The following is a 71,010-nucleotide window of genomic DNA, read 5'->3' as shown; positions in this document are numbered from 1 at the left end:
TTATTGTACTTCAGGGGCGAAGAAAGTTCTCTCTAATAACATAAGACCATGTTTTTACGCACAGAGGTAGCAACATTTAATTTATTTACACATCTTTATACTTACATAATCATAAATAATAATTAGTTCAAAATTCTGTTCTTTGAAAATAATTAATTAATTAAACAATAATAGTAATCAATATTGCTGTTATTAAATAAAAAAGAAATTTTGAAAATATTTCAGATTTCTACGACTTTGTTTTTTTGTTTTAATTGCAATATTTCTAATTCTAATTCTAATCACGTCTTCTACTCCAGCGAATGCATTTTTGTTACTTTAAAAATGAAAAATGAAATAAATGATGAACATAAGATAAATGTAGTGAAAATGAAGTAATTAATTATATTAAACCGGAAATTTTTTAGTGAGTGTACCTCTTTTGTGCCGATAGCTATCTGACCACTGTAGCATAATCCCTGCATCGCATAGCGATGCCAGTGATTAGATAAACCTCTTGTATGCACATAATCATAATCCTCTCATATTAATTAACGTAGACTCGATGACGTCCGAGTAGTGGGCGAATACCTCGTGATTGGTACCAACTTGACGGGATTTAACGTTTGATTGGTTGAATTATACCGCCTACAGGTAAAGTAGTCTCACTTCGTCGTAATTTTTCTGTAGTCGCTTACAAATCCACGTGAAAGTCGATCTAGGTGATCGCGGTGGCGCCCAAAATATAGGTTGCTGGACAATTTATATCTTATACAACGTTTGATCCGACGTCCTCTTTGTATGCGAGCCCGCTCATTAGAAATGAAGCGGCCTTCGGTTCCCATTGTTGTTGGCAACTATAGCTACGTTTATTATGCATATGGCTAACATACGAAAAAAGGTTCTTCAAGTGGAATGCCAACAAACAACGGAGGAGGTACATTCGAGGGAAAAATGTCAAACAATTGCGGCTATATGCTCCGGAGAATATGCATAAGGTTCGTGCCATGCAATTTGTGGTTCTAATGAGGGAGAATGCTGTGTTGGTACTGTCAATGGTAACGGTTTGATAAATGTTCATTCCAGACGCAATAAGTATATATTAAGGAAAAATCAATGAATGCGAGACCGAAATTTCATGGAGAAGGGATTTCCACGATATTGGATTTCTGAATTCATTCAATAAGCCCAGCGACACCTGCTGCGGGTTCATTAGAATACAGAGGAAAGAAATTTCGGAGTCTTGTAGAGGCGCATTAGCATAAGAAAACACGTCGAATTTTCGCTAGACAATGGCCTTTCCCCCATTCCGTTTCGACTTCATTAATATCATTATCCCTGCCATATAATTATAATATTATAAATAATAAATTACGATATTAACTTGTAACGTTGTCCTTCCAAGGACGGGCCCCAACTTATGCAGATGTATTTATGTATGCCTATCTCCCCTCTAAATATTTATGGGCGATATCGTTTGACATCGTTTACAATGAGCACGTTATAATTGATTTTTTTTGTCATTGTATTACACAATTTCTTGCCTATTCATGCCGTAATTTGAATATACTTCTTGTGAAATTGCCAATCCAGAATTCTATCAAGAGTCCTCATTGATGAATTCGCGACGTGATTGGATTTTAATGGCCGTCGGAAAAATCCGGGGTCCAGAGATAGGTACTAAGTAAATTTGTGTCATTAACGCACACCATAGCGAGATGGAACGTAATTAGAACCCTTTTAAGAGTCCGAGTAGGCTCACCTTGACTTCGAATCGCTAGCCAGCGCAAAAAAACTTTTTTAATCGATTTGGTTTCTATCGACAATAATTAAGAGCTTTTGCATTGACCGACAAGCGAAACCCAGTTTTTAACGTCTTAAACGCAGTCACGATGGAGAAAGATCTGGCTGCATTACGCTAAATGTAAATTAAAAAAAGGTCGTCAGTTTTAATTGAGTAAATGTCTGATCGTGTTCTATTTCTCAGCTCCATTTTTCTATAAATTCAACAAATAATGCTAAAATTTCGTCAATAGATTAATTAGTCGGTGTTCCTTTTTTAAATAAAAATGAAATTGAAAAACATGTCAACAGTGATGATTCTTGGACATTTTTATAAGTTTATGTAGTTGACAATATTTGGAATATAGTGCCCCAAATATTGCTATATGATAATTTGCTGTAAAAACAAAATTAAAAGTCTTTTTTTTTATTTAGTTATATTTTTTTTTACTTTTCACTGAATAATAATATAATATTAATAATAATAATAATAATGTCTTGAGTAATTTTAACATTTTGAAGCACTAATTATTAAGAAGCAGGATTAGTTACAAATTGTATTAAATTCACTCTTTTGCTGAGAAAATTGGTGAAATAAATCGGGGATTGGTTTCCAAAAAAAATTCTTTGATAATTTTTCACTTTGACGTCACCAACTTTCTGGAGGGATTAAACAAATTTTTTAATTAATATTTAGTAGCATTTTGAAATGATCTCAGAAAAATTTTTGTTGGTGTTTTATTGTCTCCATAATAGTGTTATATTATTTATCTAATAAATTTTCAAAAAACATTGTTCAAAATAAGAAAACTGCAGTAATTCTCTTAGGTGACGGATAAAACTGATTAACTGAAAAAATTGTAAAAATCCACTTAAAAATATGTACAACAAGAAGTGACAAAAACAATGCAGATGTATGCAAATTTTGTTGTAATTTATGCAAAATGCAGGTGTCATTAAGTTTTGTGTTTTTTTTTGAGTTAAAAGTAAAAGTTTGAATTTTTTGTGCTTATAAATTTCCAGATTGAAAGTCCGTTATCTCGAAGTCGCCTACAAGACTGTAAACAAACGCAATCGAAGAAACAACGTAGATATATTACTTGTAAAACAGCTAACACAATTTCTTAACAATTTAAAAATTTAAATGATCCTCAGCTGCCAAAGTTCGGCGATTAATCGTCTTCGTCCGTTATTTGTGGGAGTACTGCTGATTTATTATCCTTTTTACCGTAGGTATTTTAGCTTTAATGATACGGAAACAAATGCTAAGTAGTATCAGTAGAAACGCCTAGCTGGTGTTGGAAGATAGATCGTTTTAGTAGAAAAACTGTGAATAATGATAGGTTGTTAGGTGGGATGCTAGAAATAATGGGATTGTTCCACAAAATAGATTAAACTGTTTGTTTCTCGCTCAATTAGTTTATCTCTAAAAAAAAAAAGGCAAAACTGGTGGTGCAATTGCACTTAATGAAGTGATCAACGTGAATTCATTAGCGAATAAGTGTGTCATCTGGTAACAACAAAATGTAACTTACCTGTTTATGCCGTCGATCCGCCAGAACGGTGTCGGTGGAAATTGGAATTGTCGCAATAAATCGCAAACCAATAAATAAAACGACAATTATGCAGAAATAATATATTTATCTGCTAAGATTTCGATATATTACATAAAGCGACTTCTACTTATAAATAAATATGAGCATGACTGGCTTTAAATAAATGTCATGCAATATTGCAACCGCAGTCGTACATGTCAATACAAAATACGTATTTACAGTCCTCAAGGCACAGGACACCCAGAAATCGATCCGCTTCGAGTAGGCCTTCACGACGCACAGCCAACTTCAGATTACTCTGGACATCGATTTGTATTATATAAATGCCACCACAATATTTAACGGAATGTATAGTCATCCAAATTCGTTTTCGTTACGATGTGCAGCTAAATTTTTTTAAAATTCACGATTACTGCATGTTGGAAAAACTAAACAAAATTTGGATCCCGGCAAGCCAAAAATTGTAAGGTTGTAGCAAAACTCACAGTCGTAAATACCGGAAGTGTACTTCGTTTACGATGAACTGAACTGGTTCACGTGTCACAATAGGGTTTACTTTTTCGTCAAAACTCACGTTTGTAAATAACAGGGGCTGCAACCTTACAGTTTTCGCTGTGTATTTATACGTGTTTATCGGCGCTATTAGCTGAACCCGGCCAAGAACGGATCGAAATGGCTCAAATGGTCATCGAAGTCCGACACGAAATCGTCCGTAGCGAGCGAGTCCTCGGGGAAATCCACGGAAAAGTCCGCGGGAGTCAACGAATGATCGGAAAAGTCACTCTGCAACGGCAGCGATTCACCGTCCGACTCCAGAAGGAAGCAGTCCAACTCGCTGCAGTCCGACAGCAGGTCCTGCTGGGGCTCGTTACTCAACACTGCACTCAACGCGGAAATGTACTTCATGGCCAGGCGCAGCGTGGTGATCTTCGTCAGCTTCTCGTTGGTCTGGTGCGTGACGGACATCTGGGGGACGGCCCGCCGGAGCGCCTCGAACGCCTGGTTGATCTCCCGCATCCTGGAGCGCTCCCGCGCGTTGGCGTTCTTGCGCCGGTACTTGCTGAGGGGTGCCGCCTTGGGCTTGGCTTTGCCGCGGGGGCCGTCGTCGCCGCCGCCGCGCCGCCGCACGGACCGCGGCCGCAGGGAGTACTTGTCCCCGCGCGAGGGCTTGTCGGAGTCGCCGGTGTTGTTGTTGGCGTCCAGGGGCAGGCCGAGGCGCTCCGACAGTTCGGCGTCGTACTCGAGCATCTTCGAAGTCGCGAGCGCGAGCTCTCGCCGGGATGCTGGCTGGTGGACCGCGGAGCCGACACTGCGGTCGCAGCGAGCTGCAGGTAAGGTTATGGCGCCCGCTGGTGGGGCTACTCCCGCACAGGGATGGACTCGGCGAGCGCCCACGAGGGGCGATGCGTGACGCCGGACGGCGAAAAGCGAAAAAAGGAGACTATTTGGCGAGGAACCAGTTTGGGCGATGGCTTTTTTGTGCTTTTGTGGACACGAAATGGTCTTTTCGGGCTTTGCTTGCAGATTGCTTTGGTTTCCAAAGGAAGTTTATCCAAAGAGAAACATGTTAAAGCGATGATGGATCTGAAAACAGTTCTAAAAACTCCCTTTTACGAAAGACTGCAATAACTGAAAAGTTCAAAAACGACAAGAATGAAAATACAAAAATTTGGTTAAGCCTCACAGACTACGACTTTAATATTAAATCAAGTTGCTTCATACACAAATTGAATTATTGGAGGTTTCCCTTACAGAAATTTAGGAACATTGTTGATCAGTTTTGTTTCAGAATATTCTCAAATATGGGTCAAATCTTAGGCCTCGGTTGGTTTTATTACTTATAAATGACACTGACTTGAATTCAGTCTTCTCTGGTCTTGTCTTAAATACATCTAGGTGTAAAACTGTCAACTTTTCAAGAAAGTTATATATTTTAGATTCCATAGAAAACATTTAGGAATTATTTCCAACGAACATGTTTCAGATATCGTTGGAACTATATTTTGGGATCCCATTCAGCCGAATCGAATCTATTTCCAGGATTTTTTTTAATTCTTGTATTTCTATTCCCTGATCGTAAGCTAGGAAGTACTGTAACCGAATCCATCAGACGATTGGCTGCTTCGGTGTTTTCTCGACGTTTCATGACCCTTGGAGAACGAAAAATAGGTCTCCCGTTTGCGTCCATCTGTCTGTCTTTTTCTGTGTGCGTGTCTATATATCTGCCGTCTGTCCGGACTTTTATTAGACAGCTAATCTCTCTGAATGTTTTAGGAATATCGTGTAGACAGTAAAGCGCTATCCAAAATTTGTCTAACCAATAATTTGATTACGTGCCCTCAAAATTTTGTAAATTAAATATTTTTAAATTTTATAAAATAATATACTCCTACGCTTGTAGTTTATGAATCCGCCTTGATTTTTAATCACAATTACATTACAAAACTATTTGTGCAAAATTTGCAGCATATAAGCGATATCTTCGCGCACAATTTTACAAACTCAAATTTTATAATTTTTGACAGAAGCGTGATTTGTTAGACTGTACTTTAGAAGCGACAAAAGTTCTCTCAAAATTAGCCCTCCAACAATGGGATGACGTCATCTACAAAATTTACATTAGCAATTGTTATTTAAATTTTATAAAATAACATACACCCGCACTTGTGTTTGATGAATCCGTGTTGAGTTTTTAACTTTGACATCCAGATATTTAAAAAAAAATTAAAATTGCATACCAACATTTTGCAATTTCACTTTGAAACTGCAAATCGAATGCTCTGAAATCTTGCAAACGTTCTAAGGTTGATAAATAAAATTTACCCATTTATCCCCTCCAAAAAAATTGATGACGTATTCCCAAAATTTTGTCAACTGGATCCTATCTAAAATATGCAAAATATTATGAACCTGTACTTGTGGTTAAAATGCAAATCTTTTTGATACCAGCAAACAACTGACCGTTGACTCTCAGCTTGTTCGCATACAACTGTCCTGAGAGATTAGAGCCACCTGAATACAGATTTTTTTTTGATCACGGCGCGCAACTGACCCATACTCCTGGATTGTACGCTACTGATAAATAAAAGTTATAATTATTAACTATAGTAGAATTCTTTTAGCAACATGTTGTGAAGCTGTACCAGTTAGAATCTGCTATATTTCTGTTTCTGATTCTAATAAAATCTTACAATTTGTTTCTCTCATTTTTTTGCTATAATTCAAAATGTTCTAATTTTAAAGGCGTATGAAAAATTTAGGTCAAAGCACAATAAAATTCTCTACAAGTCTATTTGTATTTCACATTAAAATACTGTACTTATTGTCTTCATACAAAACAAACTCTTTATACGTTGTAATTTTTGTAAGAAAAATTACAACAAAATTTCGAAAAATATCATTTCTTCTACATGTTCTTTAAATTTTATAAATAGCATGCTCCTGTATGTGTAATCTATGAGTCCGTGTTGAGTTTTTACCCTTGGCAGCCAGAATTTTGGGAAAAATCAAAATTGTTTGACAATTCGGTGATACCTTGCAGATATTTTAATAGCATTGGAAACTGGTTTTTACTTTATAGGGTTATCACAAAATGAAAATCCCAAAATCAAATTTTGTAATTTTTTGAAAAGCCGCGACTTTCAGAAAAACTCAAATTTCATAATCCATGCTTGTGTTTTCGTCAGACATCAAACTTGTTTATACAAAATCTGATAATTGTAATATATTAATTCGATCACCGATTTATAACGTACCTAATACGTGAACATTTTAAATTAACTTGCGACGTTTCATCAATTCTGTTATAATGTTATAAAATGCAAAGAAATGTCTAAAAGTTCATACACGACGTCACTACGTTTTTAAATTTATTATATTACCTACACACATTATACCAAAAATGGTTAACGGCCCATTAAGGCCTTTTTAAACGCTGAAATGTATGTGCATAATTGCCATAATTTCTTCTTTACGGAAAGTTACACGAAACAGTGACCATAAAAAAATACAACTGTCAGGAACTTTTTGTGAATATGCAATTTTTTAAATATAATATAATACACAAATTTGAGTGAGTCTAAAAAATATAAACGTATTTTAGAAAAACACACTTTTTAATTATTTTCAAGATGACGTCATCAGTTTCCAAACGGGGATAAAGACAGAGATTTTATCTAATGTAATCATAAACAAACTTGCATAATTTAATGACAATATATAGCACGCGACAAACGACAGGTAAACATACAGGCAAACAAGTTCCTAATCGAAGTAAAAAACTCATTCTTGTGCGCTAAAATACCATTTCGCAAACTAGTTTTGTAAATATCTACTTGAAATTCCTTGCTATTTGCTATTTATACTCTATTCAGTGAGCAAAATAGTCTTACTGAAAATTTAACTTCGACATCTACATATTTAATTTTCAAATCGCGCATACAAGATTAGCGCATAGCAGTTTCTGACCCAATAAATATTTGCAAAGTAGTTTGAATGTGTGCAGCTACAAATCAACATCTTGTAATTTTGTATTAATAGCTATAATAATGCGGTTCCCCCACGTCCACATGTTCACATTCAAACCATTTAAAAAACAAAATATACTTTCCAAGGCCGGCGAATAAATCTGTCATATTTAAACTTCCACATCAGAGTGTGTAGAATATGGAGTGTGTTTTCTGTAATTAAAAGATAGGTATCGACGACGAGAAAAAAACTATTGGGAGTTATTCTCTGTAAAAACAAAAGTGATGTCAGTGTTAAAATTTGTTTAGGCAAAAATTTCAGGAAATATTTAGTGGTCACAATTCATTCACATCCTGTCAAGTCTATTTAAACATAAAGACGGAAAGTAAACGCTGTTAAACATTATGTTATTTATTCATATATAGTCGTAATTTTTTATTTGCCATTTATCTATTTATAGTTCTAAAGATATTTCCCACTTACTAGTTTGCTTCCAAATGAAGCCAGTTCCACGAAGAAACCATCACTCCAGGTGGAGTTTAAGCATATGTAGTCCGTACAGCCTTGTGTATAACGTGTTGCCTAACATCGACTAGAAACAACTATACAAAATTTCATCAATTTGTTTGAAAACGTCAACTAATTTTTAAATCCACATTTTTGTTTGTTTGTCAGCAGCCTTGAAACGTCAGTCACTTAATTTTTTAAACAACTGATGCAAAAGTTGCACACAAAATTCTATTACAGCTATGTAACAATAACTACGAAGTCAACAGCTATTTAAATGTTCTTTTCTGAAAATAATGTTAAATTCAATGTCAAAAGTTTATATTTTTGCAGTTGAATGTGTTTAACAAAAAGCCACAGTGTCCGATGTTATCAAACCTATACATACAACAAAGACAGTTTTAAAAATCTATAAAAAAATGTTTTGATTAATTATCTGTGTTAGTATTATACACAGAACGTGACTTTCATGATCGGTTTGTACATTTTTTGAATGAAAAATATAAATAGTACCAATCTTGATAATTTAGTTTAAATATAATTTTTGCAGATAATTAAATATTACAACGTAATTCGAGACAGGTTGAACCAAAAGTATTTATCAGAAACGAAATGAAACAATATTACTTTTAATCTTGCCAGGCAACTAAATTAACAAAGTAATTAATAATAATCTTAGATTAACTAATTAAATTTCTTAACAGTCTACGTAACAATGAGTAAAACAAGTAGTATCGATACGACTCTGAGGTCAATTCCGACGACCTGATAAAGTTCTTCATAAATTTCATTTTGTTTATATCTCCGTTAACATAATAGGTACACATAATAATTTATCCTTATTTACTATACATATAAACCACTCAGTATTTTGTCTATGATGACTCGACAAAAAAAAGATTCCTAGAAACCGAATAAAGTAGTTCAGAGATGATGCAACTTTTTACCTTCAAGCATACATGCAGTTTGACTCCCATTCAGAAAAGTGACGTTTCACTGAGATAATGACAGAGTGATTGCATAATTATCGCTTGAATGCATTGAACCTGATAAAACTGTGCGTATTAAGATGTTGAAAGAGACTAAAATACCTAGAGTTCAAAATAACACAATTAGCAAATCCGCTGTTTTTAATAAAATTATTGAAAAATACGCATTTTGTGATAACGACATATAATAACAATAGCAACAAGAATCCTGTTGTCCCACAAGACAGTTTAACATTGTATAAGAGGAATTTTACTGTTATCGCATGATGCAACATAAAATAAAAAATATTTTCCCCCACTAGTTCGTTGGGTATATAAGCCCTCCACTTGTGACCATGGGGCTCATCATCCTGATCTAGTTCAAACCAGTTGTAAAGGTATTCTACGAAAATTACAACCCGTAAGTCCTAAATAAATTTGATTTTTTAAATTTTTAGGTCACTAATTCCAGCGATATTATGGCTGACAGTGTTTTCCATACACGTTCCGTGGGGGCAGCCGTCGAAGGCATAAAAGACCAATATGCCGACGGCAAAGCCGCCAAAATTTGGGAAGTTTTTGTAGGGGACAAAAATTCCAGAACCCAAAATTACAAAAATTTCTTAGTTGGTCTTCTGAAACAAAAAGGATGCAGAAGAATTCTAGATGTGGCTTGTGGAACCGGGTAAGTCAAAAAAATTTTCATTGAAAACAAGTGTTTCAATTTTTGAACTTACAGTATCGACTCCGTCATGTTATTAGAAGAGGGTTTCGAAGTTGTCTCTGTGGATGCTTCCGACAAAATGTTAAAATACGCTTTGAAAGCAAGATGGAACAGAAGAGACGAGCCCGCATTCTATAACTGGGGTAAGAATTAACTAAATTTCCGAATTGTGGGTAATTTTATTTTCTTAGTAATCGAAGAAGCAAACTGGTTAACCCTCGACAGCGATATTGAACAACTTGTGGGTAATGGCTTCGACGCAGTAATTTGCTTGGGGAATTCCTTTGCCCACTTACTTGACTCATTTGGTGATCAAAGAGAGCAAAAGTAGGTTTATCAATTCCTAGTAATTATTGTCATTAATTATGTGCGCCGTAGACAAGCTATCAAAAATTTCGAAAAATGTGTTAAACCTGGAGGCCTTTTGTTAATCGATCACAGAAATTATGACCACATTATTAACGAAGGAAGCACACCATCGAAATGCATTTACTACAATGTGAGAATATTTTCTTTTAGAAATAATTTATTTTTACAAAAATTTTAGAGCAAACACATGACTGATATTAAAACTTCAGTATTATACGTGTCCGGTAAACCAGCTCTGGTTACTTTGGATTACTTAATCGACGCTTCGTCCATTTACGGCAAAAACGAAGAAATTAATTACGATCAGGTCACGTATGTCTGATTTTACAATCGTCCAACAAAAATACATAGATGCACTTTTAGCGAATTTCGACTTTCGTATTACCCACACCGACTTGAAGTTTTTAAAAACATGCTGGTAGAAGCTTTTGGAGAAAGATCAAAGTTTGACTTATATGGCGACTTTAAAGACTTGGAAGAAATAGAAAACCCTGCTTTCTACATTCACGTGGTGGAGAAAGCTAGAAGGATGGTTTAACGAAATCCCCAATAATTTATATATTGTTTTCAAAATGTAACTAATAAGTATGTAACTATTTTATAAGTTTTAGTAAAGTTTTTGTGCTTATATATTGATAATTAGAAGATCCTAGTAACCGTTCTAAAAATTCTGCACGGAAACAAACAAAAACAAAAAATATATCGCAACGATTGTGTCACTCGACCCTCTGGCGGATCACGAAGTACGTTAATATTTCAACATAGTATGCATAATCGATAAAAATAAAAAATAATTTAATGCTTTTTAATACAGAATAAATGCTATCAAAAACGTAATACATTACATGTAAAAATATTAAAACAATAAGAAACACAAAATATCAAATTATAAGAATGGTAAAACCTCAGAAGTGTTCTGACACCGCTTTAACACCATATACGACGATGTCTTCTTCTGTCAAGTATCTGGATAAAGAATGCCACTCCTCCAGAAGACCTAAATTCCACAGTTTGTGATCAATGTTATCCAATTTACATTGGAACATATTTAGTAACAATTTCTTAAAGCTGCTTTGTAATTCTTCTTCAATGAATTCTTTTACATCTTCATTAGGAGTTACGCACCAACCAATATATTTCACTAGATCTTCTTCAGACACGGTCTGTCTAAGTCTTTTAATTTCATGTATTACTTGTGGGTGTATTTTTCTGTAATCCTTTCGATTGAGCAGCAATTTTGTTTTTTCCCTCTGCAAAATTAGCTGCTTTAAATTGCTCTTTAAAACCTGTTCGATGCTGTGGACGAGCCGTTTGTCGTCTTCTGATAGTTTGTCTTGCTTAATATTATTTGAATACAAAAGCTCCTGGTCTGGCTCATCTTTTATAGTCATCATCTCGTCTAAAGAATATGTTGACTGGTCCAGTTTTCCTTCTTTTTCGTACTTGATGAACATAGCGTCCCAACGCTTGCGTCGTGAGGAACACAAGGCCTGGACATGCTTAATAAATGCGCCTAAAAATAAATTATGAAGTTTCATTAGGGCGCTAATACTTGTAACATTGCTATACTAAACAACAAGAATCTATTCAATACAAATTTTAGATCTGCTTTAACCCTATTGCGAAAGTTTGGAACGCTATATAAATGCTGAATATTCATCCCCTCCAAAAAAGTGACTGCGTCATCTTCAATATCTGCATACAATTTTGTAATCCACTTCTATTTTAACTGCACGCATTCATTTATTATCAATAACAATTTTTAATTGTCACATTTTACAACTTATTTCCAAAATTGGGAACACAGTTTACGTTGTTCGTGACGAAATTAGTATAGTTGTCACCGTTAAAAAAAACTGATGACATCATTGCACAAAAATATATATTAAACAAACTGTAGTGTGCGTATGGGAGTGTAAATACAAAAATTTAACTTGGCATTTTCTGATTCTAGAATCCTGTACAATTAAATGAAACTTTTATTTAACAATAGTTTAATATTACGTCATCAGTTCTCTGCAGTAAAAGAAAAAAGAAATTTGGAAAATTTGATGTGTACTTTTTAGTGGTTCAGGTGTTCTATCTGTAATGTAGATATTTGTAATACTGTTATTTAATTAAACGATTTTCGTAGAAAACGTTTGTTATACAAACCAAAAATAACAATATAATAATATTACAAATTTCTGCTTTAACTTGACAACATAATTCACTGCCTACTTGAAGTTGACGCTCATTCACATGAACTCTTATTTTTTCCCAATATCCAACATTCATCATAATTAAAATATAGCATGATTACCCACCTTTATGAATTGGCCCCATTTGGTTTTAAAAAACTGGAATCAGCGTGACTTAAACTTACTACACTTATTTTTTTTTAATATATTAATTATGAAAAAGAACTTTAGTTGACCTACATAACCTCAAAACACAAACTCCAGCACCTGCAATAGAAATTATAAACATGTGTGTAAATCATTTAAATATTGTTCATAATCTTACAACACTAAGAACATATCTTTAAAAAACTTTCACTGGATGTATGTTTCTAACAAAACTTCGAAACTACGAAAAATTAACGGAAATCAAAACAGAGAACTTGTGCGCATGAATGCGTATTAAATGCGTATTCCAAGCTTTCAGTTCTCTATTCGCTGTTTGTATTAATCGGTTTTAACAAAATCCTTGCCTACTAGATGGCGCTTGCGCGTCTATTTGAAATATTCAGTGACGTAGGTAGGATAAATTAAAACATAGGTATCTATAAATGTTTATGAATGTATCTAGCTGTTATTTTTTGAAACTTGTGAAATTTAACAATAATAAAGTAATAAATGATAATGATCAGAAGGCCTTAATCATTATGTTCTAAACCTACATTTTTTTCTTTTCAATATGGGTTTGGTAACTTAACAGTTGCCTATAAAAATGTTGAAAAAAACTCCTCTTCTCCACATATTTTAGAATCTTTTTTGCATTCTATGTTTGTTTTTTGACGTTTATACCGAGGTCTTTTCATATTTCGATATCGTCAACCAAAAGTGAAACATTACCTATAAAATAAAATTCATTGCCCTAGTGAACAACCGGTATTCTTAGAAGAACATTATAATTCGACACATGATCACCAAACCTGCTTATATCTTTATCACTTTTGATAATATCAATATGTGTCTTCGAAAATATTTGCGAAATATTGACTAGATAACACAACAAACACTCCACTTTAAACATAACTAAGCTCGTGAAGTCAATGATTATCATCTTAAGTGAATGACTACCTCGTTATCAGAGCAGCCGATACAGAGTTCAGAGTTTACAAACAGGGCTTCAGTTCATATCTAACATTAACACCGTAAGGTACTACAAAATTAGAATGAAACACCTTGCATACTTAGTAATTGCAATTAATCTCATTAACATAAGTTCTACTAATGGTAAGTTCTAAAAATAGTGACACAACTTAAATCAAAATCACTAGCAGGTGCAGATTTTTCGTCAACTCTGGGCCACATTAAACCAAAAGGGTCTTCTGAAACTCAAGCAGATGCTGTTAGAGAGTTAATCCAGAGGTTGCTTCCTGATCAAGCGACATTGTTCTCTATCACTGTGGAACCAAATTTGAATGGAGCTAAAGACACGTTTCATGTAAAGTATGCCTACTTATTTTTCACCAGTGAAAACTTAAGTTCTTTTGAAGATAGAGAAAACATCTGATAATATTGTTCAAATAAGTGCAACTACTGGAGTAGCTGCAGCAGCTGGTTTCAACTACTATCTTAAATATTTTTGCAACTGTCATGTATCCTGGGAAGCTTCACAGTTAAATTTACCTGAAGAGTTACCAGATGTTAACATCACCGTTACGTTGAACGACAAATTTCGATATTACCAAAATGTTTGTACCACGAGCTATAGTTTTGTTTGGTGGGACTGGACCCAGTGGGAAAAACACATAGACTGGATGGTTTTAAATGGATTCAATCTGGTTCTGGCTTTCAATGGACAAGAAGCTATCTGGGAACGAGTTTACAAAAAATTTGACTTAACTGATGATGATATCAATGAACATTTTACCGGACCTGCGTTCTTATCATGGTAGGATTAATTTTTCCTTAAGTTATATTATATAATTAAAGAATTGTAGGTTGAGAATGGGAAACATTAGGGGATGGGGAGGTCCTTTATCTCCAGCCTGGCACCAGAGATCTCTAACTCTACAGAAGCAAATTTTGCAAAGGTTGCGCGATTTTGGGGTAATACCAGTGCTGCCAGCTTTTGCAGGACACCTCCCCAGAGCTTTCAAAAGGTACAACTTAACTTATTACAGCTTTTATTCAAATTTACAATTTTTAGACTCTATCCTGACGCCAACATGGTGGAAATCGGTTCCTGGAACAACTTCAACTCTACTTATTGTTGCCCTTACTTTTTAGACCCCACGGAAGATTTATTCAACCAAATTGGATCAACTTTTTTGTCAGAAGTGAATACTACTTTGTACTTTGATTGATACAGCAAAAATTTTAGTTAATTGCAGAGTTTGGAACTGACCACGTCTACAATTGTGACAGTTTCAACGAAAACACTCCTTCAACCGGCGATCTCACGTATTTGGCAAACGTTGGCCAGGCAATTTACAAAGCGATGACTGATTCAGACCCTGACGCAATATGGTAAATTTAGCTTGTCGTTTGGACTTATCACCTGTTGAAACTTTAGGTTAATGCAGAACTGGATGTTTGTCCATGATACATTTTTTTGGACACATAGTAGAGCTAAAGCTATTTTAACGTCAGTACCTAAAGTAAGTTTGTTTTAGGTTGCTACAAGGGTGGATGTTTTATTTTGATACTTACTGGAACGATACAGAGAGAGTAAAATCTCTTTTAACAAGTATACCGTTGGTATGTTTAAAATAATCTTCTTGGGGTTCAGGTTGCTCTCTGTTTCTTCTTCTCTCTTTTCACATTTCTTGTATTTGTGGGTTTTCTTGTATGTTGTGTTTTTCAAGGGGAAAATGATAGTTCTTGATTTACAATCAGAACAGTGGCCACAGTACGATCGACTGAAAGAATATTTCGGGCAGCCTTTTATTTGGTGTATGTTACATGATTTTGGTGGTACTTTGGGTATGTTTGGATCGTCAACTATTGTGAATGACGTAAGTACTAGTGTTTACAAGCTTATTACAATAATCTAAGCTGTTTAAAATTAGTCGCCAATAAAAGCGAGAAATATGGAAAATAGTACCATGATTGGAACAGGTTTGACGCCTGAGGGGATCAACCAGAATTACGTAATTTATGAATTAATGACTGAATCGGCTTGGAGAGAAACGCCTGCTAATTTAACGACGTGGTTTGATGATTATTCTATGAGAAGATATGGCTTGTCTGACGAAAACGCCAAACAAGCGTGGAGAATTCTTCAGGTAATAAATAACACTCGAGTTGAATCGAACTAAAGATTTTTTAACAGGGAAGTGTTTACGATTACCAAGGCTTAACCAAAATGAGAGGAAAATATGCAGTTACGAAATCCCCAAGTCTGAAAATCTCTATTTGGGTAACAAATCTTCCACCATTTCTCACTTTCAGTAAATAATGACTTTCAGACTTGGTACTCAACTAATGATCTGTTAAATTCTTGGACGAGTCTGTTGGAGGCGGCTGACAACATAGGTAACAATTCTGGATACCTTCACGATTTGGTAGACATAACACGACAAGTTCTTCAAGTCAACGGCGATTTATACTACAAAGAAATTATCAAAGCTTTCCAAAACAAGGATATCGAAAACTTCGAGTAAGTTTGACAAAAACTGTCTTGTCTAGAAGCTAACGTTGTTCTACCAGAAACAACTCCAAGACATTTTTGGAGATTTTCCCCGATCTTGAAGCCATTTTATCAACAAACCGGGATTTCCTCTTGGGACCTTGGCTGGAATCCGCCAAAAGTGCGGCCAATGACAGCACCGAAGCAAAACAGTTTGAGTACAACGCAAGAAACCAAATCACTTTATGGGGACCTCGAGGTGAAATTCTTGATTACGCCAACAAACAATGGGCAGGTAATTTCATTCCGCCGTTATTAATCAACATTAACGAATTTTGCAACGTAGGAGTGGTTTCAAACTTTTTCGCTCCCAGATGGCAGCTGTTCATAAATTACATGAATGAAACTTTGCTTAATGGAGAAGCTTTCAATCAAACTTTTATCAGTGACAAGATGTTTAGAGAAGTTGAAGAGCCATTTACGTTTGACCGAAGTGAATTTCCTGTTGAACCTTTCGGTAAAAGAATTTTCATTTTGCATAACGTGTGGTATTAAAAGTCGTTTAATTATCTTTGTACGTAGTGAATTGGGTCAGAGTATAAGTTAATCAACAAATTACGGTCGTATTACCTGCCAGGCCCACGAGGGTGTGTCGCGGGAGTTAATTTATGAAAATTACTCACACTCTGAAGCTGTTTTTTAATGTTTCAGGAGACACCGTGGAAGTGGCTAGAGAAATTCACAAAAAGTGGCTTTCGGATGACTATAGGAAATTCAAGTTCGTGGCGAGACACAAAAAATATAAAATAGTGTAACTCACGTGTAAATAAATAAAATCGTCTGGGTTATTTCATGAATTAAATTACTGCCACAAGACAAAATACTTTTGTTCTTAGGAAACTTTTACAGATAGCCCTAGCGACTGCACGCAAACCGGTCATTATCCCCGTGTTTACAGGAGTTCAGCCGTGGATTTTGTACAGCCTTGCATAAAAAAAATACTTAATTGAACTGAAATTTCCATATCAGATGGCTCAATCAAAATTAATTTTCTCAACAAAGCAGCTTTGTTGCTTGATCACGTAGTATGGCAACACGTGCCGAGTGATACACTAAGTTAACGTAATACCAATAACTTGCGTAAGTTTACGCTCATTCCAAAATGCACATTAAAAGCTACTTGCTGAAGGATCTTCTAAGCAAGACGTGTTTTAGTGAAATGTTTACTTAATTTTATTTATTTATTTACTGTGTCTTTAATGTCAATAGGTATAGCGCTAACTCAGTACTTCTGTTTGTTCAATGACAGTGGTTATTACTGAATTAATTAAAGAGGTACTTCGGTGCCTTTTTTATTGAGTGTTTTCAAACAGTGATCATAAAAGATTTTTTTCTAATTTTCCAGAAGACGTAATATAACTGTGTACCGATGTCCCTTGTGCTTCAGCCTCCCCTACACACTCTATATCCTAAAATAATTGGATAAAAAATTGGAAATAATGTTCAAGGTTTAAGTGTGTTCAAACACAAAACTCTGACATCGTATCATTATATTTGATTTTTATAAAATCAAAGAAATGAATGTTGTTCATTAAAATGTATTTTCCCCATTTAAAAATAATTGACAATATGGTGGCACTATACTAGTCCTTATTTATTCGTAGAAACCACTTATTTAATTCTTAAATTATTAATTTAAAAAATTAGAACTATGACTTTCAACATATTTCCGTCTCATTAGTGTTGGAAATCAAGCAGAAACTTATATGAAATGCAACCTATTTGTAGAAGGAACTATGATGGCAAATAAGTAATACAATATCTGACAGATTAATGATGTGGAAAGACGAAGTTAATTTATATCAAGTCAGTGGCGGCGTAGCGTGGTTTGGCACCCAGGGCGATTTTCTATTAAGCACCGGGGAGCCCCCATATAATACAACAGCAAATACTAAACGTTCTTACGGATCTTCATTTTGGGAAAATATTCTATGAGGTTATCAAAATTTACTTTCCTCTCTTTTTCAATTGATAACATGAAAATATTGTTTAGTCGCGCTTACCTCATTGTGGACTTTAAACATGATTTTATCAATTTTAATTCTGAAAAGCTCCAATATAGTCCATAAAATTTCCAAAATTATAGAAAATTTATCTTAGATTTTTGTCAGATTTGGAACTATTCATGAACATCTTTTTTTGATGACGTTAGTAGTGGGATTTACAAATTTACTGATGACGTTGAAGTTTCCGCTGACGTTACTTTTAGAGCTGAAAATTATCACTACTTATAAACTCCATTGCCAAGTTGTTGTTTATAGTAACTTTGCCGTATTTAAAGGAGTCGTAGAAGAACAATGGAGGCTTTAAGTTAATTACAACAAAAATTTACCATTTTAGACATGTTTTAAGTTTCTTGTTGTCGAAATAAGTCTACAGATACTAAGAAAAAAAGGCAAAATGTAGCCCCGCCCACCCGCCCTATCTCAATTGTGATGATTTTTTTTATTCGTCGTGAACCAAGAAGGCGGAACTTAAGTGCAAAATCCTTATTTCCCTACGAGAAATTAAAAACATGTTTTTGAGTATCGTGTTCTTCAAAGAATACTATGTATATTAAGAAAAAAGTAAAGCCAAAGATTAGGCCCCACCCATACCCGCCCCGATCTCAATTCTCAATTGTGATAAATTTTTCATTCGTTGTCAAATCGAGGGGTGGGGCTTAATTGCAATATTTGTCTACAAGAATTTACCATTTCAAACATGTTTTAAGTTTCTTGTTCTGAAAAGACGACTACGTGAATTCAGAAAAAAGGCAAAATATAAGCCCCGCCCACCCGCCCTATCTCAATTGTGATGATTTTTTTTTTCATGGTCTAAAGCCAAAGGAGCGGAATTGAATTGCAAAATCCTTATTATTTCTCTATAAGAAATTACCATGTAAGACATTTTTTTGAGTATCATGTTATTCAAAGAATACTAAGTATATTTAGAAAAAAATAAAGCTAAAGATTAAACTCCACCCATACCGACCCTGATCTAAATAGTAATGAAGTTTTCATTCGTTGGCAGACCTAGGGGCGAAGCCTAATTGCAAAATCCACATTTCCTTACAAAAATTTACCATTTTAAATGTGTTTTAAGCTTCTAACAATAAAAAAATCTTCACAATTGAGATGGGTGGGTGGGCGGGGTGTATATTTTGTCTTTTGTCTTAATCTACAACGTATTCTTTGAACAACACAATACTTACTCAAAAACATGTTTTTAATTTCTTTGTAAAGAGTAAGTATTTTGCAGTTAAGCTCCGTCCCCTTGGTTCACACCGAATAAAAAAATCTTCACAATTGAGATAGGGCTGGTGGGCGTTCTTATATTTTGCCTTTTTGTTTTAATATGTGTAGACTTCTTTTCACAACATGAAACTTAAAACATGTTTAAAATGGAAAATTTGTATAAGGAAATGATTTTGCAATTAGACCCCCGCCCCCATAATTGCAAAATCCATATCTTCTTGCAAAAACCATTTCAACCATGTTTTAAGTTTCTTGTTATGAAAAGATGGCTATGTACAGTAGCGGTCATTTCTACGGAACCACTCGATAAAAAGTCAAGTTGGTAGCCCTGTCATCTAGTAGTTTACGCCGAACGCGGTTGGTAGCGGTAGTTGATATGGCAATCGAAATTAGCACAACACGAATGTTTCGGTTGTCCTCAGCTATGCCGCACTGTATCCCGTACAGACTGTATGTTCTGTTCATCTATTTATTAAAATAAAATATCTACATTGACAATGGGGCCATCTAACCTGTCAAATCTTTGACACATATGTTTCCCCCAGAAACCCGTCAAGGTCACTTACACCAAACAAATTTTGAAAATTTACACTAGGGAGTGGTTCTATAGAAAAGATCGCGACTTTATATTAGGAAAAAAAGGCAAAATATAGCCCGCGTACCCTATCTCAATTCTGATGATTTTTTTATTCGCCGTAAGCCGAGGGGCGGAGCTTAATTATAAAATCCTTATTTTTCTACGAGAAATTACCATGTGAAATATGTTCTTAAGTAATTGTTTTATACAAAGAAAACTAAATCTATTAATTAAAAAAGAAAACCAAAAGAGAAGCCCCACCCATCCCTCTCGATCTCAACCGTGATGAATTTTTCATTCGTTGTTAGACCGAGAGGCGGAGCTTAATTGCAAAATCCTTATTTCTCTACAAGAAATAAAAAACATGTTTTGAGTATCGTGTTGTTCAAAGAATACTATGTCTATTAAGAAAAAAACAAGTCAAAAATTAAATAAAATTAAGCCCCATTAAGCCTAATATTAGCGGACCTCATTATCTCGAACAAAATTTGATTTTCGTGGAATTAATGTTGTCAACCAGAAAAATAAATGTACCCCTACTTCAGGGGATTTTTCCTTCAAGTTGGCAGTACTGCACACTACCGAAATTTAATTGGTTGAAAACCCAACGGCAACGTAACGGCGAAAGTTAAAAGTTGGTCATATCGAACGTCACTCTAACGGCGTGCCACCTTTTAACGGCAACGTCAACTGATGATATAAACGACGTATACCTTCGCTGCGTATTTATCTTACAACGGCAACGTCAACGGTAAATAGCAACATCAGCGACAAACTTATAAATCGACCTTTAGGTTGAACAACACTAAATGTTAAAATCAGTTCTATCTTAGAAGGTACTAGTTCCACCCACCCATCCTTTCTTTTACTTAGAAGGTATATCATCTGCCAAAATCAGTTCTATCTTAGAAGGTGCTAGCCCCACCCACCCACCCTCTCTTTTCTTAGAAGGTATATCATCTGCCAAAATCAGTTTTATCTTAAAAGATACTAGCCCCACCCACCCACCCTCTCTTTTCTTAGAAGGTATGTCATTTGCCAAAATCAGTTTTATCTTAGCAGGTACTAGCCCCACCCACGCACCCTTTCTTTTATTAGAAGGTATATCATCTGCCAAAATCAGTTCTATCTTAGAAGGTGCTAGCCCCACTCACCCACCCTCTCTTTTCTTAGAAGGTATATCATCTGCCAAAATCTGTTTTATCTTAAAAGATACTAGCCCCACCTACCCACCCTTTCTTTTCTTAGAAGGTATGTCATCTGCCAAAATCAGTTCTATCTTAGAAGGTGCTAGCCCCACCCACTCACCCCCTCTTTTCTTAGAAGGTATATCATCTGCCAAAATCAGTTTTATCTTAAAAGATACTAGCCCCACCCACCCACCCTTTCTTTTCTTAGAAGGTATGTCATTTGCCAAAATCAGTCTTATCTTAAAAGATACTGCTGTGTAACGATGGTCTAGTTCTTCGCATTATCTATCAAGACATTATTTTTACTTCCCAAGAGTAAGCGACCCCTAGAGTACGAAGAAATAGGTCTCCCGTTTGCGTCTGCCTGTCTGTCTGTTTGTCTGACCGTCTGTCTACCGTCCAGATTTTTGTTTGTATGTTTTTGCAAAGTGATTCTTTTATAAGTATTCTCTGGCTATGCGAATGAGTAGTCGTTGTCGGTGCTAGGCGCCCCCCCCCCCCTTACGCCGCCACTGAATCAAGTGTGTCTATAAGCTCAAAACAGGAAGGTCGGTGAACAGAAGTAAACCATTTTCTACAAATATTAAATAAATATTAAAAATTGGTCTAAAGAGTTTACACAGTACTTCCTTCGCTGTCGGAAACGTGACATTACACTTTTGTAGCAAGGCATTTTAAAAAATTTCAAGTGTCGGTCTCGCTGAAAATAAACTATTTTTGTAAATTATTAAAATGATGCACAATTGGAAAGCGAGAAGCGAACAAGGCAAGGATGCACCGGCCGCACTTCAGACGGGTAGATAGGATGAATAAATTTCGACCGCCCAGCTTTATTTATAAACAACGACGTCGTAAACACTTGGCAATTTGACGTTTCCGGGCTAGACTACTGTGGCAAAGCATACCAAAACGCATCTGTGCGTGATGTTCGACGTCCCGCATGCTGTTGAATGCACCAAGGTCATCAAAAAAGGTTATGAGTACAAAAAATTTATTTACAGCACATTATCAACGGGAATACATTACATCGGAAGAATGTCACGTAGACATTTGTTTGATTTGACTGAGTTTATCGCCCCAACACACTCAATGTTATTATTATAATTCTTACCTTATCATTATTGTATTGTTATAAAGACGAGCGTATTCTCACATTTTCCAGAAAATGGGGTGACTCGTTCTTAATTTGATCAATAATAAATTGACTGATTCATTAATTTTTTTGAGTCACCTGTTTAAGCAAATCTAAAAAATATGAATGCAATGATTAAAAGTCTGTTCATATTTTGCACATTTGCGAAAGAATTTATTCGGCAAAATTTTGAGATGCCGTAATCAATTTTTTGAGTTTTCATTAAAAAGTTACCATGCTTGCAATAACTTCAATACGTCAAGATTTCAAAGTATTCAGTTTTGCAATTCTTGATTTAATCAATAAAATAAATTGACTCAGTCATTTTTTTTTCACACACCCCGTATAAGCAAATCTAAAAAATATTTATACAGTGATAAATCACAATTATAGACCCATCATACTGTACACATTTAAGATAGGATTTATTCATCAAAATTTTGAGGTGAGGAAATATATTTTGACTAAAAATTTACCATGTCTAAAACCTAACACATTAAACACTACGTAAAATTAAAGTGTTTTATTTTATGTATGAAAAATTATTAGTAATGTATCCCATCTGAGTGTATAGGTCGTCCTAAGTAGATCTAAATTTAGATCTATACAAAAACAGCCACACGATAAATATAGGACTAAAGTGAAAATTTCCCAGGAAATATAGCCTAGAAAATTGAACTTTGCAATTTCTACGTAAACCCGACTATTTCTCGGCGTTCGCGGAAACCCAAAACTATAATTTACATATTTCCAATGCGAGTTAAAATTATCGCACTAAACAAAAACAAACCAGACAAGAAAAATTTCCCTCGCGTGTCGGTTTACCTTTGTCATTCTTCCCAGACTTTAATAAACAAATGGATCCTCCTCACACATTCATCATTAATGCATGTCCTGTGTCAGGACCAAGTCGCAAGTATCATTTTGTCCTGCGACGAACCAACACGGTTGCGAGAGTTATTCTAATCTCCCGGTGCTATCCACATTTTCCTCCCATCGCCATCATGTCTGCGGTTACAACAGTGCATAAAAAAATAGGGCAATGTGTGGGCAGCTTTTATTAAAGTTGCCTGTTGCGTGACTAACATCTGACCAAAGTTATTCCAGTTGTGTGCTAATTTTGCCATGTAATTTTCTACAGGACACAACAGGCTACACTCTTCTAATTAAATCTAGAAAAATACTTACCTTTGTTCCATGTATAGGCACTTTGTGGAATTGATTTGTTTTGAGGGAGTAGAACACGGATTGAAAATATTGCCATCAATCTTATTTTCGAAGGAAATAATTAATGAGGGATTTGGTCGAAGTGGTGTGTTTTAAGAAAATTGGCTCGACGGTGTACGGTGTCCAGAAATTGATGGTTCAAGGATGATTCAAGGCTTTAGTTTTCGGAATTAAGTGGAAAGTATGTGGTGCGTGCCACTTTTTGTTATTCATGTATAGATTAAATTGTATTAGGTAATAGTTATGTCTGGGGAATTACGAATGTAGTTGTAGTAGTTATTTTTACGTTGTGACTCATTTATCAGTATTTTACATGTTATTTTGCAATGAAAGTTCATGCCACTGTTGTTACCACAAATTGTTAATATTGCATACAAAACAAGATAAATGTATCATAAATTATGCATTATACTCGTACATAAGAACGTGCTATTATTAGTTGTTGAGTGATAAGAATTTTTGCTTAATATAAACTTCCCGTACGTAAAGATAACACTGCAATATGGTAAAAATGCATCTGTCTTTAACAGTCATCAGTAACACTTTTAGCGTCAACTAATCATTTTTAAGACTCTATTTAGCTTTTTTGTTTAATTTATGTATTCACTCTTTTCAGAATGAGCACGGTTTAAATTTAAAAATGAAGTCATCAGCTTTGGTGGATTTACATATATTAATTTTAATATCTAGATTGTAACGCTAATAATAAAATAACCGTGTCGTAATAATTTCAGGAAAATGAGGTGGAGCGCTTCTGAAAGAATCGATAATCATCACAAATTTCTAGAGGAAATGAAAAAATAAAATTTAGTTAATATATTTCCAAAATTCCGAAAAACTCATTACAACGAAAATAAGCCATTAATTTTCTGGAAGGATCGAGAGCAGAAGTATGGACTGTCCATGTTCATAATAATGTTCTGAGTATAACTAAATTATTAATCGGCTTAGTAGTTTCATATTTCAGAGATAATTTATGTAAAAAATTCTCCAACAGCCGGTAAACAGACGACGAGACGGTCAGACGATATAAAGCAGTATACAGAAATGGAAAACCTATTTTTCGTATTCTACGAGCTGTGAAATGCCAAAAAATTAGACACTGAATAAATAGCCTTACACAGTAGTTCTAGTTTATCCAGAAGGCAAAACTCTACAAAATTGTTTGTAAATAAAATGTGAATTGTAAAATGTGCTGATGCTAAACAAAATTTTTAATCAAAATATATCTAATAATTCTTGGAAATCTTGAATAATGTTTTAAAATTATGATAAGCATTATAAATGTTTAATCAAAATATATTTGCTTATCCCGTCCAAAAAATTGCTGAGGTCATCTCAAAATTTTTCTGAATAAATCCTCTCTTAAATGTGCAAAATATGATACTTGTGATTCATCACTGCATTAATATTTTTTCGATTTGCTTATACAGGCTGTCTCAAAAAAATTAATGACTGAATCAATTTATTTTATTGAACTTGAAATTTTGAAATCTTGTACACGTTTTGAAGTTATTTTAAGCATGATAACTTTTTAGTTAAAATGTACAAGTTTCGACCAATTTTTGGATTTATCGATTGATTAATTTTTCAATTTTTGGGTTTTGGGATTTTCAGTTTTTCGATTATTAAATGTCTCGATTTTTTCAATTTTTCATTTCTCGATTATTTTATTTGTCGATTTCTCTATTTTCCGATATTTCAGTTTTACGATTTTTTGATTCTTCAATTTCTCGATTTTAATATTTTCCGATTGTTTAATATTCCAGCGTTTGGTATTTCTAAATTTTCTAGCAATCGATTTTTCGATTTTTTGATTATTAGACTTTTCGATTCCTCGATTTTTCGACTTCTCGACTTTCCGACTATTAGTAAATGTTTTCGATATTTTGAATATCCCATTTCTCGATTGCTCAATTGTTCGTGTTTCGGTGTCGTGACTTTTCGGTTTTTCGGTTTTCGTATTTTCGATTGTTTCTCGACTTTTCGATTTCTCGAATTTTTTAGTTTCCCCTATCTCAGTTTTAAATTTTTCGATTTTTTAATTTTCCAGTTTTTGGTGTTTCTAAATTTTCGATTTTTTGATCAATTGATTTTTCGTTTTGTGATTTTTCGACTTTTCCATTTCTGACTTTTCGGACTTCTCGACATTTCGAAATTTTGATCTTCCCATTTCTCGATTGCTCAATTTTTCGGCTTTTCGATTTTTCGATTTCTCGACCTTTTGACTATTAGATTTTTCGATTTTTGGATATTTTGATTTTCCCATTTCTCCATTCTCATATTTTCGGTTCTTCCTGGACTCTTCGATTTCTCGATTTTGCAATTTTTTGATATCTCGGTTTTCTTTTTTAATATTGGTATTCTTCAATTTTTCGATTTATCGATTGATAAATTTTTGGAAATCGAATTTTGGGATTTTTCAGTTACCATGATTTTTCAATTTTTTATTATAATTATAATTTCTCATTTTTTGATTTTTCGGTTTTTGATGTTTCAATTTTTTGGTCTCTTTAATTTTAGATTTTTCGATTTCTCAATTTCTCGTATTTTGATTTTTCGGTTTTTCGATGTTCCAATTTTTTGGGTATTAAATTTTTCAATTTTGCAGTTTTATCACTTTTCGATTTTTTCGAATTATTCAGATTTCCATGGTCCGATTTTTTGATTTCTCGATTTTTCGATTTTTCGACTTAAAAACTAAAGAATGGAAAAACTGAAAATCGAAAAGTAAAAAAATTGAAAATTCGAACATCGAAACATCGAAGAGTAAAGAAATTGAAAAGTCTAAGAACTAAAGAATGGAAAAATTGAAAAATCGAGGATGTGAAAAATCGAAAAGAAAATAAATTAAAAATTCGAATATTGAAAAATCGAAAATTCAACGAATCAGGTCAGTCAGGTCAGGTCAAAATTAAAAAAATTCGAATATCGAAAAACCGAAAACTTAATAAATGTAAAAAACGAAAATTCGAAATTTCGAAAAATGAAAATTTGCAATATTGGAAGGCCGAAAAGTCGAAAAATCGAAATAATCGAGAAATTGAAACATCGAAAAATTGAAACGTCGAGAAATCGAAACATCAAAAGATCGAGAAATCGGAAAGTCGAAAATTCGAGGAATCGATAAACTGAAAACTCTAAAATTAAAATATCAAAAAAACTGAAAAATACAAAAACGAAAAAATTCCCAAAATAGAAATGCCGAAAAGTTGAGAAATCGAAGACTTGAAAAATCGAAAAATTTTAACATTGAAAAACCGAGAAGTCGAGAAATGGAAAATTTGAAAAATCGAAAAATGGAAATTAAAAAAAATTACAATATCGAGAAGTCAAAAAAACTGAAATTAAAAAAAAAAATGATTTAAATAATCGAAAAATTGAAGAATCAAAGAATTGAAAAATCGAAACATCAAAAAATTGGGAAATCGAAAAATCGAAAAGTCGAAAAATCGACAAGTCGAAAGATCGAAAAACCGAGAAAGTTCGAAACATCGAACAATTGGAAATTAAACCATCGAGAAACCATAACATCCAAAGTCGAATTCGGCAGAAGTTTTCAATTTTCGATACTTGAATTTTCAATGTTTCTGCTTTTCGATTTTTGGGAGTTTTTTATTTACGTCCCTGGTTTTTACTTTATATTATTCAACAGAACGGGATTTACTGGGCTTTACTTCTAGGACGAGGGAAGTTCTGTCCAAACAAATTTTTTTTTTTGAATTCATAATATAAAAGAAACAAGAATACTACAACAAGAACAAAAAATCAGAACTTATAAAAGGGAAAACTCAAGACGGATTCATAAACCACAAGTAGAGCAGTGTTATTTTATAAAATTTCGATAAGTCACTGTACATAATTTTGATCTGGGGCATTATCAAACTCTTGGTGGGAAGATTAAACAAATTTTGGTTAACGTTTTACACTCTCCACGATATTCCTAACATATACTTAGATACAAAATTTGACAGCAGTTTCAGAGAATATCTGTCTAACAAAAATCGATGTACAGATGACAGACAGACAAACAGACGGAAACGGGAGATTTATTTTTCATTCTCTTGACGCGATACCAACGTCGAGAAAACATGAAAGTAGCCATTTAGCCGATGGATCCTGTTATAAAACTTCCTTAGCTTTCGCTCGGGAAGTAAGAATGGTTCCACTTACAAACATTTGTATTAGTGGCATTAGAAGCTCCATTCTACATTGATTAGACTACTCTTGTCCATAAACTATCGTTTTTCTTGGAAACCATGCATTTTTCCTTTGTTAATTTATACTCACGCAAATTCTGTATGGGTTTTATGGGAGTACATCATGCTAACAGTGTTAATTCCTGGAACATTTTTCTAAATTATGAAAGTTTGTTCACATTTACATAAAACACGGTCCTGGACATCTCGTAAACGAACAGAAAGAAAGGGATTTACGGCACGGTTGGTAAATTCTCACGGTTAAACATAAATAAGTACTTGTTATTGTTTCACAGGTCATAAAACAGCTGCAGGATTTTCAAGATAATGTTAATAATAATAAGTGACTAATCATAACTGACAACCGGACGTGCAATTATTAATGTAATATGTCATGTGATCAAAATATTATAGAGAAGCTTATCATTTGGACACCTTAATATTTACAAGATGGTGTTTTTGATACCCTTTTGAAAGATAAATGAGTCAGAATTGTATGAAAAAAGTAGATTATCTTTGCCGAAAGCAGCATCTGTTTCCAGTAGGATCATAATAAGACATACATAGATACACAGAAAAAAAATAAAAGAGATGATACAGTAGTGTGTGAAAACACATTTGTGAAGTTAAAAATGGTTTTACTAAATAATATATTATTAACCAAGTCTGGGAACAATAAAATGGATGCGGTAACACCCAGTAGTTTTACGGCAAGTGGTACACACCCAGGAAATAACAGGAAAATCCGACGTGGATCTTGATAGATGAGTAATAGTTTTCTCTTCATAAAACTTACTTCCTAAATTTCCTTGTATAAAATATTTATTTTCAATAATTTTACCGTTGATTGTAAACAATTAGTGTTGACGGTATTTTATTAATGAATATTGAGCAACACATTGTTGCTATAATACTGTTACATTGAATGGCGTAATTGTTATTTACATTTTTAATGAGACATGGATAATTTTTCTGACAAATACATGTTTTTTTTGTTCCAGTAGATATTATTATGAGCGCTCGCCAGAAAGCTGCAAAAACCTGTACTTAATTTAATTAAATAATAATAATAATAATAAAAATAATAATACACCAGCAGTTCCTGTTTTACTATTGCAAAAGATATTCCAGCAAAAATATATGACCAGGATTAAGTTGTGCTGTTTTCAATAAAAATTATATATTAGTTGAAAGTTTCGTAACTCACTTAAAGATTTGGAAATCGCTGTTGGATATATGAGAGATTTTAATTGTTTGAACAGTCTTATTTTTAACAGTAAAACGGATGTCTCATGTAACCATCCATCCATCCTTACAGCGTAACAAATACAAAAACAAATCTCCCAGATAAATTCTTTTATTTTGTAAACTCTTGTCGCTTACTTAAACAATAGATAAACTAGAAGCTTATTTATCTATGAGGATTGATATCGAAAACTACAATTTTTTAACATCGCATGTTTGCGCACTGCTATCTTTCTTCAAGTTACCTGAGGTTAAAAGCCTTCGCCTGAAACACACAAGGAACCAATTCTTTTGTGTTACTTTACCTGATTCACAATATCTTATGCATGTCACTTTTTCAAGCGTAAACCTGTTATCCTCACCCAAGCAAAAACCTCAGTCACGTCATTCGCAAAAAACTCGAAATTATTTCACCAACTCGTTATCTTCAAAACAAATCATTTTTATAGCTTCCAAGTTGCTTCAACTCGTTCCTTAATGAATTAAAGATTTCGAATCAACTTAATCCATACCGGCGCTGAAAAACAAGTTCCCTCCATATAAAGCCTACATGCTGCACTCACTTTTTCCAAGATTCCTCAAGAAACCATAACAAAGAAACGAAAGCGGACGAATCCTCCGACTGACACTGCGACGTTCTCCTGTTCTTCATGCAAATGTATACTACAATACAACACAACAATGGGAACAGCGGAGTCTCATGAGTGAAGCCAAGGCGCGACTTACCTGGCCAGATTTTACACTGACGTTAGACTGTTGACCGGCCAACCGTGCGTTCTTTTGATTCACCAGAAGCTTATTTGCACCACGAGTTCAACCGATTCCAAGAACCCGAGTCTTCTGATAAACGGCTAAAAATAAACTAACACCGTTGGCCAGCATCTCTGGCGACAAATTCGCTGACGACGGGCCGGCGGATCTAATAATCTGGATAAGAATAGTGCTTTAGACCTTGTCGAGGAAATTACCGGCATTCAGGCAAGGCTGTAACCATTAGAACACACAAGTTTTAGCCCAGACTTTCATCGCCGAGCTCCACTAGATAACTGTATTACTATTACAACACGTTGTCCATGCTACTCTGATCTAACGCATGTCGAGCTTCACATTCTTGGTGTCTAAATGTATATTGTGTTTTACATATCAAATCTGCCGCTGTTCCTGTCGTCTAGTAAGTAAGGAATGTAACACTAGCTTAGTGCTCACCTGTAACTCTAAACAAAGACGAGTTCGCATATCCACATTCTTACCCTTCGTGAAAGTATCAGGGTAAATAAGACCGTGCGAGGGGTATTAGGCCCCATTCCAACCCCTATTTTCCATCAGGGCCAGGTGACAGCGCACTAAACATGTGGTCTATACAGCGCGGCTGACGGAATTCTCATACAACCGATACAACTTCGCATTTACACACTAGTTGCTGGCGCAACTTTGCCGAGAAAAGAACGAACGTACAGAGCCGTATTCGATAATTGGTGGTTCACGTGGAGTGTTTTATTTATTTGTTTATTTGTCCTGATCAGACGAACCTTTTCTGTTTGTGTTTGAGGCGTTTGGATTATTTTTTGAAGGGGAAGAAGGATCGCGTTGTTTTCTGGTAAGTCGGTCTTGTTGTTACGGTTTGTTATTATGACATTTTGGACTTATTTGGGAATCGATAAATATTAACGACCCGTGTGATTGATAGTAGTAATACGATTGTGTAGTTGATTACGGTGTACGTCGTAAAAGCGTTTCCATTATGTAGAGGTATTGTTGATGGTTTTATTACTGTTTATAAATCGAAAAGATTATATTTTTTCGCAGAAGCGGAATTTTTTAAAATATGCTACATTATTATTAATTTATAGTCGGTAATTGTTTGTCACGTTGGTAGGAAAATTAGATCACATTATCATGAATTATTTATACATATAAATGGATTTAAACATGTACATGAACTATGCGATTGTGACTCATAGGTTACGCCTTTTTTATAAATGATTAAAAGCATTACTTAGTAAGACGGTGAGCAACAATATACGTATAAAGTTAAATGTGAAAGTTTTACCACAAGTTTATCGGGATTCCACCCACACTTTGGATGAGCATTTTGCTAATCCAATGACATAACACACAAGGTACTCGCAAACAATGTTAGAATTTTTTTTAATATATATACCACCTACAGAAGCCCGTTTTAACGGTTTCGCAGAAAATGCAAAATTAATCGACACACATTTTTATTGAATGGCGTAAGCTCTGATTTTGTTTAGTTTAATTGCTTTTAAATTTTCAATTAAAAATCCGTTTCGTTAATGGATCCCTGAATAATGTTTTTTTAATCAAAACAAAATTATATGGTGTGTTGTGGCATGAGAGCTGGCGATTGATTGAACTCTTTTAAAACGGCGAAAATTTAAACTGAGTCGTTAGAGCGCATGTTTGGTTTTGCCAAAACTGACCTATTTAAACCAGGTTTACCGCTAACCAAACGAACTAACGTTTTTTCCAGTTTAGTGAAAATCGCACAATTTTTTAGAAAATTGTAATTAGAAGCTTCCACATCAAGACAGAAAGTTGTGATGGTAATTATCCAGGTACATGTTTCGTCATAATTTGTTAATATACAATAATATCTATTAGCCAATGGAGCACAGTTGATCATGTGTTGTTCGTACAAGGTCAAAATAAATCTGTTATATGTGTAGTTTTCTAACATGCAGATGGTAAATCTGTTAGATCTTGTGTGGGCTTTGAACAATAAGAGCCATAAAGTTTAAAATGAATTTAATTTCCCATTGTCTAAATTTAAACATTAAATAACTTAAATAAATATATATTTTATTGTTTTGTATCGTTTTTTGGCCGTAACAGATAGCGCCGTTTTAGGTAAAATAATGAAGAAACAAATTAAAAGGGTTAAAGTTCCACTATATTGATTTTGAGCATAATTTATATAATCTTTCCAGTTATATACAATTTCTTTTTACTAATAAAATATCAAGAATTCTAATTCTATCAACTAAACAAAATAATCGATAGAAAAATTGTTGTTTTACAAAAGTTCGATAGCTGGATGCACGAAATAGAAAAATTATAATTTCGAAAAAAATATGCATGTGATACATAAGTGAAAACTTCTTTCCATTAGTTTTTAAAGAACAATTTATTAGTGTCGACCTGAAACCCCATTACCATCACCCATACTCCGCCACTGCTTTTGATTCGAACGCACTCCACCGATGATAGAAAACGGATACTCGATTAGCAGTTTTGCTCCAAAACTATGAATGCGTTTATGAGTTCCTAGTGAGTTTTTCTGTTGAAAAATGTTCCGATCAACATTTCGAGAAGTACACGTATGTCAATTCGGACACGTGCAAAAGTTAGAGACCTTTCATCTGCAAAACAGTGATCTGTAAGTCAGGCTTCCGTAGCTACTGACTGAAGAACAAAATTTAAACAACAAAATTTATTATACTTAATAATGAACAAAATAAAACCGATTCATAAAGCACAACATGAAAGTGGCAAAAGGATGGACCCTATTACAACATTTCCTTAGTTTACCCTCAAGAAGTAAAAATGCTCTCTGCCTGTTGTTTTTTATAACATCACCACAAGTTCGATCAAATTATAATAACTGAATAAATTACAAAAAAAATGTATTAAGATTAAATTATTATTACATGTTGCTGCTAAAACAGTTTATATTATAAGCCACCAGATTAAGATCAAGAAATTTGTCTAAAGTTATTTATATCGTGAAAACCTATTTTTCTTATTCTACGAGCTGTGAAATGCCAAAAAATTAGACACTGAATAAATAGTCTTACACAGTAGTTCTAGTTTATCCAGAAGGCACAAATCTACAAAATTATTTGTAAATAACACGTGAATTGTAAAATGTGCTGATGCTAAACAAAATTTTTAATACAATTATGTCTAATAATTCTTTGAAATTTTGCATAATGTTTTAAAATTATGATAAGCATAATAAATTTTTAATCAAAATATATTTGCTTATCCCCTCCAAAAAATTGGTGAGGTCATCTCAAAATTTTTCTGAATAAATCGTCCCTTAAATGTGCTTGTGCATTAACTTTTTAGTCAAAATGTACAAATTTCGACCAATTTTTGGGTTTATCGATTGATCAATATTTAAATTTTTGGGTTTTGTGATTTTTCAGTTTTTCGATTATTAAATGTCTCGATTTTTCCAATTTTTCATTTCTCGATTATTTTAGTTGTCGATTTCTCTATTTTCCGATATTTCAGTTCTACGATTTTTCGATTCTTCAATTTCTCGATTTTAAAATTTTCCGATTGTCTAATATTCCAGTGTTTGGTATTTCTAAATTTTCCATCAATCGATTTTTCGATATTTTGATTTTTAGACTTTTCGATTCCTCGATTTTTCGACTTCTCGACTTTTCCACTATCAGTAAATGTTTTCAATATTTTGAATGTCCCATTTCTCTATTGCTCAATTGTTCGTGTTTCGGTGTCTCGACTTTTCAGTTTTTCGATTTTCGTATTTTCGATTGTTTCTCGACTTTTCGATTTCTCGATTTTTTATTTTCCCCTATCTCAGTTTTTCGATGTCCCAGTTTTGAGATTTTTCATTTTCTATTCTTCAATTTTTCTTTGATTTTAAAATTTTTCGTTATTCGAGTTTATTCGGAGTTTTTAATTTTCGAATCTTGAATTTTTCGATTTTTAATATTCCAGTTTTTGGTGTTCCTAAATTTTCGATTTTTCGATCGATTTTGTGATTTTTCGACTTTTCCGACTTCTCGACTTTTCGATATTTTGATCTTCCCATTCCTGGATTGCTCAATTTTTCGGCTTTTTGATTTTTCGACTTCTCGACCTTTTGACTATTAGATTTTTCGATTTTTGGATATTTTGATTTTCCCATTTTTCCATTGCTCAAGTTTTGATGTTTCATCGTCTCGGCTTTTCAATTTCGCGATTTCTCGGTTTTTACATTTTCACATTTTCGATTCTTCCTGGACTCGTGGATTTCTCGATTTTGCAATTTTTCGATATCTCGGTTTTTCTTTTTCAATTTTGGGATTTTTCAGTTTTTCGATTTATCGATTGATCAATTTTTCGACATCGAATTTTGGGATTTTTCATTTATCCAGTTTTTGATTTTTCGATTTTTAGATTTTTGACTTTTTCAATTTTCGACTAAAAACTAAAGAACGGGAAAAATTAAAAATTGAAAAGTAAAAAAAATTGAAAATTCAAACATCGAAAAACCGAAAAGCAAACAAATTGAAAAGTCTAAGAACTGAAGAATGGAAAAATTGAAAAATCGAGAATGTGAAAATTCGGAAGTTTGAAAAGTCGAAAAATCGAAAAGGAAATAAATCGAAAATTCGAATATTAAAAAATCGAAAATTCAACGAATCAAGTCAGTCAGGTCAGGTCGAAATTAAAAAAATTCGAATATCAAAAGACCGAAAACTTGATAAATGGAAAAATCGAACATTCGCAATTTCGAAAAATGAAAATTTGCAATGTCGAAAGGCCGAAAAGAAAATTCGAAAAATCGAAAAATGGCAACTTAAAAAAATTAAAAAATCGAGAGATCTGCAATTAAAAAAAAAATAATTAACTAATCGAAAAATTGAAGAATCAAAGAATTGAAAAATCTAGAAATTGAAAAATCGAAACATGAAAAAAATTGAAAATTGAAAAATCGAGAAGTCTAAAAATCAAAAAGCGCGAAAATTCGAAAAACCGAAGAATTGGATATTAAACCATCGAGAAATCGTAACATTTAAAGATCCAGAAAAAATCAGATTAAGATCAAGAAATTTGTCTAAAGTTATTTATATCGAACTCCCTATGTCCCTGAAGAGCAAACAAATCCAGTTTTTTTTTACCTCCTGAGCGTAAGCTAAGAAGTTTTATAATAGAGTCCAACCGACGAATCACCGCGTTCAGGGTTTCTGGACGTTTTATGACTGTCTGCCTGTCTGTCTCTCTGTCGTCCGTGTAAATTTTTATTAGACAATTTCCGAAACTACTGGATCAATTGTTGTCAAATTTTATATGTATGCTAGAAATATCGTGTAGATGGTAAAGCATTAATAAAAAATTGTCTAATTATCCCGACCAGTAATAGGATAACGAGTTTTTACCCTATATATCTAGATTTTGTGGAAAAATAAAAATTGACATTTTACAATTTATCTTCGAAATTTCAACGTTCTGAAATGATGACGTCTTCTTACAGTGTTGTCGCATAATGTTGCCTAAATTTTATTAAATAACATACATGTCTAATTTATGAATCCGTGTTGAGGTATTATACATGCAGATTTTTTGAAAAAAAAAAAACAAACAAGTGTATAAAACATTTTACAATTTAACTTCGAAATTGCAAAACTGAATGCTCCGAAATCTTGCAAACATGTTATGCGGTTTTCTTAAGCATGGTGCATTCGTAATCAAAATTGATCTGTTTACTCCCTTCCAAAAAAAAAATGATGACGTCATCTCAAAATTTTGCTGAATAAATCCTATCAAAAATGCCAGAAATATTGTGACCCTTTACTTGTGGCTTATCAATGAATTCGTAGGTGTGTATAGTACTTGTTAACTAGCCAGTCGCTACGTTTTCTGAGTGTAATTTTCGCTCTATTTTCAGAATGCAATATCTCCGTTATTAACAGACTTATGGTTTTGAAATTTTAAATATTATGGTGTCCATAACTTTCTTTATATAACGCAAGGGCAATTTTGTTAAAAACAGTTTGTAATCATACTTTTCTTTTAATTTTAGTGAAATTTTTGCATAGCGTATTTTTAACAATCAATATCTCAATTATTAAGGGACATTTCAGAACACGGTTTTCAGCTTACAAAACTCCAGAAATCATACCAGATATATTGTTGACTTTTTTATTAGAAACGATACACAATAAAAAAAAGCTTGTGTCGTAGAAGTTGCTAACTTTTATTTTTACTACATCTCAGTCCTAACAAATGAACTCGAAAATAGACCTAGTACGATTTCTTAAGTTTTGCAAGCTGAAAACAGTGGTGAAAACCCCGTTCCAAAATTTCCATAAATAACTGAAATATTGATTTTTGAAAATACGTGATGCAAAAATTTCAACAAAACTTAAAAAACATGATCATAAATTGTTTAAAAAAAAACTGCCCTCGCAGTTATGTAGCGAAAGTTACATTTAAAATTTCATAAGAATAAGTGTTAATAATGCAGATATTACATTCTGAAAATATATTGACAACACCGTGAGAGCCAAACGTAGCGACTCCTCTTAAGATAAGACTGATTTTGGCCGGATTACTCCAGTTTTCTTGAAATTTTTTGGCAATGGAAAGGTTCACAAAAAATCACTTTTAGGGTTATTTTTAAAGTCTGTCTTACAATATTTTCTGGAAGGATAAATAAAGGTACGCGCTTTGTTGTGGTATTAACCAAATAAAATTTCATATACGATGTGTTTATAAAAAAGTCTAAAACTTAACAATTTCCAAGTGGAACACCCACCCTCTATTTTCTTAGGGGGTATGTCATTTGCCAAAATCAGTCTTACCTTAACAAATACGAGCCCCGCCCACCCGCCCTCTATTTGATTAAAGGATATATTATTTGCAAAAATCAGTCTTATCTTAGCAAGTCCTAACCCCGCCCACCCGCCCTCTATTTTTTTAGAGAATGCTGTCCGCCAAAATCAGTGTTATTCTATATATAGGCTGGCACAAAACAATGAATCAGGAAATTTTGATTTTATCAAATCAAGATCGGATCACCACTTTTTCAAAAATGTGAATATACAGTACCGTTTTTATTAGCATTACACTGCACCTACTCAAACTTACGTATCCTTGATAAAATGTGATGACGTCATTACAAAATTTTGCTACGAAAAAGCTCACTTCAATGGTACTCATACCATGCTCGTCTCATGCTTTTTGAGAACTGTTTTCACATTTTAATGCGATTTAGCTAGAAAAATTTTGAGATGATGTTATCAAACTTAGAGAGGGGATCGACAGATGCATTTTTTTATGAAACTTGAACAGGAAACTTAGCAAAATCGTTGGTGTGAATTCTGGGACAAATTTTAACTAACTTTTTATTATAGTGTATTACAATCTATACGGTATTCCTACATACATCTCAAATTTCGCAACAATCAGTCGAGTAGTTTCGGAGATTATGACTATCCATTAATTAAATCGTCACCAGAAAGACGAAAATGAACCATTCGAAGTAAGCAGCTTACTCTTACTACGTTTTAAAAGTTTAAGTGAAAACAAATTCTTAGTTTCCTTAGTACTAAAAATGATATTCCAATAAAAATATCCACTCCTAAAAAAAATATACATTCGAAATTTCGCACTTCCACTAAAACCCGGTATTAAAACCGTCGAAGCCAGCACTCCGCACAGGAATTAAGATTTAATAAAACACAGTGCTCGTCACTGCCTCAAAATTTGACAGCTATTTACATAATGTTAAAAACATCTGAATTAAAAATATGTAAATCAGTGATCGATCGGCGGGGTACTCCAAAGCAACAATAGAATTTAAAATCCCAGACTACAACCGTTTCGGTTTTTCATCCTCGTTAACTACCTAGATCCAGGTGAGTAGTCCTAACGCTTATTCGTTTTCAGCCTTGAACTTTGACGATATCGAACTTTCTTCTTTGTCTAAGGTTACATTTTTTCCGCCGGTTATTTAATTGGTTTTAGTTTCTTACCCAGAATCGTCACACCTAGTTTAATGTGCCGGTGAGCAGTGAACTACTTCTGCGAAAAACAAACCGTTCGCATTTGCTGCACACATCTGACGCCTTCCGAATAAACAAACAACAATTCTTTTATTGTAAGCTCTAGGTTCACGTTCATGACCTAAATGTAAACAGCGGCTGTAAACTGCAACTGCTTCGTGCTACGGCTGTATCTAGCAGGAAAAGTAGGTTTTTTATCTGTGTGATCGTGGGTTTTGTAGAAACAGAAAACGCTTTCTTCACATTTCTGTTTTATTCTAGTGTAAGATTTAAAAATAGCAATTGACTAATGTGAGATGGCATTTGACCCCAGTATTACTGTCAACGAATATTTATAGAACTTTGTTATATGTAATGTGTGACTTCTCAAACTCCTGATCAACTAAACACATTCCGCTGACTTTCTTAGTTTTTTTTAAACAAGCTAATCTTCTAAAATTATTTTAATCGCTAACCGATACATCGGATGGCTGATTCACATCAGAAGCTATAAAGCGCTTCAACGTGACCAAGTAATTAATTTTAGGTGTTTCCTGAAACCGGGTTATTTTTATTTATATTCGTCGTCATGGCTATTTTAAACCCGCATTTTTAATGTCAGTTTTAAATAAAGAAATAATTGTGACACCACTGCACCAGCTAATCGGAACTGAAGGTGATTAATAACGCGACGAAAAATCGAAATGCAGACCACTTTTTTACAAATTTATTGGAAACAACTGGCACCTCGTCAAAAAAACGTACATTAATAATTTAAACTTCCGTCTGTGGTTTCACCGATTCGTGACATAATTCAATTACATGACATGTCTTTCTGCTCAAATGCAAACACAATGTTCATTGACCTAAATGATAAATTACGTGTGACATTTGCAAAGTTCAATTTGTCTATTAATAGGTGGGTTTAAAAACATATATGGTGCGAAATTCGGTGTTTCCAGCCCTTTCGATGTTTGAAGGTGGTTCGGGTGATGTTTACATGATATAATACTTAAATTTTAATGACACCACACTGACTTTAATAATGTTTATCTATTCATGAACTCGTACGTTATGTTGAAAGAGGGCACGCTGATACGCCATGTTGAGCATAACGTGTTCCGTTTTACCAATTGTCTACCAAATTAGTTTTTGAGGAACTAAGGTGGTTTAACAAACTGTGTTGTAAAAATTCCCAGTCGCCGGAAAGTATTTTAATTGGGAGTTCGAATTTTATTTTTACCCAAACTAGATTACGTTGTATAGGGTTTGGAATCTCTAATAAGACGTGACCGTTTGATTCAAAGTAAATTAAACCAGTAGACCGAGTAATTTTAAGGTTTGATTAAAGCCAAACTCTTTGTTCGGTTAGGTAAACTTTTCTTGGTTGATCCTGTGAAGGACGAAGGTTTAATCTTCACTTAGCGTAAACGATAAAACTCATTTATTGAATGGTTAATAAAATTGGATGTAAAAAATTTGTGTACGAATCACTTCGGTAACAAAGGTAATTACCGGACTGAGGAAATTGTGGGAGTTGAATATGTAGTACAATCGGCGAGGTCAATTGCATAAAACTTCAAGGTTCCACCGGTTATTGTAGAATCGCAATGCCCGAAAAACGTACTTTAGTTATCGTATCGTTATTGGATTAATTAAGGAAGTGAAGTTTGGTAACTCACACTAATTAAGGTTCGTTCCAAATCAATTAAAGCGCCATTACAGTTAGGTAATGAAAACTGTGTGATTCTACTTTAATAGCCAATCATCACCAATTCCCGTTAATTCGTCACCTAATTGCAAAAAAATCAAAGAGACTTCATCATACATTTCGTATTCAAGCCGCAGCGGACATTTCAATATACAATAAACCATCCTAACCTCACTGTATCAAGACCCATACAATGGAAGAAATTTAACCATTTTTTCGACGCAGGTGGCTTTATATCAGTCCACGAATGCGACCTACAAAGCACTCACAAACGTCCCTCTGCACCTGAAGCTTCTTTCATTTCGGCTCATTTTATACAGTGTGTAAAATTTAATGGACGCTAAACAGGTTCCATTCAATGACCGTGGCCATATGAAGGTACAGTTTGTTTTTAATGGGCGCCGAAAAAGAGCCACTTGTTGATTCACGAAGAAGTCCATCAGTTAAGCCGAATTACACCACGTCACACTTAATCAAATTCGAGTCAACAACCAGTGATAAAATTACGCGCTTAACTTGACCACAAAAATCCGAATGCTTAATTGCGGCCTTATATACAAACCACAGAGGGGATTCGCGAATCGTGTTTCCAAAACCATATAATCAGATTGTCTTACACGCCGCGATTCATACAAATTACTCACTCAGAACCTATTGCATCCGGCAGATTCATTGAAATACGGAGTGTTTCCTGGAAAGTTTTTAATCATCGAGACGCATCTGAGTTCACAGCGGAAGTGCATCATGTCTTATACAGGACTAAAAATAAGATATTCATAATCTATTCGAGCCGGGAAATGTAAGTACATTCGAAGCGGCTTTGTATTAGATGATTCTAAAGAATCTGATTCATTCCAGATTATTATTTGGTGAGACGAAATAGTTTAGTCAAAGTTCTACAGAATTGTGGACTGCTAGTAACCCTCAACAGTAAACTGTTTGCGTAAAAAAAAGACTGAATAATAATGGTCCTAAAAGTGTCCCCAGAGTACACTACGAGATGTGTTTAAAAGTTCAGATTTATACCTTCTAGCAGCGACGGCTTGACGGCATTTGTAAGATAACTACTCTAAAATAATCTGCTCTATAAATCTGTGACTCCATTAAATTGGATTTTTTGACAATAAATTATGATGTACATTTTTACTTAAAACATCTCGTACGAAATATTGCCAATCTAGATTAAGAATGTCCGGATATTACAAGAACACCACTTTCTAAGTAAGCGATCAGGTAGTGTCTTTAAATTTCGGCAACTTAATAAATGCTGTTTTATATAACCAACATTTTTATTTAGAAACATTCTATTATTAATTGAACAAATGGCAAACACATAAACAAAGCAAACAGTGATACAACGCCTTTTTATGACGTCTGTTATTGGGGTCAATCATATCAAAACTTTAGATCTTCTGTAATTAGCTTCACTTAGATTCTAAAATAACCTTGTTGTCTGAACGATTGGAATGTAAGACTTTAAATGTCAATGAAAAAAATTGCGCTTACCGTTTGCGAGATATTTAATACATTTTTTTCTCGGGAATATACAGGATGAGTCACTAAGTGCGCGGTCCTCGATGTATCATTAATTATTATTAGACAAAAAGCTAAAGGTCAAAATTTTATTGTTCTTCGAGTCCCAAAAACTAATTTTTTTAAACGGAACACACTGTACATATATGTTTACATATTCTAATTGGCCTTGTCATAGGCTTCACAACCGTGGTTTATTTTCGAAATTTTAACGCGATGTTGCCAGGTTATTCTAGTTTTCGTGAAATTTATTGGCAATCCAGGAATGGTTCGCAAAAAAAATCGCAATGGGACTACCGTTAAAATATGTACTACCATATTTTATGGAGATGCTTATTTTTTATTGTATTTCTTTCGATATGTGAGTGCGTCCTAAAAAAATGAAAAATCGCAAAAAAGTGTAATTGGAATATTTTTGATTTTTTATAAACACTCTGTATATTAAGACGCCACAAAATATTGTAGCATAGATTTTAAAAATAAGCTTATTGAGATTTTTTTGTGAACCATTGCATTGCTAAAAATCCTATTAATTTATTAGAAAACAGAAAAATGCCACGGACCAAAGTTGTACGGTCCTTTGAGGACTATACTCTAAAATTCTTTTTAACTATACAGAGTGTTCTGTTTTTAAGACGCGATACGCAAGTTAGTTTTTTTAAAAGGAACGCTATATATTTTTACATAGTAATTCTTATTATCCTCTTACTCGGCTTTATAACTACAGTTTATTTTTGAAATTCCAATGCGACGTTGTCACGTTATTAGGTTCACAAGTAAATTCGAAATATGGTTATTTTTAAAATCTGTGCTACAATATTATGTGGAAGGATAAAATAAAGCTAGGCATTTTCTTGGTGGTGTCATTTAAATCAAATTTTAATATACAGAGTGTGTATAAAATAATTCTAAAAGTGTACAATTTTTAAATATATACCTGGTGTCAAAAATGGCCATTTAACTCTCCGCTATGCTCTTAAGAGTCTGAAAAATTTTGACCTGACGTGTTTTTGAGTTAATTTTGAGACTCCGTTTTTTTTTGAAAATTTAAAACCTTGAGGTTCTACGTATTCCTGTTTGGAAAGAATTTAAAAGTGATTTGGGAAGTGTCTTTTCTTATAATAATTTAATTAGATATCTTAGAGGATACGTCATTTGCTAAAATCAGTCTTATCTTAGCAGGTATCAACCCCGCCCACCCGCCCTCTATGTTTTTAGAGAATTTTGCCAAAATCAGTCTGAACAGGTACTAGCCCCACCCACCCGCCGTCTCTTTTCTTGGAATATATGTCATTTGCCAAAATCCGCCTTATTTTAGCAAGTACTAGCCTCGCCCACCCGCCTTCTCTTTTCTTACAGGGTATGCCATTTGCCAAAATCGATCTTATTTTAGCAGATACTAAGCCCGCCCACCCGCCTTCTATTTTCCTAGAGGAATTTCATTTGCCAAAATCAGTCTTGGGACTGCAGATACTAGCCCCGCCCACCCACCTCTCTTTTGTTAGAGGGTATGTCATTGCCAAAATCAGTTTTATCTTAGTGCTGATGACTAACTTTTACAAAAAATTATCAAAATTTGGAAATAATGGATTTTTCTTTTGTTGGTTTTGTTTTTTTTTATTAATTATAAATCTCTGATTAAATGTTTTTTTTTGGTTTATTTATTAATGAAAATTAACAGCTTGTTGTATTAATAATAAAACACAACGATTAATGACTACTGGTTGTTACGTTTATGGTCCTTAAAAAAATAAAAGATTGATTTCAATCACCATCGTTACTAAGAAATCAGAAAGTAAGCCGGGGGTATTCACCCATTAGGTACGTGCAGTGTTGCCAATTTTACTTTGATATACATAATTACATTTTTTTTTCGTAATCTATATATTATTTCCCAAACCCCCGTGCATAAGGTACTGAAGAGTTAATCTGCCATTTTTCAGACACTCGGTATATTGCACTTTTTTCATGTATTTTATTACTGTATCTTACTCTATGTTTTGTTCTCGTTCTTCAGTGTGTCTCTTAAAAATGTAAAAAATCGCCGTAACTACTAACTTTAAATAAAGAAAATACTTGACAAAAAAGAAAATAAAGTGCAGTAATAATAATAAAATATAGGGTGTTCTATGTAAAACCCTGAAATATCGATATGAGAAAATTATAATATTTAGTTTCATTTATACCACAACAAAACACGTACTTTTATTTATCTCTTCACAAAATATTGTAACACAGATGGAATAAGTGATAGGTCAATCAAAATATCTAAAAATATTTAGTGTGTTTCATAAAAAAAAAGTTGTGTGTAACGCCTTAAAAACAGAACACTCTGTAGAGCTAAAAATATGTAGTTTTAGAGTATAGTTGTGATAGAACCGACAACTTTGGTCTGCGACTCACCCTGTATAGGTTAAAATAATTTTAATGTATAGTATTTTCAATCATTTTTGAGATATCTAAGTGACTTATCCTGAACTGAAAACAACCTTCTTACATGTTCGGACGAATGGCTACTTTGAGGTTTCATGACCGCTAAACTGCGAAAAAATTGGTCTTCTATTTCCGTCTGTCGTCTGTATTGATTTTTATTAGACAGATAATTTCTGATCATTCCCACCAAGTTTGATGACGGCACCTCAAAATTTAGTATGGTAAATACTACTTAAATTTTACAAAATAGCATACTCCTATACTTGTGGTTTATGAATCCGCCTTGATTTTTGCATAATAATATTTTGTAAGAATATAAGCGGAACGCTGACCAGATGGTTAGGCGTCGTGCTATTAACGCGAAGGTTGTGGGTTCGGTTCCCTCATGGACTACTTTTTTCTTACAGTGTGACTGCTGTTATCTTTTTTTTTTTAGTGGCTAAATTTGTAATTGTGTGAAGGAAGTTTGTCTAATAACTTTCTACTATATTTTTTTAAACTGGGCAGTTTTTTTGATATAATTGTTGTACGACAAAAATCTCTTTCATGTCGCGTCAAATTTATGCGGAAGACTTTTTTAAGATTCAAATTTAATAAAAATGCCAATATACATTATACGTCTGTGACATTCCTGACAGATCCATCTATATTATGTTTTGAAATTTGATTGAAGTTCGCCGAAGCAGGCAAACATGATTACAAATTCTTTCATTATGTTCTCATAGACGGAGAAAACTTTATCAGATGTCATAGCTTTTTAGCTTTTGGTTGAATATTCTCGTAAATAGAAAGCACAGGAGTTTTTTCAATCGAACTTTGAGGCTGACATCCTGAATCGGTCGCACGTTGCTGTGATGTCACACACAGATTTCGAGCCATTTTAAGTCGAATCAGTCTGGAATTGACGGTTAATCGAAATTTGAATTTTAAGAGTTAAAGATTGTACAAAAAGCTAAAGGAAATTACAAATATAAAACCAAAATAAGAATAGAGTACAGGATTATTCACGAAAAACTTCAGACTCAACCAGAAATACAAATTCAAAACATTCTTTGATATTTCATTTTCAAATGCTTTTTCAACTTTTCACGACCGCCAAAGTACGAAAAAAAGGTCCCCGCGTCTGTGTCGATCTCAAAAACTACCGGACCGATTGTTGTTAAATTTCGTACGTAGGTTAGGAATATCGTCCCCACCAACAATTTGATGACATCACAAAGTATTAATTCCTTTTATTTATTGGGAGCTATATTTGAGAAACCTTTACTAAAATATTCAGTAGAAATGTTGAAAATTGAACTTTAAAGTCAAGCCATAATTAGAATGTCCACGCTACGTTAATTTTTTCTCAAGTCATTAATATGCCATGCGGAACTTCAAAAACAGTCTTTGTTTTGTCTAATTAACGCAACAGGAAACTGGTCGTTTTAGCTTTTCAAAAATTTTGAATTAAATATGTCGACAACAACCTGAACTGGTAATATAGATCACAAAAACGGCCACGACGTGTTACGAGTAGTAGATTTACTTGAAAAAAATATTTTAATAGTTTGATGTTACAAAACTTCACTTCTAAATTTCTTGAATTGAACGAGTTCCTCGTTGTAACAGACATTATCCTGATGTTTATCGCGTGTTCACTGTGTTTGTTAACGTTTATTTGTGCTATTGTTTTCAGTGCAATTTTGCTTTCAACAACGATAGTGTGCATAAAAACAAGACTTTTTTCAGTTGGTGACTGTTGTAAATATGTTGTCGCTTTTATGGTAGTGAAATTGTATGAAGTTAATTTACAATTTATGTTTCTACTTCCGCAATGGAAACATATTTCACACACGTGCAGAATGCAAGTCTTTCGTCGCATTAAACTTACTTCAGTAATTAGTGTTTTGCGTTAAGTTGATGAGTTACATTCCGGGAAGCATAAATCACAATAACGTTCTTCTTACTTCCACTCATTTAACACATATATGGCCCTTTTTAAGTGTACTAAAAACGGTAACGGCTAATCCTGCAGACAACGGTCTATCAGATTCAAGAAGGGACAAAATCAATAAATCTCCACATTGTTTGGCAAACTCTACCAGAAGCCTTAATTGCTTTTATTTGTACGTAAGAAGGGCGTCCTCACCCTTTGAGCAAATATCCCAGCTTAGGGGAAAAATGTACATCAATTTCCATTTCCTTTCGTGGTCGAAAAAGCGTATTAATTGCCTCTGCTTCCACACAATTTCAAAAAGTGCATTTTCTCCCACATTACTCTCCGCTTTGACAGCTCTCCAATACAAACAACCCACCGCATCTCAAATCGAGATGGATTGCTGTCAAGTCTTTTCTCGAGCGATGATCACTTCCTAATGGTCTTCTGGATTAGTGTCATTAGTGCTCACCTGAGGTCAGAGCAGGCGTTGATGTGTGCAAACCGCCGTCACACTCGACAGATAACCCTTTCGTGATAACTCATGCATACAAATGACTTTGCATCATACACCCATATAAAAATAAACCAGTGTTTACACAGCGTTCATGCTCAGCGGAGTTTGGCCAGAAGGGCCGCAGCGGTTTCAGGAGCTGGGCTCAAGTGAGCGGCATCATAAGAAGTAGGTGCTTGATGATTACAAGCTATTAAGTATGTTTGAAGTTATGAACAAGTTTTTATATTTGTGCAGTGAAGGAGACCGGCACTTGAAAGCAGAACAGATGATGTGCTCATTTTGAGGCAATTATTAAATGCGCTTCCGGCTAACAGGGGAAATCGTGGAAAGGGATCAAAATGCATTGAAACAATATGCGCTGCTGGGAAATCGCTCCAGATAGCAATTAATTCGAAATGAATTGGGATAAATGTTGTAACGACATGTACATGGTCTCTGATGGACTGTCACAGAATTGTAACTAGTTTTTTAATGGGGATTGAAGCAAGCAATAATTTATTCGTGTGTGGGTCAATTTTTGGAATATGTGTAAATGTCTGATGCATCTGTGAGCTATAAATTTGGAATGTTACGTAAGACTGAATTAACAAGTTTGATGAAGAAGTGTAATACTTTTAGGCGGTGAAAAGTTGTAGCACATGAATGCATCCTGTTCACCTGTGTTGGGGTATTCTCTCTAAATTAAGCACACTCAAACGACTTGTACTATTTTCTCTCAAACAGTACGTTTGTTATAAAGATATAATTAACTGTGTAGAAGATGTAAAAATTGTTGGCTATTTGTCTTTCTAATTTAAGTTTCTTAGATCTGAGTTTTTGTGCGCGGTAAGATCTAGTACGTGCACTGCGAAATTGAAATCATTGCAACATTTAATTTGAGTCAGTGTTTTCACTACACTAATGTATAATATTTGTATCCTTTAGGTAAAAGTATGCACTTTCTAGTTTCTCAACATGCATTCCGAATTTACGTTAATCTCTGTAATTTTTATTTCCTCAGTGTAAAGTAAGATAGTATTGTAGAGTGGAAATAGTATGAGAATAACAATGTCATGTAGCTTTGACAAGTGACGTATTATTCGAGTTTAAATAAAAAAGTCGAAAACATAGTTGACATGTTTATCCCCACTAAAAAGTTGATGACGTCATGTTTTGTTTCTTCGCCTGTGATTTCATAGTCCACCTGTATTTTTTATTTTAATTTGTAGAGATTATAAAAACTTCTTCCAATTGTCTTTCTATTATGCCACTGTCCGCATTGTTACATTATCTCTCATCTGGATTAACTGCATCAGCTGACCACCTTCTGAATTACTGTCACCATTTCGTGAACTGTTTCGGATATTGCCTCGCATAAATCGCATTCCATAGGCGTATCAAATATTTACTCGGAAGGGTGCGGAGTGATATTGCCGTGTGTGGACTTTGCAGAAATAAATCTTTCGTAGTCATTGTTTCAATAATTACTTAGTTGCAGTAATAATATTATAAAGATATGATATATAATTTAATTTATACATCATCTAATAATACGATATTTCTGTTTTAATATTACTACATTAAGTAAATTTAAAAATTAAATATTTTTAGATTAATGCAGTTAATATGATATGAAGACAAATTTAAGGTGAAAGGTTATCGACGACGACAGTTGTGACGACATTTTTTATACTTTCCTTGACGGTGATCAATAATTGTGTATTAATTTACTTTGTAACCATTTACAAGACAAATACAACAAATGACAAATATTTTGATAGCGAAATAACTTTTTTACTTTTTGATGACCTATGAAGTAGGAAAAAGTAGGTCCCGCGTTTTCATCTGTTTGTCGCCTGTGCCATTATTTTGATTTTATAATCTTTGGAGAGAATATAACTTTATTGGATTCACGGAATATAAATAATCTTGGGCCAATTTTCTGCCATTAAGAAAATCTCGTTTGTCTTTAATTACAAAATGCTAAGAAATATTTTTTTGCCATCTCCGCTTCCTGTTCTGAGTTTACGGTTTCTTGGAAAAATGTTTTTGGATCAATGCAAAATCCACTGTTTTTTGTGTATGGTTGTTGTGATTATGAGTAACACCTTAATTACAATTGTTTATTTGGGAATATGGTACTGTTATTGTTAGTATTACACTCCACTTAACCAAATTGATATACGTATCCTTGCAAGAATGTTAATGACGTTTTCACAAAAAATTCAGTTGAAACATGCGAATAGCGTACCTACTCTTACTTTACTACGCACATATCTTTATTTTAACATATGCGGGTTATCATAAAATTTTTAAAAATGTTCGAAAAGTTGAATAAAGCGTACTGTACTTCAGAGACGAAGGAAGTTCTGTTGAAATAATCTTCGGCGAATTTTTTCATACAAAAATGTGTTACCCAAGCAACACCAGCAGTAAATTTTGATAAAGTTATTGATATATTTTGATACAAGAACAAAAAATAATTGAGACAACGAACTCATTCAAATCAAACTAATTTCTACGTGACATTCTTCCGATGTATAAACATAAACACAAACACTTTCAACTTGTTTTTCTTATCAAGGATAAGCTAAGGACGTACAGTAATGGAGTCCATCGGGTAATTTGGTTCTTTCATATTTTTTCAATGTTTCATAACCCCTAGACAAGGCCGTAGTTAGGGGGAGGCTAGGGAATGCGGAGTCTCCCCTAGATCTAGACAAGCTATAATTAACCAAACGTGAATTACATTATCGAAAGTCATAATCAAATGTAGTGTTTTATTCAATAAGCGGAAGTCAGAGCAATAAAAAAGTCTGGACCGTCGGCATTGTGATCCGGTTACTGCAATTCGTAGAAAATATCTTTTAGTTTAGTTTCTGCTTCACTGTCACGTCTACAGGTTGATAAGTGTTATCGGTATTTGTCTTAAATTACGAGTACCATAAATGATTTTCAGTGCAGTCTTCAGTCGTACGGCAGACGTGACTAAATTGTTTCGTTATTCTATTGATTATTAATTACCATTCAAGAATAACAATAATACAATAGTTTTATTGTTAGTATTACAATGCAACTATTCAAACTAATATATACGTCCTTGCAAAAATGTGGATATCAACATAAAATTTTGTAATAGAAAAACTCATTTGTAGCAAACGGTTAGCACGTTTCTTTACCTTTACTCAAACATATTAGATACATATTTTTTTAGCTTATAATAATAGTTGCCATAAAAAACAATAAAATTCGAAAAACCAAAACTTCGACCATTTTAAATCGTCTGATCCCTCACGTTAAATTAAAATCTCTAAAAGAAAAATCTAGATGCTTTAACAATAAAATCGATATTAAGGTGATCTTCAGGTACCATTAAATGTGGCAACGCCTCAGAACTGTCAACACCAGATCGTAATACGCAGTAAAACATTAACACTTGAACTGATTAATCAAAACCGAGTTATCCATAAATGGTCGACGTTGATCCTTGAGCAGCTTAAGCTTGTGCAGATTTTACATTTTTTCTTTCTCAATCAAGGCCTTATTATATTTGAAATTAATAGTGGATTGAGGTAAATTTTAATGAATACTAAAAATTAAGATAAATGGGTTAAATTTGACGAAAAATAACGTTCATATGTACTATGCTGCTTTACAAGACGAGAAATAACTAGAATCAAATTTTTATTGCAGGCAGGAAACTGTTTTATTGGATGTACTGGATTAACGCCAGCACATTATCAGACGAATAAAACGTAAAAATAAGAGATCCAAGCACAAAACAAACCGTTCCGGATGCTTAATCCTTGGGACTGTCATTTTGATGAAAAAAGTAAGCTTGTTTTTCTCCCTGCAACGGATATAACATGTCAAATTAATTAATACATTTTTCGAGATGGCGTCATCAGCTTTATAGAGGAAATGCATAAATCATTTCAATTATTATTTTTCTATAATCTTGATATAGTCATCTAGTCGTACTAATATTTCGAAGAATTTTGCTTAGTAATGTCTGACATAAACTGCTAAATTTGATACTTTTATTAGGTAAAATGAAAAATAGTGACGGATTGTTCAACCACAAATGAATAAATACGTTCATTGCACATTGGAACTGAGTCATCAATTTTTTGCAAGGAAATGATGGTATCATTTTAACGTAGAATTTCGAGGTGTTTTCCTAGAAGAGTAAGGCGAAATTTGAATCACCACCTAAATTTTTGCAGTGAGAATGAGAACACCTTGCTATTAACATCTCTTTGTTCTCTTGTATTCATTTCATGAATTATTAAAAACCAAAGTTTTCTTACCTTCCGGAACTTTCGTTTTTTCTTTGTTGAATGTATGTAAACAACAGGAAAATGTTTGAAGCCACAAGGGAACTTTTTCCTGATACAGTGAAATTGTGGGGGCAACATGTTTTACATTTATAAACTTCCTGAACAAAATATTACGTACACCAATATCAAAGAACCTAAATATGTGACGTGATAACAGAAAATAACCACGAGTATTTATAAAGGGTAATAATAAAAGCGTTAAAATATAATGTGGTGTGTGTGTAATGTGGTAACACTAACCACAAGATCTATCAATATTGTTGCAGACATAAAAAGAAGACAACTTTCAAGGTATGCAAAAATTATTTCAGTAGACGTGAAGCTATGAATGACGCTGGTCACGAAGATCTTTTGAAGTAGAAACAAAAGATTGACTACAATAATGTTTATATAGCTAAAGTTACGCTCAACTAAGATTTAATTATCAGCTATCAACCTTTCGAGGTTAAAAGCCATGACTATTGATATTTGTCCCAGTTATTTATCTTTAGAAAAATTGCAACAACAACACTCGTATACCATGTTTTTTCAAATTTTAATTTAAATATGAAAGCGATTAAGCAGCCGTCTTCGTAAAATATCAAGAGTTATCGTAATTTCACAAAATCCAAACCACATCGTAACATTTTGTGTTTACGAAATGGGTAAACAGGTCGGTCGTCATTTTAGTTCTATTTGTTCCGAAATTAGATTTGAGGATTATTTTTGATGAAAAATAGAATTCGTGTACATTAACCACCTGTTACTAAGTTTACAACTTTTCGCCAGCGCACAAAACACCTCAGAAAGTAACTTTGAATACTTGAAGTCCCGTACAGAGTACTAAATAAACTTCGGCATAATACGTTCATTGACATCGAAATGGATAACCTCGACCTATCATGTGCACACTTAATTTCATGAGCTCCATTAATTTACGTGTGTGCTGTGTATACAGTCTTTCTTGTGACCCAAATCCTACCATACCTGTGGTATCCAGATCAATCAACAAAGAACCCGCTTATTAAAATTAACAAGAAATTGTTTCTACTGCGAAAGTCCAGTTCCAATCTTTACCAGTATTTACGACAACAAAGCTATTAAACCGCCTTAAAACTTTTGGCAGTTGTATCTCCCATTGTAATTAATTATTTCCGTTTTGTCTTAGCCTTGGGCTTGTGATGTAATAGCGAAATAATGCCGGTCAAGCCAAGACTGGATCGTTTCTCTCACTGAATACACAATGCCCATCCAAGAGTCTGAGCTCATCAAGCTAAATCGCTTGTGGGTAGACTTTTTTCCCCCGTCGAGATTTCGTCACGGTTATTTTTTGAAAACCTGTGTTGCAACAGCATGGTGGTTGACCGATCCTCATTTTGACTGCACGTCTATTTACAAACGATGACATCATGCCTGTATCGATTTGTTTTCTCCTTGCATGTTTATCGGCCTTTCTCTTCATTAAAATTTTCACATAAATACGGAATTTTTACTACATGACTTCATTTTTTATTATACAATTACTTTTAATTAGTTTTCCACATTTCGGTTTTCTGTGCGAAAACGAAAGCATGAAATGCACTAAATGTAGACCAAAGGCACAAGGACATCTACTAGTATTAACATTACATCACCGAGTTAGCACTAAAGTGGCAAATTTTTATTGAACTTGCCACAAGCAGATCCAGTCGGATCTCAGTGTGTACGCGCGAGGTGGCTTCTATTCTCCAAAATTGCACTCATTATCGCGTTAACGTTTACTAAACTGTGGCATTTGAAGTCAGTGTCCTCGAAAAGTAACACAGAGGGACTAATTGTGATTGTTTTACAGATGAACGATTCGACGAAGACATACGACAGATGAACCGAAAAAAGAAGAAATGAAATTTTTGAAAAAGTTTGTGATAGTGTAGGCATCAAGATGAAATGCAACAAGAATCTTATAACACTGAAATGTGTTCTGTTTTTGTTTTTCGGGGGTAAGTTGCTGTAGTTCGTTTGAATAAATATGTGTAACGCCAAAATTGTAGCTTTGGGAAGCCTTTTCCCCTTTTTGCCCAACCATATGAATGGCATTGGGTTATCCAGAGACGAGTTCACTATAATTTCGATAGTAGCACCGTTAGTAGCGATAATCGGCCCTTTAGTAGCAGCACCGTTAGCTGATAGATTAGCAGGAGGATTTGGAGGAGCGCCAAGGAGCAAGACTGGACGGTACCTCAGGGTGATGATATCAGTATGTCTGGCTCTAGCAACTATTCTGTACTGGCTTCTTCTTGCTGTGCCACGCATTGTAAGTACTAATCGAAGATGTAACTAAATTGTGAAAACTAGAACTAGTTCTAGAATCTTAAAATTTTCCACGGTTTAACTTAACTTAATTTTCAGCAACGAAGTCCTCCAAATGTTACTTTCGTATGTAACGAAAATGGTGGTTACATATTACAAAACCGCTGCGGACATGACAGAACGTGTTACAACTGGAACGGTGAAGTTAGTTACAGTGATAACGCTAGGGTTCAATACTGATACAATTTTCACAGGAAGGTCCAGTTTATTTAAAAGACTGTGTGTTTACATGTAACGCAACTACTGAGTATTTAGGAGAATCAGAGGACTCTCCTCTAGCCAAAGCTCAAGAGAGTAACGAGCCCACAACTGAAGACTATAACTATGACGATACCAGCGAAAGCATTGTTGTAAACAATGAGGCCGAAATTGATGTAACTATAAAAGTATGTGTGCCTCACACTCACTTATGAGTACATGTTTAAGGTTACAACCACCACGACGACTACCACCCCAGCACCCAACAGCAGAAACCGCAACAACCCAGGCATCGTACTCAGTCCACACATGTGTTACAAGAACCAGAAGGACGTAACTGTGTGTGAGGTATACACAAAATATTCAAAGAACGTCGAATTCAACGTCGGTCTAAAACCATCCGTATCAAGTGCAATAGTTAACGAAACAGACAATGATATTTGCACATACCCAGTCGGTAAATATAGTCAAATGCAAAGTGTTCACCCATTAATGACTTCCTTTACAGCTGATTACTTCCACTGCAGAATGCCACAAGAAATCGTTAAAGACTTGAAAGCTAACGAAGATCCAAACTGCCAACCGGTTGTTTTATGTGCAATTTACGATCCCTACGATGTTAACAACACGAATAGTTTATTGAAAAAGTCTGAATGTGGCTATAATAATATAAGCTTCTGGCTGTATCTTATTATAAGATCTATCGCTGATATCTTTCCCGCAGCTGCAGTGGCGCTTTTGAGTACGGCTATAGTGATAGCCACGAGGGAAACGTCAACAGGAAGAGGCGATGTGGGTAAACAGCTGGCAGCAGGTGCACTAGGCTTTGCGATTTTCGCACCTATTATTGGAGGGTGCGCCGATGGAAATTTACGGGACGCTATGATTTGCTTCACGGTGTTGATGCTTCTTGCCATTCTAATTCTATTGTTTGACAAGTAGGTAATTTATTTTAAACGATTCAAATGAGTAATGTGTGCAATCAACAGCAATATGCCTCTGAGCCCACCTGAGTGGTGGTGGCACACGAGATGTGGACTACTGGCCCTACCTATGTCTTCTGTGCGGAAGTACCAAAACGAAATTATATCTCTAGGAATTGTTCTATTTATATTGGGGATTCTGTGGAACGCCATAGATGCTTACTTGCCATGGTAAATGCGAAAATGTTTTCACGGGTTGGGTTGCTGAATTTGTAATGTTGTAGGAACGCGGCCACAATGACTGGCAGCTCAAACTTAATAATAGGTCTAACACTAACCATGGCAGCCATTCCTGCAGCGGTTCTCTTCACATTCGCAGAGAAAGTCGTCGATTACTGCAATCATTCAAACATACTCATTCTGTGTTTCGTCAGCTACATCGTTCACTATGTAGCTTTAGCTAACACCACGGAGGCATCAATACTGCTCATCTTTGAAATTTTGGAAATCTTCACTCTTCACCTAATGTGGATAACTTCCATACTTTACTTAAGACACTTGGTTCCAAGGAAATTCACTGCCTGTGGACAAGCACTGCCAGTTATTGCTCACTTTTGCTTAGGTTGGTTCTTAATCAGTTAGTAAATTGGGTGGTTTTAAATGGTTCTTGTAGGTCGTTGTTTCGGGGCTCTGATTGGAAGGTGCGCCTATACGTTGTACCCCGAAAAAGTGAAGTACCCAGATAACCACGGTCCAGTATATGCTGGTTTCGCAATCGCAGCTGCTATCATCGCCGCTGTGTATTTCGCTGTTTACCACCTTTATTTGAAGCCGTACTATCCAGAGCGTCTTCAGGTCCCACCCTATCCAGCACCATCCGTCGTGCAAAGTAAGTCCACTTTCATTTTAAAACGAATGTTACGATTTTTGCTTCAAGGTATGAACGGAAATGGTTCTTATACACCTCTAAGGGTCTACCATAACGGACGAGCTAAGAAAGGGCACTTTAGGTATTAGCTATTTATTATCAAACTCGTATTTTAGATTCTCTGTAAACATAAAGCTTTACGTATGTATCGTAAGAATACTTACACCACGAGTAAATATCAAAATCTGTGGAATCGTGGATGTCGGGTTGATGTTTACTCTATTTTGTACATTTTGCAGCTTTAATAATATATTGATAAATGTTTTATAATTAAATTATACTGTACGTACATTGTGCTTGATTTGCTGTTGTTGATTTTAATTATTTTGAGTTTTATAACTTGTTTTATATTACATTACGGTTTTACGACATATTCCCAATTTGTATAGACGGATATTTTTTTAAGAAATTAATAAATTGTAAAATTATTGTGTTGTACATGTATTTCAAACTAGGTAGAGATAGATAGAGGTCCTACAACGTCAATTACTTCTTCATGTTGATTAGACTTTCCATGGTTTTTAGTGTTGGCATCCACTTGTCATATAGAGCTTTTGCAGTCTCTATTGTGTCTCCTAGAAGTGAAAATGTCAAGTCAAAGTAATGCAAAAATATTCTACTTCACCTATTGGTACAACCGGCAACACTGATTCGTCGTAGGTAAATGGGAGCTCAACCTCGTCAAAAATTTTGCCGCTTATGTAAGACTGATCAAATGAGCCGCCACTGGTTAAAGTTTCGTTGGCATATTCTACGAATAATTTCCATCTGGGGGCAAAATACTTTGAAATAACCCCTAAAAAATACCAAAAGTAACCAAAATTGTTAGTACGGACGATCAATCTATTGCGCACCCGCCCATTGCTTGGCAGCATAATCCAGAATCTCCCCCCTAGGCCCCCACAAGGTAATCTGGTTTCTGGCATTTTGTTGAAACTGTCTTTCTTCATCAACGTCAGCAGCTGCATTCATAGCTGACTGAACCCAAGGTCCCAGCAAAAAAGCTTCATTGGTCACCAAAATGAATTCCAAATCAGCAAACATGTCAAGAATTGTCGTACCGTAATAACTACAAGGAAGTTAATTATGCCACAACAACTCAACATGTGTTCAATTTACTCAAAAGAATGTAGGTCGCCTCCGTTGAATGACGTGTACAGTCCATTATAGAACGCATCACCATAAACTTGGAAGACCTGACGCGTGACATCGACCAAATCATGCAAATATCCCGCACTATTTGCTAAATTATCAGCTGCTGCCAAAAGATAAGTCCAGGAGTCCAATAGGTCGCTAGTGTTGTACCAAGTCTGTAAATCAACGTTTGTTAAACTTGATTGAATTAATAAAATCTGGTAAATTACTCCCGTTGATAGAGAAAAACTAGGGGAGTTAATGATGACATATTGTCCATAATTCCTATTTTTGAATTCGTAGATGGTCCTCTAAAACAAAGGGTTATAGCTAGCGAATAAAAATATGTTTCGTGTACTTGAAGAATTCTCCACGCTTCTTTTGCGTTGTCGTCTGCAAAGCCGTATCTTCTCGTCGCGTAATTTTCAAACCACTCTGTTAAATTGTCTGGAGAGGTTCTCCAAGCAGCTTCCGTCATTAACTCATAAATAACGTAATTTTGATTAATTCCTTCCGGCGTGAGACCCGTTCCTATCATGGTACTATTTTCTTCGTTGCGTGCAGTGTGTGGCGCCTGAAAGTACCAAAATTGCAAACAATAAAAGTCGGAATGGATGTGATCATTACTTCATTGATAACTGAAGACGAACCAAACATCCCTAAGGTGCCACCAAAGTCATGTAACATACACCAGATGTATGGTTGGCCAAAATACTGGTCTAAGTCGTCGTATTTCGGGGAAAATTCTGACTGTAGATCTAGAACTATCATTTTTCCCTACAAAATACGTTTATTGACGGCGTAAGAGTAAATTAGACATACAATAGGAACGGAAGTTAATAAAGCTTGAGCCCTTTCCACCGTCCAAAAACTCGGAGAGTTAACGAAGAGCCAATTTTGCAAGATCCTGAAGAAACACAAAAAGCGTGAGGGAAAATAACGCATGTTTAATTACCAAATGGCATCAGCGTCACTATCAGTCATTGCTTGGTAGATTGATTTGCCCACATTTGACAGATATGTTACATCTTCGGACGTAGGTCTATTTTCGTTGAAACTGTCGCAGTTGTATACGTGGTCGGTTCCAAATTCTTTTATTTGCTACAAATAGGGGTTATATTTCCAAATCATAATTTAATAATAATTACTTCATCCATAAATGCTCTTCCAATTTCGTTAAAAAGGGTTTCAGTCGGGTCCAAGAAATAGGGACAACAATAAGCGTCATCAAACCCTACCCACGCCCCCATCATGTCCATATTTGCATCAGGGTACAACCTAAAAACTCTCATTGAACCCACTGTCTTAGTAATCCATTTACCACCTTTTGAAAGCTCTTGGAAGATGTCCAGCGAAAGCCGGAAGAACTGGAATCATCCCCAAACTTCTCATTCTTTCCAAAATTTGCTTCTGTAGAGCTATCGACCTAGAGTGCCACGCAGGGGATAGAGGACCGCCCCATCCCCGCATGTTTCCCATTCTCAGCCACGACAGGAACGCAGGACCAGAAAAATGTCCATCTATTTCTTCCTGAGTCAGATTAAAACGTCGATAGACGCGTTCCCAGATGGCTTCTTGACCATTAAAAGCCAAAACTAGGTTGAATCCGTTTAGGACCATCCAGTCTATGTGCTTTTCCCACTGAGTCCAGTCCCACCACACAAAACTATAACTAGTTGTGCAGGTATTCTGGTAGTACCGGAATCTGTCGTTAAACGGTACTGTGATATCCACGTCTGGTAGATCTTCTGGTAGATTCAATTGAGAGGCTTCCCATGAGACGTGGCAGTTGCAGTAGTACTTTAAGTAGTAGTTAAAACCAGCTGCGGCGGCTACACCGGTGGTGGCAGTTATTTGAATTAGGTTATCTTGTTTTTGTAACTGTTGGCGTAGTACTGGTGAATTTGAAGTTGTTAGGGTGGAAACTTACCTGAAACACGTCGGTTTCGCCTAAATCCGGGTCTACAACTACGGAGAAAGAAGACGCTAATTCGGGGATAATTCTGGAAATTACATCTTGAGCGGCGGCTGCTTGTGTTTCGGGGGTGGCTTTAGGTTTAATGTGTCCAAGAGTGGCTGAAAATACTAAAAGGATTTTTGTTATTTTAGCTAACCGTGAATTCTAGGAGTACTTACAATCCTTGCAGCATGTTGGTGATAATGTATTGACAACAAGAAATATGGTCAACGTGGTGATTTTAAGTCTATTGATCATTTTCTTTAGAGTAGAACTTAAAATTTTGCGTACTTCCTTGCTGTTGAATTAAAAATTTGTTTGATACTGGTTGATATGATCACATACTTAGGTATACAAGTATCTAAATTACAAGTATTTTAAATAAACATAAAAATACTTAACTTGAGAAAGGACCCTCTTATCTATAGATTTCCTCTATCGCGTGATTTTTAAGTGTTAATGAACTGTGTTGTGTTGTCGTATTTAAATAAATAAAAAAATATATTTAAAATCAACTTGGATAAGCACTTTTTTAGATGTTCATAAATGAGGAGAATGTGAGAAATAAGTAAAAAGGTTCAAAAACTAATACTTACTAGGTAAGTAATACTTAATATATAAATAAATATGAATAATAAAATAATTTTCCACAGGAAAAGTTCAACAAACACTTCAGTTTGTTGTTAGGAATATTCTTAAACTTTGGATAGTATTTGAAGTGTGACACAAACACTTCAAATCAAATCTTGATCATGAAATTTAGATAAACATTTTGAACCAGTAACAGCTGTTACTTTCTTATATACAAAATAATAATCTCATTTCTTCAGATCCCGACGTTCAGATGTACTTATTTAAGAATTATTTGGAGCATGAACAATAATAATAATAGTATTAATAATTCCATTCTATTGATATAATATACTCCTAAGTTTAATTTAATATTTTTTATTTAAAATTTTTCAGTAGCGTGTATAGGCAACCAATATTACACACAATTTTTAATAAAAGAAATCAGATTCTTTTAGTCATGAAACACTGATCAGACAATGAATATCATGAAAAATAAAAAATAAAAAAACTTGGCTAAATTGAAATAAAAAGTTTCCTGCGTTGAAATCCGAAAGTTGCTAAAATTGTCACTAGAATCCGCCATATTCCCTCCCTTTAAATTCAAAGCTCTATCTCTTTTCACCCCAAGTGAACCATATTCATAACCGACAGAGAGCAAAAGCAACGGGAATTCGATTTTTTAACCTAAATGTCAGTTCCCGCCCTAACCTAAGATTCTAGAAACATCAACAACTGACAACATTGATCTCAATTTGTGTTTTAAGCACAAAAACGCACCATGGATAGTTCAAAAAAGCTCTTCCAGCAACAGTACGGAATAGGTAAGCGCTTTCGTCATCAAAAACAACCCAAAAATAACCGGTGACCCTTGTAGCGCGATGGAAATATTACGACGACATAATCAAGAGGCTTCGTTGCCCCAAAGAAGAAGAATACACTCAACTCCTCCCCACAGAAGACGTCATTTGTGACACCCCCATATTCGCGTGTAAGTTTGCTCAACAAAAAAGCAATGAGACGTTTCTAGCATTAGCTAACGAAGATGGCAAACTCGCCATCCACGACACCGCTAAAAAGCAGGAGCCCTACGGTATCCGCGCCCACAATAACGCCATTTTCGATTTAGCGTGGATGTTCGAAAACATGAAAATAGTCACAGCTTCGGGCGATCACACAGCAAAGCTTTTCGATGTTTCTAACGCTGATGTGAGGGAAATTAAAGCGTTTTATGGACACACGAGGTCGGTGAAGACTATCGCGTTTAGGAAAGAGGATCCGAGCGTTTTTGCGACGGGGGGTAGAGATGGAAATATAATAGTGTGGGACACTCGAACGCAAGGGGGTAGTTTTATAGGGAAGGTTGATAGGACGATTTTGAATTCGCATAATACTAAGACCACGCCGAGTAAAACTAGGAAAAAATGTATTTGTTTGAGTCCGTCGAGGGCTTCTAATGCTAAGTCTGTGACTGGGTTAGTGTTCCAAGATGACAATACTTTGATTTCTTGTGGGGCGGGTGATGGGGTTATAAAAATTTGGGATTTGCGGAAAAATTATTTATTTTATAAACATGAACCTATACCAAAAAATAAAATTCCGTATGGAGGGTCTACGACGAAGAATGGGTTTAGTAGCTTGATTATTGACAAGGACTGTGTTAAATTGTACGCTAATTGCTTGGATAATACCATATATAGCTATAATATAGGCACTTACAACCCAGAACCTGTTATGAAATATGTGGGACATCAGAATAGCACTTTTTACATTAAAGCTTCTCTAAGCAGAGACGGAATGTATTTGATTAGTGGTAGTAGTGATGAAAATGCATATATCTGGAATACAAATTCCTCCCGACCTGTTGTGAAGCTAACGGGACACGTTGCTGAGGTCACTTGCGTTGCTTGGTGTGAAAGAGATGACGTCACTGTAGTAACATGTTCCGACGATATGTCCCATAGAATTTGGCGAATTGGACCTGAAGAACTCCCAGACAACTGGGAAATAATAGGCAAAGGAAAAGCGGAAGTCCTTCCACTGATACCAGTTGAATCTAAATTGAAACGATCAAACGACGAACTTACAACAGTCCCTAAAAAATTAATAATCCCGTGTAAAAAATGCGACAGCCCCTCGACAAACGACTTTTGCCAAAACTGTTTTGGCGGCTTAAAAAGAAAACAGGAAGAAGAAATCCCCAACGAAACTAAACGACACCATACAGAACTAGGACCACGTCGCCTATTCCACAATCTCCTAGATGACAACACCACCAGTAACTTATCACCAATTCCCGAAGACGATCCAGAAAAGAAAATCCCGACTTTAAATTTACCCAATTTCGTAATTGATGGTGTAGCGCCCCATTTGAATTTTTCGCCGGAAAAGCGGAGAGATCAGGACTGGTTGACCAAAATTCGAATCGAACGGAAATTTAAAAAGGATTTTCTGGATGGCGCCTCCACTTCCAACCCGCCGAAAGTACCTAGATTGGATTCCACACCAAAAAAATGTTCCTCGCCTCAGAGTCCGCTTTTGAGGTTTTTTAAAGTTAAGTGTGAAGGGCATGCCTGTTCGAGTAAGGCTGCGCCTGGGTCGCCTACGTTAACGGCAAGTCCTAAATCAAGTCAATAATGTTATGTTATGCTATGGTTATGACATTTATCTCATTTTTAAGACTTCTGTATTCGTAGTTTAGGCGTTTACGAATTTTTGTGTTTTCAAATCTTTATTATTGTATTCTGTTTGTACTGTTTTCGACCCTAAAATAAAAAGTATTATTTATTTTTTTCCATCTTGTGTTTTGCTGGTACCGTTTGGGACTGGAGGACGTGAGCTTGTGTGTGATTTTTTAGGGGACATTTTGGTGCTAGTTTGGGTTTCATATAAGATAATATAATTCGAGGTAGGACAAAAACTGTGAAACTTTTCGAAATTTTTTGATGAAAGACTGCACCTAAGCTGTTGGGTAGCAAAGCGGCAAATATGAAGTGTCATGTATGTTAATTTTTATGTTGAATATGAGAATTTTTGTGGAATTTCAGTAAGATATTTTGTTTTTTTTTAATTGTAATGTTTTATTGCATGTTAGTAATATTTCATAGAAGACCAGACACCTTTTTTTCCAGAATAAATTCATTTTACATCCATAGGTGAAAATGGCAAGAAAAATAGCAACAGGTAAGATGAGGACTCCTTTTATATATTTTTATTGGCAGTAAATCAAATTGGGTGTTTTTCGATTAAGTAATTATTATATAACATTAAGCTCTGCACGTATAAAAAGTTCAAAACGTAACCAGAAATACAATTTCAAAATATAGTCCGTAATATCAGATGCTATCGTGTTAAAATGGATATTTCGGCAGAACTGATGCAAAATGTATTAAAACGAAGAAAAGATACTCATGATTTTGATTTAAGTTTGATGAGGACAGTAAGGACAACATTTAGAATATTTACTGCCATGATTTGAAGATAAATTAGTTTTTCAAAGTTCTTGTTTTGAATTTGTTTGTTTTTGACCAGAAAATGGATGTTTATTTCCAAATTATGGAAACTAAACAGCTGCGTTTTACTTAAAAAAAGATGATAAAAATCAAAAACGTGTGTATTGTTGGTTGCATTTTGATTTTTTAGAAGCTTTTCTGAATAATTCTGTATAGAGGCGAAAACAAAATTCGCTGATATTTCTTTATAAGTTATTGAAAGTTTAAGTTGGATCTGACCCAATGCTTTCAGAATCGATATTTTGTGGTCTAAAATTATTTTGACCTATACTAATTTTCAATAATGTCATCGTAAATGCCTACCGTATGTTTCTCAATAAAGATGTATATTAATAGTGATTTCTATACATCAATATATACAATATAACAGTAACATATTTCTTTTATGAGTATAATTCTAAAAAAAAGAGCTAAATATTTTCGATGAAGTACTTAATCGATGTTTTTAAGGGAATGAATTTGCGTTTTTTTCGTATGTATTACATAAACTGTAAATTTTGCTGAACTAAGTCTAATTATTGTTATTTTTGTCAAAATAATACGTATAAGTCAAGCCAAGTTGGTTAGTATACTGACTGTCCCATTAAAAAAATTTTGTCCTTGAATAATTTTCGGAAAGTTATTTTATTTCGAAGATAAAAGTAAAGTAAAACTAAAACCGCTATTTCTACCGGAATTTCTAGGAGGCATAACGAAATTTTGTGGAAGAATCACCAACAACCAAGAATAATCCCCTGAATTTTTGCCGCTTGTTTTGTAAACATCCTGTGTATGAAAATTGTAGTATTTTTGCAAAATTATGAGACATACTTCCAAAAAGGCACAGGATTGCCTATTGTATTTTAAAGGATTTTATTCCCTGAAGCTTTTTAGTTTTATTAGCAAATTTTGAGTCCAGATACTCGATCGATTTAGCGAGGTATATGGACACGAATGCATAAAAAGATTTCTTCTGTCGGTGAAAATGCACATTTTGTCGAATTCAACAAGAGATAACTCCAGAACGGCACCAAATTGTGCATTGCGGTTTGAAGCTTCGATTCCTTGAAGCTTTTTCATTCTACGGGTAAATTTTTAGATCAAATACTCGATTCGTTTAGTTTGAAGAAACGAAAATATGTAGGAATGTGTAATTTTTGAGTTAAAAAACAGCCTTTTTCTAAATTTAATGAGACATAACTCCAAAGCGGCACAAGAATCCGCATTCCAGTTTGAATCATTCTATCCCTTGAAGCTTCCTGATTCTAGGAGGAAATTTTCAGATCGGATACGGGATTCGTTTAGTTTGGAGAGACAAAAATGTATAGAATTGTCATTTTTGAATTAAAAATAGTTTTTTTTTTTCAAATCTAATGATACATTCCACCAAAAGGGCACAAGATTTCCCATTGCGGTTTGAAGCATTCAATTCTTGGAGCTTTCTGGTTCTAGAAGCAAATTTTCGGACCAAATACTTGATACGTTTGGTCCGAAAAAATATGTAGGAATGTGTCATTTTTGAGTTAAAAAAACAGTTTTTTTTTCAAATCTAACGAGATATGACTCCAAAGCGGCACAAGAATCCGCATTGCAATTTGAATCATTCGATCCCTTGAAGCTTCCTTGTTCTAAGAGCAAATTTTTCGATCTGTTTAGTTTGGAGACAAGAAAATATATAGAAAGTTGTCATTTTTGAGTTAAAAAACAGCCTTTTTTCAAATCTATTGACACGTTACTCCAAAATGGCACAGGACTCGACATTGTTGTTTGAAGCATTCGATTCATTGAAGTTTCCTCATTCTACGGGCAAATTTTCAGACGAAATATTTCATCTGTTTAGTTTAAAGAGACAAAAAAATGTAAGAATGTGCCATTTTTCAGTTAAAAAATCACCTTTTTTCAAATTTAACCAGACATAACTACAAAGCGGCACATGAATTCGCAATGTAGTTTTTCAAATATAATTGACATTACTCCAAAACGTCACAAGAGTCTGTATTTCGGTTTGAATTATTCGATTCCTTAAAGCTTCCTGGTTCTACAAGTAAATTTTTAGCACGGATGCTCGATCTGTTTAGTTCGGAGAGACGAAAATATATAGAAATACATAATTTTTTAATTAAAAAACATTTTTCCAAAATTTAACGAGGCTTGTTTTAAAAATGGCACGAGATCCCGCATTGTGGTTTGAAGCATTCAGTTGCTTGAAGCTTTCTAATTCTATGAGCAAATTTTCAAACCAGATTCTTGATCCGTTTGGTATATAGAAACGAATATAAACGAAGATTTTGTTTAAGAATTAAAATACAGTTTTTTTCAAATCTAATGAGACATTACTCCAAAACGGTACAAGATTCCGCATTGCGGTTTGAGGCATTCAATTCTTGGAGCTTCCTGGATCTACAGGCAAATTTTCACAGCAAATACTTGATACGTTTGGTTCGAAGAGACGAAAATATATAGAAATTTCTCATTTTTGAGTTAAAAAACAGCCTTTTTTGAAATCTATTGAGACAGTACTCCAAAATGGCACAAGACTCAGCATTGCTGTTTGAAGCATTCGATTTTTTGAAGCTTCCTCGTTCTGCGGACAGATTTTCAGTCCAAATATTTGATCCGTTTAGTTTAAAGAGGCGAAAATATGTAGGAATGGGTCAATTTTGAATAAAAAAATAGCCTTTTTTCAAATTTAACGAAATATAACGATAAAGCGGCACAAGACTCCACATTGCGGTTTGAAGCATTCGATTTTTTGAAGCTTTCTGGTTCTACGGGCAAATTTTTAGACCAAATAGTTGATCTGTTTGCTTGAAGAGACGAAAATATCTAGGAATGTGTCATTTTTGAGTTAAAAATAACCCTCTTTTCAGATTTAACGAGTCAACTACAAAACGGCACAAAAATTCGCATTGTAGTTTGAATCATTCGGTTCCCTGAAGCTTCCTGGTTTTAGGAGGAAGGTTTCAGACCGGATACTCGATCCGTTTAGTTTGGGGACACGAAAATATGTAAAAATTTGTCATTTTTGAGTTAAAAACAGCCTTTTTTCAAATCTAATGGGATATTCCTCTAAAACCGCACAAGACTGCGCATTGCGGTTTGAAGCATTCGATTCTTTGAAGGTTTCTGGTTCTACGGGCAAATTTTTAGACCAAATACTGGATCCGTTTTGTTTAAAGAGACGAAAATATAATGGGACATTACTCCAAAAGGCCAAAAAACTCCGCATTGGAGTTCGAATCATTTGATTCCTTGAAGCTTCCTGGTTCTACCAGTAAATTTTCAGACCGGATGCTCGATCTGTTTAGTTCAGAGAGACGAAAATATATAGCAAGGCATTATTTTTGAGTTAAAAAACAGTCTTTTTCCAAAATTTAACGAGGAATATTTCGAAAATGACACGAGATTCCGCATTGTGGTTTGAAGCATTCAGTTGCTTGAAGCTTTCTAATTCTATGAGCAAATTTTCACAATAGATACTTGGCCCGTTTGGTATACGAATATAAACGAAGATTTCGTTTGAGAATTAAAGTACAGCTTTTTTTAAATCTAATGAGACATTACCTCAAAACGGCACAAGACTCCGCTTTGCGGTTTAAAGCATTCGATTTTTTGAAGCTTCCTGTTTTTACGGACAAATTTTTAGACCAAACACTTCATCCGGTGAGTTTGGAGAGAGGAAAATATGTAGGAATATGCCATTTTTGAGTTAAAAATATAGCCTTTTTTCAAATCTAATAATACATTCCTCCAAAACGGCACATGATTCCGTAATGCGGTTTGAAGCATTCAATTCTTATTAGAGCTACCTGGTTCTACAGGCAAATTTTCGATCCAAATGCTTGATACGTTTGGTTCGAAGAAACGAAAATATGTAGGAATGCGTCGTTTATGAGTTAAAAAAAAACAGTTTTTTTTTTTCAAATTTAACAAGACATGACTCCAAAGCGGCACAAGAATCCGCATTGCAATTCGAATCATTCGATCTCTGTTTGAAGCATTCGATTCTTTGAAGCTTCCTTGCTCTACGGGAAATTTTCAGATCAAATTCTTGATCCGTTTAGTTTAAAGAGACGAAAATATGTAGGAATGTGTCACTTTTGAGTAAAAAAATAACATTTTTTCAAATTTAACGAAATATCACGATAAAGCGGCACAAGACTCACATTGCGGTTTAAAACATTTGATTCTTTGAAGCATTCAGGTTTAATGTGCAAATTTTCAGACGGGATACTCGATCCGTTTAGTTTGAAGGGACGAATATATACAAAAATTTGTCATTTTGAGTTAAAAAACAGCCTTTGTTTCAAATCTAATGAGACAATCCTCCAAAACCCCACACGCGGTTTGAAGCATTTGATTCTTTGAAGCTTCCTGGTTCTACGGACAAGTTTTCAGACCAAATACTTATTCCGTTTAGTTTAAAGAGACGAAAATATGGTGTTCATTTTGATTTAAAAACAGCCTTTTTTCAAAATTTAACAAAATATAACTCCAAATCGAGACAAGACTCCGCATTGCGGTTTGAAGCACTCCATTCCTTGAAGCTTCCTAATTCTACCAGCAAATTTTTAAACTGGATACTCCGCCCGTTAGGGTATGAATCTGAAATATGAAAGATAAATTGACGCAAAAAATGGAAAAGAGTCAGTATAACTTAGACGTTACCTGTGATTTTCCTCGAAATGATGTCAAAATTTAGATCAATAGAATGTATAGTGTGTCTTTTTGGAGTGATTAATTAGAATACTTTTTTATTGGTTCATTGATATAATATTTGAAATGAATTTGTTTGATGAAATATTAAAAAAATATAATAATAAATACCAACATCCCACTTTACTTATTCCACTTGCAGTCTTGAAACTTGAGGCCGTTAGCGGACGCAGAAAAGCTGTATAATGTATAATGAGTTACAGGAGTATAGAGAAGAATTGATAAAAAAAAATAAGAATGGAAATCAAATGAGCATAAAATATTTATACATAAAAGTAACTAAAATTTGCTCATAATTAACATGGTCTAGTGACTGACTAGAGTTGGCACGTTCTAAGTTTTTACACAGTTGTAAACTTGCACAGAAGTACACTATCAGTCAATGTTTCCTGGTCATAGACTTATAGTAGACTTTTCTAACTGGGTATTTCCAGTTTAATAGTTTATTATGTGCAATTGAGTTGGCGTGTTGACAACTTTACTTAAGTTTGTATCCCTGTGTTACTATTTGCCAGTTAAAAAACAGTTCTTTTCAATGAAAAAATAACTAAATAAGATCATCCCCTGCTCAAGTACGTACGCTATTAACTGACAGTCACTTCACAGACTCTGATGACTAACCATGTTGAACTTAAATGGTACAGACTCTACCTAGTATGATTTGTATGTTAGCTGAGGTTAAGCGACGAATGTAGTTTTTAATTACCAAATATGTAAAATTTTATTAGTTAAAAAATTTGTGAAAGTTTTTAGTACGTAATAATTGATTAATTTAGTTAAATTGCTATAAATCCTGAACTTTGCATACTGACTACTACACTTATCGAACTGACGTTTCGCTTATAGTTAATCAGGATTATTGACCCCATTGACACAAGACAAATCTGACACAGATAATCTTTTATTTATTGTCGACCATTTACACATAATTAGCTACTTATTATTATTGTCACATTTTAACGAAACAAGTACATATATGCCATCTGCGTACCGTAAGCACGTGTTCCTCCGCTTCTGTACAATTACACCAACACAAAAAAGGTTACAAACATGTGTTAATGTGTCTCTCAGCAAATAGATATTAATGCTGGATTGTTGGCCCATGGCGTTTCACATGCCACTCCATGGGGAGATTTAAGCCGCTCATTACGCGGATGTAAACCACCTGGTCTCGTGTCGAACTGAATCCGTAAATTAGGCTCAACATTGACAACTCGACACCTTCCATACTTCCACTGGATTAAGCGTACTGTGATGCAGCACAACACCGTCTTCCCTTTGTATTAACTATTTACGTTTTCAATTTAGTTCTTGTAAAAGTAAAAACGTTCCGAGTCACCCCGCAGGGAAGAAACGCACTTTCAAAAGCCAATGAATCGGTTAGATAATTTACGACAGTGCCATAAAGCTGGGTGCGTCCATCATGGTGTGGCTAATAAAAATAGGGCAGATGTCACTCAAAGGCTTTTTTAAGGTTCGCCTAGTTGCGTTTTATTTATTACCCATACGTTCTGAGTAGGAAGTGATTTGAATTATTGTTGAAACGGGGCAGCGATAACAAGTTGTGAAACAGTGGGTACAGTGTGCTGAACAAAAGGACGTCGTTACGAAAGTTGGTGCAACTGGACGAAAGGTCCGTAATTGGATATCGGAGACGTGACAGAAGCGAATGGATGATCTGAAAGTAATGAGGATTCATCCAGGGTTATTGGCTAAACTTATTCCTATCGAAGGTAAACATTTGCTAAATTAGAAAATTGTATTAAAATGGTAATGTTAGTACATGGAGAGAAAATTGTTTCTAGTACTTAATAAGTAAAGACATACATAATTATATGTAGTGTACATTTTTACAGAAAATTTTTACACTGCTTAGAGTTTTGAATTTTTTGTACTAAGTATTTAAAGCAGAAACTGAATTATAAATTATTTATATGTTTGAAAAAAAAATATGCAAGCAAATAAGCGTTTGTTTTTATGAAACTGTACACATACAAGCTATTACTGTTATAACCAAGGGACCTGGGTTTTCGCTCACTCTTATGCGAACTAATTAATTATAATCTAATTATATTATCATGATATAGCGTGTTTTTAAGACATAAATTTCATGTTGATTTTTTCTTTTTTCTACCTTTGCGACTAATTAAAGGCAAACAAACATGATATATACTTGAGTTGTCCTTTAAAGGTCAAAACGTGTTTATATACAAACCGGTTAAGCGGGGCGTTGAGAACGATAGATGGTGCTAGCGTCGAAGATCAAAAAGAAACAATAGATGAGTAGACTACATAAATAACATATCAATATTTGTAAAAAATAACAGTCTCTTCTGGTTCTTTTAGATGATTTTTAAACATAACCTTTTTGAGATAAATGGCAAAAAAATATCTCTTGTAAAGTTAAAAAGGTGTAAAAATATGTTTTGACTGTTTATAAAGTCTGCATGAAAAGTAATAAAAAAAATAACGAAGTGCAGAGGCCCTTCTTAAGGCATAGGTACTTACACAATTGTAGGTTTTCTAAGTCGAGCATCGTAAATAATATGTCTAATAGGTTGTCTGTTATAATTTCATTACCTAATCAACTATAATGTTGTAAAAAGTAAGATCTGTCTGTGTTTTTAATTCATTGCTATTAAAAATTAAAAAAGACTAGTCTAAAGTTATTTAGACAGAACTTCCCTCGCCCCTTAAATATAGTCGAACAAATCCAGTTTTTTCGGAAAATTATAAAATTTTATTTCTTTTGTGATAAACCATTTAGAGTCCCGGTGGGCCCGAAACACTCTACTTCGTTTTTTTTATACAACGCATTTTTCAAATATACAGGATGTTACAATTACAAATGCAATAAATATTCCTAAAAATATAAAAGACTCATAAAAAACTACAAATATATGTAAATATTAAATAAAAGCATCTTTTTACTTCCAAAGCGTAAGCTCATTACAAAACAATAGGTCACTCGTTTTCGACTGTCTGTCTGTCTGCCGTCTGTCCGGATTTTTATTAAACAGATAGTCTCTGAAACGATTGAAGCAATTGTCAAATTTTATGTGTATTACGAATACCGTGTAATCCCTACCAACAATTTGTTGACGATATCTTCAAAATTCTGAAGGATTCGGGTTGGATTATTATCGGACGTTTTAGATGAAATTTCTATATTGAAATCAGTAGGAAGTAAACTTTGCCCCACATTTTTCATTTTTTTTTTCATTTATTTAAGTTATTTTTTACCTATTTTTTTTTTATCTATTTTAAGGTACTGAGGTATCATTTTTTAAGCAAACAGCCACGAATTTTGGCTTTGAAGTTTTTTTATTTCTTTTTTTAACATTTTACCCCATTTTTTAAATTATTTTTTAAAATTTGTGGATTTCTGAAGATTTTGGTCAGATTCCAACGGATCCATATAGAAACCGCTGAGGTTTAAAAAAAAAAAACACCAAGTCAAAATTGGACTGTTTTCTTAAAAAAAGATGATAAATCACCTTACAATAAATTAAAAAACAAAGTTTGGGGTGAAACGTACTATTTTACTTCTTACTACTAATTTGCCCTTTTTTTTGTATAATATATATTTAATTCTATAGGATTCTATATTCCTGCACGTGTGATTCATGAATCCGTGTCGAGTTTTCATTCAAGACATCCACATTTTTGGGAAAAAAAATAAAATTTAACTTTGAAATTGCTAAAACTGAATGCTGTGAAATCATGCAAATATTTTTAGATTATTTGAAACACAATAAATCGTCCAATCAAAATTTATCCGTCATCTTATATTTTTTGCCAAATTTGTTCAAATTTATGAGTGTTTTTGGAAAAAACTGACTATGAATTAATCAATTAGTCCTTTCCTCTGCGTTGAGGACACAAAATCAACCAAATTTTGTTTTCTTTTAACCGCTGAGGCTTGTAATCTGAACGTGCTAATAGTCGAATTCGGTCGAAGAATAAACATAGACGGTCGAAGTTAAGCATCTACTAAAAATTGAAAATGTCCACTTTTTTTGTTAAATCTATTTCACACTTAAAGACGCAGGGCTGGAGGAATGTTAATTACTCCACTTTATAGAGGTTAACAGTTATCAAAAAACGAAAATCGCAAAATCTGATTTTATAATTTTTTTAAAAAGCGGAATTTGTCGAACTATATTTCAAGGACTAGGGAAGTTCTGTCAAAGTAACCTTCCACAATTTTTTTACTAGCTTTGTTGTTCTGGGTAGCGTTACCAAAATTCCAAAAACAATATCATTTATTCAAAACGCTAATGTCTTCGGGAAAACTGAAAATAATATCAATAATAAACCCAATCAACAAAAAATATAAATATACTTAGTGACAGTGTAAAAAAAATCGAACTTAACTAACAGGTATTTGATACATGAACCGTCATGAACGAGTTATCGATTATGTGAACACGTGGAAAATATTGCACAAAAAAAAGTAGAGTAATTGTGATAAAATCAAGGCGGTTTCATAAACCACGACTACAATAATATATTATTTTATAAAATTTAGGTGACTTTAACTACTTACGCAAAGTGATAAGGAGATGTCATCAAATTGTTGGTGGTGATG

The 71,010-nt window shown here is 34.2% G+C and overlaps 7 protein-coding genes across 11 annotated transcripts; 4 read left to right on the top strand and 3 right to left on the bottom strand.

Annotated features, from left to right (window-relative positions):
• Positions 1-3,382: 3,382 nt before the first annotated feature.
• On the bottom strand, positions 3,383-4,631 carry LOC135144046 (helix-loop-helix protein delilah-like). Its single transcript, XM_064076030.1, has one exon. The coding sequence runs from the start codon at positions 4,563-4,565 to the stop codon at positions 3,960-3,962; it is 606 nt and encodes a 201-aa protein (XP_063932100.1). The 5' UTR covers positions 4,566-4,631; the 3' UTR covers positions 3,383-3,959.
• Positions 4,632-9,552: 4,921 nt separating this feature from the next.
• On the top strand, positions 9,553-10,982 carry LOC135127571 (glycine N-methyltransferase). The gene is made up of 7 exons (XM_064054055.1): positions 9,553-9,657; positions 9,718-9,944; positions 9,999-10,126; positions 10,175-10,310; positions 10,362-10,482; positions 10,531-10,664; positions 10,716-10,982. Exons 2-7 carry the CDS (start codon positions 9,739-9,741, stop codon positions 10,888-10,890), a joined length of 900 nt encoding a protein of 299 aa, XP_063910125.1. The 5' UTR covers positions 9,553-9,657; positions 9,718-9,738; the 3' UTR covers positions 10,891-10,982.
• A 161-nt stretch (positions 10,983-11,143) lies between these two features.
• Positions 11,144-12,967, bottom strand: LOC135127583 (uncharacterized). Its single transcript, XM_064054067.1, has 3 exons — positions 12,858-12,967; positions 12,659-12,799; positions 11,144-11,865 (listed from the first exon to the last, which is right to left on the bottom strand). Exons 2-3 carry the CDS (start codon positions 12,675-12,677, stop codon positions 11,258-11,260), a joined length of 627 nt encoding a protein of 208 aa, XP_063910137.1. The 5' UTR covers positions 12,678-12,799; positions 12,858-12,967; the 3' UTR covers positions 11,144-11,257.
• Positions 12,968-13,619: 652 nt separating this feature from the next.
• Positions 13,620-16,981, top strand: LOC135127558 (alpha-N-acetylglucosaminidase-like). Of its 3 annotated transcripts, none has more exons than XM_064054036.1 (14): positions 13,620-13,792; positions 13,837-14,003; positions 14,056-14,453; positions 14,503-14,664; positions 14,712-14,841; positions 14,886-15,031; positions 15,078-15,162; positions 15,370-15,519; positions 15,574-15,789; positions 15,837-15,923; positions 15,973-16,163; positions 16,214-16,428; positions 16,480-16,650; positions 16,845-16,981. In XM_064054036.1, exons 1-14 carry the CDS (start codon positions 13,732-13,734, stop codon positions 16,946-16,948), a joined length of 2,283 nt encoding a protein of 760 aa, XP_063910106.1. In that variant the 5' UTR covers positions 13,620-13,731; the 3' UTR covers positions 16,949-16,981. The 3 variants fall into 3 exon arrangements, with proteins under 3 accessions (XP_063910106.1, XP_063910116.1, XP_063910098.1); XM_064054046.1 differs by lacking the exon at positions 15,078-15,162 and adding an exon at positions 15,178-15,262 and having other exon boundaries at positions 13,622-13,792; positions 13,840-14,003; XM_064054028.1 differs by lacking the exon at positions 15,078-15,162 and adding an exon at positions 15,178-15,262 and having other exon boundaries at positions 13,622-13,792.
• Positions 16,982-30,404: 13,423 nt separating this feature from the next.
• On the top strand, positions 30,405-54,980 carry LOC135127545 (uncharacterized). Of its 3 annotated transcripts, none has more exons than XM_064053997.1 (11): positions 30,405-30,596; positions 51,985-52,132; positions 52,184-52,446; positions 52,542-52,646; positions 52,697-52,876; positions 52,929-53,157; positions 53,209-53,638; positions 53,690-53,854; positions 53,908-54,245; positions 54,297-54,512; positions 54,561-54,980. In XM_064053997.1, the coding sequence occupies exons 2-11, from the start codon at positions 52,075-52,077 to the stop codon at positions 54,638-54,640; spliced, it is 2,064 nt and encodes a 687-aa protein (XP_063910067.1). In that variant the 5' UTR covers positions 30,405-30,596; positions 51,985-52,074; the 3' UTR covers positions 54,641-54,980. The 3 variants fall into 3 exon arrangements, with proteins under 3 accessions (XP_063910067.1, XP_063910086.1, XP_063910077.1); XM_064054016.1 differs by lacking the exon at positions 30,405-30,596 and adding an exon at positions 31,046-31,119; XM_064054007.1 differs by lacking the exon at positions 30,405-30,596 and adding an exon at positions 51,829-51,932.
• LOC135127539 (alpha-N-acetylglucosaminidase-like) lies at positions 54,977-58,001 on the bottom strand. Its single transcript, XM_064053983.1, has 13 exons — positions 57,822-58,001; positions 57,616-57,770; positions 57,010-57,566; positions 56,834-56,963; positions 56,641-56,786; positions 56,508-56,592; positions 56,313-56,462; positions 56,044-56,259; positions 55,916-55,996; positions 55,671-55,861; positions 55,406-55,620; positions 55,177-55,347; positions 54,977-55,126 (listed from the first exon to the last, which is right to left on the bottom strand). Exons 1-13 carry the CDS (start codon positions 57,898-57,900, stop codon positions 55,038-55,040), a joined length of 2,265 nt encoding a protein of 754 aa, XP_063910053.1. The 5' UTR covers positions 57,901-58,001; the 3' UTR covers positions 54,977-55,037.
• A 912-nt stretch (positions 58,002-58,913) lies between these two features.
• On the top strand, positions 58,914-61,009 carry LOC135143965 (protein lethal(2)denticleless-like). The gene is made up of 2 exons (XM_064075905.1): positions 58,914-59,036; positions 59,090-61,009. Exons 1-2 carry the CDS (start codon positions 58,994-58,996, stop codon positions 60,847-60,849), a joined length of 1,803 nt encoding a protein of 600 aa, XP_063931975.1. The 5' UTR covers positions 58,914-58,993; the 3' UTR covers positions 60,850-61,009.
• The last annotated feature ends 10,001 nt before the right edge of the window (positions 61,010-71,010 follow it).

Source organism: Zophobas morio, unplaced genomic scaffold (assembly GCF_036711695.1).
Source record: "Zophobas morio isolate AGI-343-1 ecotype UQ-CSIRO unplaced genomic scaffold, CSIRO_AGI_Zmor_V1 ptg000002l, whole genome shotgun sequence".
Lineage (NCBI taxonomy): Eukaryota > Metazoa > Arthropoda > Insecta > Coleoptera > Tenebrionidae > Zophobas > Zophobas morio.
Note: the sequence above shows the minus strand (reverse complement) of the source record. Positions and strands in the feature narration are given on the sequence as shown.

Bases quoted from the DNA above. Each gene is read 5' to 3' on its own strand.
- LOC135127545 (XM_064053997.1), top strand. From the start codon at position 52,075: ATGAAATGCAACAAGAATCTTATAACACTGAAATGTGTTCTGTTTTTG. The intron at 52,133-52,183 runs GTAAGTTGCTGT...CCAAAATTGTAG, and splicing joins TCTGTTTTTGTTTTTCGGGG to CTTTGGGAAGCCTTTTCCCC. The intron at 52,877-52,928 runs GTAACTATAAAA...TACATGTTTAAG, and splicing joins ACAATGAGGCCGAAATTGAT to GTTACAACCACCACGACGAC.
- LOC135127571 (XM_064054055.1), top strand. From the start codon at position 9,739: ATGGCTGACAGTGTTTTCCATACACGTTCCGTGGGGGCAGCCGTCGAA. The intron at 10,311-10,361 runs GTAGGTTTATCA...TGTGCGCCGTAG, and splicing joins GGTGATCAAAGAGAGCAAAA to ACAAGCTATCAAAAATTTCG. The intron at 10,483-10,530 runs GTGAGAATATTT...CAAAAATTTTAG, and splicing joins CGAAATGCATTTACTACAAT to AGCAAACACATGACTGATAT.
- LOC135127539 (XM_064053983.1), bottom strand. From the start codon at position 57,900: ATGATCAATAGACTTAAAATCACCACGTTGACCATATTTCTTGTTGTC. The intron at 56,260-56,312 runs GTAATGATCACA...TGGTACTTTCAG, and splicing joins CGTCTTCAGTTATCAATGAA to GCGCCACACACTGCACGCAA. The intron at 55,862-55,915 runs GTAATTTACCAG...GTTGATTTACAG, and splicing joins GTTTTTCTCTATCAACGGGA to ACTTGGTACAACACTAGCGA.
- LOC135144046 (XM_064076030.1), bottom strand. From the start codon at position 4,565: ATGCTCGAGTACGACGCCGAACTGTCGGAGCGCCTCGGCCTGCCCCTG.
- LOC135127558 (XM_064054036.1), top strand. From the start codon at position 13,732: ATGAAACACCTTGCATACTTAGTAATTGCAATTAATCTCATTAACATA. The intron at 14,454-14,502 runs GTAGGATTAATT...AAAGAATTGTAG, and splicing joins GGACCTGCGTTCTTATCATG to GTTGAGAATGGGAAACATTA. The intron at 15,163-15,369 runs GTAAGTTTGTTT...GTGTTTTTCAAG, and splicing joins TTTTAACGTCAGTACCTAAA to GGGAAAATGATAGTTCTTGA.
- LOC135143965 (XM_064075905.1), top strand. From the start codon at position 58,994: ATGGATAGTTCAAAAAAGCTCTTCCAGCAACAGTACGGAATAG. The intron at 59,037-59,089 runs GTAAGCGCTTTC...TGACCCTTGTAG, and splicing joins CCAGCAACAGTACGGAATAG to CGCGATGGAAATATTACGAC.